Source organism: Natrix helvetica (assembly GCF_964273705.1).
Source record: "Natrix helvetica genome assembly, chromosome: 3".
NCBI classification, from domain to species: domain Eukaryota; kingdom Metazoa; phylum Chordata; class Lepidosauria; order Squamata; family Natricidae; genus Natrix; species Natrix helvetica.
Window position 1 is genome coordinate 118,007,784 of NC_138549.1, and position 66,351 is coordinate 118,074,134.

The 66,351-nt window shown below is 39.6% G+C and overlaps 1 protein-coding gene across 2 annotated transcripts; it reads right to left on the reverse strand.

Moving 5' to 3' along the window:
• Positions 1 to 2,561: 2,561 nt before the first annotated feature.
• On the reverse strand, positions 2,562 to 60,737 carry IPO13 (importin 13). Of its 2 annotated transcripts, none has more exons than XM_081946660.1 (20): positions 59,914 to 60,737; positions 42,503 to 43,239; positions 33,548 to 33,688; positions 32,472 to 32,613; positions 30,785 to 30,951; positions 29,857 to 29,977; positions 28,135 to 28,282; positions 27,688 to 27,869; positions 26,253 to 26,279; positions 25,781 to 25,915; positions 22,823 to 22,966; positions 22,192 to 22,272; positions 13,721 to 13,858; positions 13,220 to 13,316; positions 11,748 to 11,800; positions 5,917 to 5,983; positions 5,602 to 5,660; positions 4,969 to 5,058; positions 4,409 to 4,590; positions 2,562 to 2,983 (listed from the first exon to the last, which is right to left on the reverse strand). In XM_081946660.1, exons 1-20 carry the CDS (start codon positions 59,983 to 59,985, stop codon positions 2,887 to 2,889), a joined length of 2,880 nt encoding a protein of 959 aa, XP_081802786.1. In that variant the 5' UTR covers positions 59,986 to 60,737; the 3' UTR covers positions 2,562 to 2,886. The 2 variants fall into 2 exon arrangements, with proteins under 2 accessions (XP_081802786.1, XP_081802785.1); XM_081946659.1 differs by having other exon boundaries at positions 2,562 to 2,986.
• Between the last annotated feature and the right edge of the window lie 5,614 nt (positions 60,738 to 66,351).

Sequence of the window (66,351 nt, forward strand, 5' to 3'; positions counted from 1 at the left end):
ACTTTGCCATCAGTGTTCCATAGGATCCTGTGTCTACTATGCCTTTCTGTATCTGACCACTGGAGTGTCATTGAAGTGGGGAGGCAATAATAGTTCTGCTAATGCAAAATACACTTATTTAGTGTAAGGGACTCTTAGAGAAGTAATACAGCAGAGTTTTTCAGCAGAAAAAACAGTGTCAGTTATGGAATTACAAACTGATATAAAATATTCCAAGAAAATAAATTCCAGGGAAACAAGATAGAAATACTTTTGGTACATGGCAAAGAAATACAAGAAATTTGACTACTTTTGCTGGTAGTGATTCACTATTACTAAACTTTAGCCCCATGGATCTGTTCTCTTAACAGAGTTTTGCTAATTTCTTACAGTCGGGAGGACAAACCATTTCTAGTGTACAGATCAATTGCCTTCAGAAGAATCCTAGCATACTTGTACCTTGTATCATTTCATGATAACTTACCTAGTACCCAACCGTGGCTATTTCTCCTAGACTGTTTTGTTGGAGTGATTGGAGATACTCCTTTGTAGACAGGCCTTGGAAACAACCACATCAGCTACTTTTTCATGATTACCCATTGTGAAAATGAGAGATACAAAATGGTGACAACACCATCTCAAAACCTCTCACATGGTCTAGAAGGTAAGGCAAAATACTAATCCAATAGAATAGCTTAAGGCTGGTTCTGTTCAAGGTAGATTTCAATGTGTGTTCTGTGCTTCTCAATTTTTCAGGCACCTGTTCAATGTCTCATGTTCATCTAGGATCATAAAATTTCTTTTAAGTAGACTGAAAGGCTGACATAGATAAGAAAGCAACAATGCTGAACAACCAGGTAGGCTATAGTCTATAAACCCCACCACAAGGCACACAGTATAGCTGTTGTGAAGCTAAGTTTGGATATGGAAATGGAATTCATCATTTGTTCACTTCCTCCTCAAAAATCTTTTTTTCTCTCCACGTTTAGAAATGAATCATTCTTTGTAGTATATTACTTATCGATAGTCATGCCATGCCGGGGGGGGGGGGGGGGAGAGACCACAAGGATTCATTCTTCCTCCCCTTGAAAGCAGAAATTACTTGCACAGAGTTTGTACTTTGCTTTCAAGACTCCGAGTAAAAACATCTGATTACATTAGAACAATTCTTTCCCTGAAGAACTGTAATAGAAGTTAGAACGTCCTATTTTCAAGATTTGATGTAGAAGAATGTATTAGAGAACAATCCTTTTTTAAAGAAGTGGGGAGGGAATTAAATAGTATGATTCCTCACTTCCAAAGCCCTGTTACCTCAAATGCAACCAAGGGAGGAAGTGGTTTCCCTACTGCAGACATTTTTGCTCTAATGAACCATTTTAAAGATGAATGGTTCTGATAGGCAGAAAAATACTTCCATTAGTTAGAGGAAGAGCTTTGGGTTAGATGAGTCCAAGATTATTCAGATACCACCAAAACACCAAAAGATTCTCCTCAAAATTATGGTCTTTCCACAAGCATGATTTCTGTTCCAGAACGAGTTCTTCAATCTCTCCCCATTGCACGACATAGTTGGTATTTCATGGTGTGCAGCATTTCTCTGTTACCGTGCTTCTTTTATATAAGAACTTAGATATTCAATTGATTTCCTTTTACATTATCCCAGAAGAGTTTTACTTTCCCAAAACATGTGCTTTTTGTGCTTTTATGCAGAAACGTCTGCCAAGTCTTACATTAATTCCTTGTACTTCTCACGCTGATATTTAAATATTGTTGTTTAGCTAATAGGTGATAAATGTTTTTAAGTTTCATTAATGGAGCAAAGATATTTTTGTGTGAATTAACTTCAACCTACCCTGTCCTGGGCAAAGGAAAAGGATCAGCAGCAAACCTGAGTTAGGAGTCTGTAGGAAATCTGGTTAAACTACTCCTATAGAAGAGAAGTTGCATTAATATATTGCCACTGAAATGGATCTAGGTTGTAAAGAGGCTTAGATTATTAATGAATCCCCAATCTTTATGATGTCAAGAATTTCCTGTGTGACAAAAGTGCTTCTGTCTTCATTCCAGCTTTACCAACTCTTTTGTCACAACCCAGGTCCATTGTCAGCAGCAGAGATAACGCAAAGGGCTTTCAAACCATTCATGAAGGCAGCTGCAACTCTTCCTTTGCAGCAGGCCTAGACACTCACATTCACTTATTCATCTCTTTGAAGAGGCTAATGTAATGTAAGAAGATGCTCTGCAGAATGTGCAGAGGCAGCAGCAGCAGCAGCAGCAGGAACTTTTCAAGAGGTAATGTAGCATACGTGCCAGCATTCCGAGGAATGTCACAGCCCCCCCCAAAAGATGGTGTTGCCTCTTTGTGATACCTTGTTGGACTCTCAGTATTGTTTATTGCACCAATCAGGCTAGGGCAGATCATATTCTTGTAATTGCCTCTGCTACAGCTGTACTCTGTCCCTGCCCATATTGCCCCTAAAGTATGCCGCTTCCCCAGTAGACCAACCACAGGAGCCTAGAAGTAGCCTTAATGTAATTCCAGGCAGGAGGACCTTCACTTCAATCAGACACAAGCTTCCTCATGCAAGTAAAAGGTAGACTCTTTAGAAATAGACAATATCACAGACACTTCTACAGGAGCGTGCCAAGGGGGAAAGTGGCAATTGGTACACTAGTCCTGTGGTTGGCAGGGGACTGTCCAGCTCTGCTCCAACCTCTGCTCAAAGTCCTTGAGCCTGTTAGCTCTGAATATGCAGAAGGGATTTGGAAACAGCTTGTTCTTGGGAGGAGCAACCAGGGTAGGTTAACTGTAAAGTTATCGTTCTATCAGCTGATTTGGTAGCAGCTTCAGGCGATGGCATAAAACCGGATCTGTTCATGCTGCAGTCTTTTGCCACACAGATCTCCTCAGTAGTCTGCTGTGTATTCAGTACCATGCAGTCCTCGACAAAGTAATGTGAACTCCTTTACCATCTCCTTCACACGTCGTTTGTTCACTCGTTCTCTGCTAAGACAAAGGAGAGATGATGGAAGATCAACATGTAATACTAAAGGGTGATAGATTGTAGAAGTTCAGGACTTGCCAATAAAGAATCAACACATGGAGAAGTCCATGTAGACATGCTCCAAACAGTTACTTTTGTTGCCCTATTCACTGGAACTCTCTTTATTTACAAATGTGGACTAAAAAGTATTGAGAACAGAACTGTGTGTGCTAGTCTATTCCACAGATTTGCCATGTGTGCCGGGCTTCTATTCTTTCAATTCTGGACCCAAACAGACAGAGTAGGGAGATCTTGAAGTAAGTTCTATTTGAAAGATCTGGGTCAGAGTTGCCGGGGCCAGAGATTTCGTCTTCTGCGCTTTTGGACTCGTGTTGGAGCTCATCCTCAGGGAATGTCTTTCTCCTGAAATGTGCACATTCCAGTAAAGAGAAGTTCCCTGAGGATGGGCTCCAGCACGAATCCAAAGCTCAGAAGATGAAACCTTTGGTTCTGATGACTGAACTAGATTGGATCTTGCAACATTATCCTGGGACGTATATTTGCCTTCGTTCACAAGTTTTATGTGCATTCATATAAGTGCAAATAATATTTGTAGCCACAGATCCTGATAAGGCAGAATCTATAATGTCTGAAGGATATTCATATTCAAGCACAGGTATACATAATGTCTTTCAGAGTTCTCTTCTTAAGTGGGTGGAATCAAGGGGACAGTAAGAAAAGCTATCATATGGAAAATCTCCTGTAGCCTTTCAGCAAATACTTGAGGAGGGAACATTACATCCCCTTCTACCAAGCAGCAATGAAAATTAGACTGAAGAATTGAAGCCTTCTGCTCTTGGACACAAAATATTATCAGCAAGCTCTGTTAAAACGCAAACCACCATTTTAGTGATGTCATGTGGCTCCAGAGCAGTCACATTTGCAGGCATACAAGTATTGTGTAAAGCATAAACAGGAATACTTAAGCTGGGTCACTTTGTTTGATCTTAGCTAACCAGTAGCTTTTCACTTTGGAAAATTGGTTGGACACCCCAAAGCAAAAAAATAATAATAGTAGGCACTCCAGCTGGTTTGCCTGCAAGTTCAGCACCATGCTATAGAAGACAGAAAAAGGAGAAAATATATTGTCTGTGTATCATTTTTCTATTGAACTCTATACAAATTACTTGTACATATTTAGGATATTTAATTAATGTACTATATGCTGTTTCTTTTATAAAATATTAAATGAATTATTCTTCAGAGGTTCAGCTGTATAAGGCTAATTAAGACTTTTACCATCTGGACTTCAATTGAACAATTAACTAAAAGATAAATTAGGAATTTAGATCAAAGCACTAGATAGAATGCATGGAATAATATTTATAGAGCTTATTCAGTTTAATTACTTCACAATTCTGAAAATATGCCAAGAAGAAATTCACCTGAGAATTTGTTGGCTGAAAATGTCCTTTTGCTCAGGGCTGACACGAGTTGATGGAAAGCCATCCTGCTGCATCACTTCCTTGATCCACACACTCAGGTAACTGAAGCAATGCTTATTGAGAGCAAAAAGAATCTCAGCAAAATGATCCATCAAATTTCGTGAAGCTTGGCCACCTATACCCTGCAAGGATGGAGCACATCCAGTCAAATCTTGCAAAAAATCTGTACTGCATGGTGAACTTTACATTATGTCATATGAAGATACCAGTAGATTATACCAAGGGCCAGGCTGAGTGCTTCAGAATATCTAAGGCCTCATCCTTAAACAGATTCCATCCTATGCACACATACTTGGAAAATAAGCACCACTTACTTTAGTGGAATTTATGTGAATGTAAACATGGACAGAAATATGCTGCATATAATCCTGTAAATATTCTGATAACAAGGAAACTGAATTAATAAAACAAATTGGAGTAAATGCAGTCTAAGTGTGAGCAGAGTGCTTCCAAATTATCCTTTTTCACTGATCCCAGATTATGAAAGACACACTGCTTACCTCAATTACAGCTTGTAGTAGCATTTTGCCATTCTCATGTACCACTTGTCCCACAGGTGCAATCTCCCCACAGCGTGGCAGCAATTCAGTCTATAACAAGTGGGAGAAACGGTCTAAGTGGACAAAATATCAAGAACGTTTTATCAAAATATCAAGAACACCAATTTCAAACTGGAAATATCCTGCTCCTATAGACAGAATTTAAATAAATATAATGGGAAGATTGCCATTTTATTTCCAAGTCTTAATGTCTTACAAACATTAAGTACATAAGAGATATCCCCAAGTAGTAATAATGAAAGTGCGCCCTTTCATTCAATCTGGGAGAGGATCTCACTCATCGGCTTGGGTGTTTTATTACTCTGTCCCAGAAGAACTGCTTTTCATATTATGGTTCTATGATACTACTACAAAGATGGGTTGTTGCCAGTTCAGCCCGGATCAGCCAAACCGGTAGTAGTGGCGGTGGGAGGCTCCACCCACCCCACCCCCGGACATATATGGCACATGTGCAGAAGCACTGCACGCACACATGCACACGCACACACCCTGAACTGGTAGTAAAAAAATAAGCAACCCACCTCTGTATCACTAGCTAATGACAGATCTATTCTACCAAAGACAAATACTCACAAAAAAGCCACAGGCAGCTTTGACAGTTGGTGCTTCAGGAAACTTCAGAGAAATCACAGCTAGAAGGAAGGAATAATTCAGTATTCAGCATGTGTAATTATAGGATTTTTTTGGTGAGTCGAGAAAAAAAAGTAAGCTTTCCTTCCTAAAGTCTCTCTACAATGGGCTTTGTTTAATTTTGCGGACATTTCCATATCAATAAACTTTCTCCATTCTTTACAATCGTCACAACTTGTAAGGGTCGTTACCCATTTGTCTAAGTCATTTCCCACAGTGATTTTAAAGCAATTCAGTCTATGGCATTTGCCTACTCACCACAATGGAATACTGCTTTGACATCCAGGCTGCTACACAGGAACAAATCAGGTTTCCGTTTGAGTGCCTGCAAGGTACACATATATACGCAGACAATAAACACAGCTCTGGCAAGCCATGGACAAGCAATTGCCACACAGGAGCCCTTGGCAAAGGCTTGCACGTGCAACTTACCTGGCCATCAGCTATAAAACAGTAAGCCAGGTATGGGAAAAAGGGAAATGATTATAAGATGAATGTGTCTTTATAATTCAAGAGCATAGGGGTCCAGGTAAGGAAGAGCCTCTGAAGAAACATGAAATTGAATTATTATCTGGAAAACAGCTTCCTAGTATTCCTACTTTGTTACAAATAATGCTATACCCCAGGTATAGGAATTACACTCTAGAGTTTCAGAATAAGGATTATTCAGATACTTAGCATTTAGGTTTACTTTTTTATGTCTACATCTGCCTAGAAACATATTACAAGACCACAGAAAGTAGAAACAAGAACAATACATACTTAGTCTATCAGCAGTATGGATTGCAACTCCCAGTTCCTGTACTTTTGTTCTGAAGTCTGAGTTATCATAACATTCCTAAGCACAAAGCTTTAGCCAAACAGCAAATTCCATATCATCTAGTCAAATTTTACACAACTGAAGTGAAATATCACTAAAATATTACAAATAGTAGGCCTCTCCTATGATGCAGAGCAACTGAGTTTTCAAGATACCTCTAACAGCAACAAATCTTTCAGCACCATGGACAACAGCTCCACCTCCTGTGCCTGAGTAACGGCATGTCTATGTACTCTGTTCTATGTACAAATGGATCTCTGTTGTCTAACCACATTGCTAGACATGTTTTCTATCATAAAAATGCTACACATGTTTTTGCATAATGAGCAGCAATTGGATTTCTAAGATAATATTTTTAACTGCAATAACTCATTTCTACATCTTTGTGTTCTGTTTTCTTTGCTCTTTTTGTTTCACTTACAAACAAAAGCAATCAGATTAGTCGTGTTCCTTTTCCTGATGAAATAAACAAACTATATTTTACTTTCATTTGTTCTAAGACCACTGTTTTAACCTTGGAGTTAATTTATAGACTTTGTAACATTTTATATTGTTAAAACTATCTTAAATGCTTTATAAATTTCAATAGTATATTATGCCATTATTTTACTAGAAAAAGTCTATTTTCTTGCCATATCCACACAACTTTTTATTTAGATAAGTATCTTATAGCGACCTTAAATGAAAAGCAAGTATGTTGAATCATATTTGGCCCTTACAATACAGAAAGCAATGTCAAGTAGATAATGAAATACATCTCTGTCACAATATACCTTTGTAAATTTTTATAGCAATCTTTCTTATATTCAAAGAAAAACAAGCAAAATGGTAAGGAATTAATTTCTATGAATATCAAATGAGTTTCATGAAAAGATATAATCAGGCATGTTCTTTATTTGCCGTGAAGTCAGGCTTTGCTCCTGGCAACTGCATGGAAAGCCCTTGCAGTTTTTGTAGGCAGAAATTTAGAAATTGTTTGCTGTTGCCTTCTTCCTAGGATGCAGAGGAAATGACTAGTATAAAGTTGTCCTGAAAATTCTTTGCTAGTTCTTAATATTTTGCATTTTTAGATTAACTCTTTATCTGAACTGCCCTTAAAATTATATTATATTATTGTATTATTATATTATGTTATATTATCATCATCATTGTTGTCATTGTATTGTACTGTATGCCAAAACTAGAGTGTGGATTAATAAATCCTAAAGCAAATCATCCTTATTGGATTATCTTTAAATAGGGAAGAATGAAAGGAGAATTGTGGTGTGATTATATTCCAATAGAGTACTCTAGTTCAGAGATGGAGGTCCTGCCTCCACCTTTAGGTGGGGACTGTTAGTTCAATCCTAGGTAGGGGCAGATATTTCTCCCTCTGGACTCAAAGAGAAAATATCTGCCGTGAGCTTCACATAGATGTCAGGAAGGCCATCCAGCCAGTAAATGCTCATCTCCATTCAGTTGCCCTGATCTACCCTGATGCAAGGGATTACAAGATCGTTAAAAGAAAACAGTATTCTAGTTCAGTTGCTTGGGAAGGCAATAAAATTGGTTTTCAATCTCTTTATTCTAGACAATTCTGCTAGGTGTAAATATTTCAATCTCTCAATAATGGCTTCTAATGAAATTCACGCCAGATGTTTTCACTGCAAATAGATCAAACATTCTCCTTGGCTAGTAAAGCACTCTGCCCAGGACATTTTTAAACTTTGTGACTTAAAACAACATGCTTGAAGAGGGGCCACTAATTATGTAGTGTAAAAAACAGCATCTGTTAAGTTAGGTGTTTCGTCCATCAACAGATTGTAAAAAGTGTAAGCAAGGCTTAACATGTTCTTATTGCAGTATATTCTTGCCTTTTAAGAAAATCATCAAATTCCAGGAAATGCTTTTTTAAATTAACCCATTCTTAAAAACCTCAAGTATAATCCCAAAAACATAGATGATTAATACTGATTTAGAATTTTCTGTAATATACTGAGATTAATAATAAATACAAATATAAAACAAGCAACATTTTTTTCATATTTCTCCAGTCTGTTTCATTTACATCACCAATTGAAGCTCTGCTTCATGTGATGCAAATATAAAACATAGGTTACCCTAGATATTTGCAGTTTTCTTTCATTTATGTCATATATCTTTTAGTGTTTTTCACTGGGCAATTGGCCAGATTCCATGGATATGTCACCGTGAAAGACCAAAATTGGTGAATGTCGACATTCACCGGTGAATGTCGACACATACCAATTTCGGTCTTTCACGAACGAGTCAGCGTAACGCTTTACTTTTGCTTTTCAATTCGGGGTCCTGGAAACTACTCGTTCTAACCGCGCAGGATCGCAGGTTTTTTTTTAAAAAAGTCCGCGAATAGAAGACGCTTAAAAGGAAGCGAGGAGCCGAGGTATTAGGGTAAGGGTATTAGGGTAAGGGTGTCGAGAGGATAAGGGTATTTAGCAAATATTTCGCACATACACCAAGCGACTATGAAAGACCGAAATTGGTATGTGTCGACATTCACCGGTGAATGTCGACATTCACCAACATTCACCGGTGAATGTCGACATTCACCAGATTTCGGACTTTCACAGTAACAGATACATGTAAGTTTGTGAGCCAAACAATTTTTATCAAAGTGCCTGGAAGATGGAGATTTTTATCTGTTGCCAAGCAAATGTATTTTATTTATTGTCCCTTTGAACTAACATGTAGATCTGCCAGATCAGAAGACAAAACATATAAATTAATAAGTTACTTGTTCTGTTTTCTTCAAGAAATTATCATTGAAAGTGTATGGAGAGTTACAGGAATGTAAGTTGTTTCATGTTGCACTAAATGAGAATCTGGTCCCACATTCATTTCCACTATAACAAAATTATTTGAACAAAATTGAAATGTGGCTTTTATTTGTGTGCAGAAATGAAGTTTTGCAAGAAAACGCAGGTACCTCACGAGAGTTTAAGTTGGTTTCTTCAAGGGCACAATCAAAACCAACTATGCTGACATTCTACATGCATTTTTAAGGGAGTTCTTGAAGAATCCTGATATGCTGTTTAATAACTTCCCAGTCTTTGAAGGGATCTTTTTTTTTTGTTAGAATCATATTGATGTCTTACAACTGATTCAAAATAAAATGTCTATTCTGCAGATTGACTGATATCCTATGACGTTAAATCTGGGAGTCTAGAATAATGTTTTATAAGTGTGTAAACTGAAGCGCCAAAAAAACAGCTGATATGCAATCAATTCTGCTGAAGAGTCCTCTCTCAGGACAGGCAGCCAATAAAAGCTATCATGAAATGTTGCTAACTAGGATGAGGGAAGACCCCTATAATATGCTGTGTTCTTTTTTCCTTTTTGATACCAATAAATGTTGCTATGGAAGAGATATAAATGATCTCTACTGGAGAAATTCATTATCTTCTATACTATAGCAGCCCGTGATATATAAACTAGGAGAAAATACATATAATGACTTATATAAACCAAAAATTTGATTACTGGTACTGATTTAATGCTCTACAGCAGAGGTCTCCAACCTTTCTGGCTTTGTGGACCGGGGGGGAGGGGGGATGGTTCTGTGTGAGCAGCTGGCAAGCACACATAGCCCCATTTGCGTGAGCAGTGTGCATATGTGCCTGCCACTCACGCATTGGAGTGCATGTGCATAAGCTCAACTGCTGCTTGCATAAGTGGGAATGCAGATGCACCTGCCATTTCCATGGCCCAATTGCCAATAGCTCACAGCTCACTAGTGGGCCGCGGACCGGAAGTTGGGGACGCCTGCTCTACACCTTCTTGGGAAAAGTGGATTCTTGAAAAATTGCCAGAACAGACAGAAAGACAGAATTTCGAAATGCATGGTCAAAATATATCAGAGCTAAAACAAATTAGCTCCCAAAAGCTCTGTATAAAGTTATTGATAAATATCGTCTGGACACTCACTGTCTTTTATGTATTGTTTAATATCAGAACGACGAGCATGTGACTAAAGAAATTGTTCATGTCTGCTAAGAAAAGCATCTCTATAAGAGACATAAACTCATCTAACAAACGTCTCCCTTAGCTAGAAATTTTGGGCTCAACTGTGGTTGTAAGTCGAGGACACTTTCTATTTTTAATTAGTGTTGAAACAAACCAGTGGGCAATGGAGTATTATAGTAAATATGTCAACAAATCCCGATAAATCGTTTTCTAATGTCAGAGTCTCTTAAATTTTCTAAGAGTAGATAATACCTCCTCAGGTGAAGAAAAAGCATGTTTAAGAAGGTGATAGCCTGATTCTAAAAATATTGTTAACATTTTCATATTTTTCTGAGATCTCTTTTGTTTCACGGAAGAAAAAATGTGAGATGTATTTGCATGATGGTTGCAAGGCTTAAAATTTGTCACAAGGGGGGGCTAGGTGCTAAAACACTTTCCACATCACAGCCTACAAAAAGCTTATCAAGCAACAATAAATCAGAGCCAAGAGGAGAGCATCTTGCTGTAGTCAGGAGAACCAGATGATATCAAAGATCATCCCCTTCCCTGCTTCATTAATTCGTAATCCTGCAGCTGATTTCCAATAAAGATATTGCTCATCCAACCCAAAAGCAGTTCATGGTCCACTTATTCCCAAGCTGAACTATCCGAGCAGTACCTCACTGCTCACTGCATTGCACATTACATCATTACAACCACATTTGAGACAAGACGGCATGAAAATTCATGATCTGGAAAAAAAAACAACCAACCCAGAAAATCTCAACAAGAGTGAAGAAGGATGGAGCACCAAAAGACTTTGAAAGCACTTAAACAAATCAAGTTGTTATTTCCTGTTACTCACATTAGATCAGGTTTCTCTCCTAGAAGTTTAGATATAATCCACTAGATCACTGACTTCTACCCAACAATTGGAGACTCTGGATTTGTTAAGAGCTCAGAATCATTAGAGCCAAACATGCAAAACATATACAATATGGGTTTTTAAAGTTTTTGAACTGCATTCGCCATTTTCCAAAGGTTCCTCCTGTTACAGGTCACAGCACTTGACCTGAACCAAATCCAATCTAGAGGTCTTGTTGCATTTCTATGTCGAGAAGAAGGGATAAACTTATACCTAAGAAAAGGGATAATGTTTTGTTTTCAACTTCCACAGAAACAGATGAGAAACTCGATATTCAACTAAAAGGAAAAACGTTGTCAACAGAAAGCTAAAATAGGTTTAAATTGAATTAAAAAAGAGAAAGAGAGAGAACAGAAAGTGAATGAATAAGAAACTAAAACACACCTGTGCCAGGAGTTGCATAAATGAATCAACAATATCAGGATGATCCCTGGGCCCTAAAAATATAATAAAGATGTAACTGAAGAGAAAAATCATACAAACAGCAACTTAACATCATATAGTTATGTGATACAGAAAGAATTTACAAGTGAAAACAGGAGTAAGGGAAGGGTGGGGGGGAGGGTGCAACAGGGTGGGCTGAAGAGGGCAGGCACATGAGCAGCTTGAAGCAAGTTAAAGAAACAAAACATACAAAAATCATGGAGCTTGGAAACCCAAGAACAGAAAGAAAGTGCAAAGGAATAGGCATGTCGCCCAGATTCCCCTGCCAAGCACCAGGAATAAGAAGGGGGAACTGACTGCACCCTAGCAGGGAAGGAAAGAGAAGCATGAACTAATTGGATTTCTTTTAGAGAACTAGCATATTTGCACTGGATACTTATCTTAAAATACTTGGTCCCTGAAGATAATTCTAGAGTCTATTGACAAATCCAATATTGATGTGAGTGAATAAAAGTTCTAAAATCCATTTGAACTCTAATGGCCATCCCAACACACTATGCTCCTTTCACTCTTGTCAAAATGTTCACTCGACTGGGAAGTATATAACTTTGCAACATTTTTAACAGGGAAAGACCAGCATGACTGCTGATAACCACTCTTCGTTTCAGCATCATGCACCATCAGACTCATCTTCCTCTGCGTTGATGCCATAGTTCTGCCTAATGAAACCAGGCATTAACAGGGTATCACTCAAGCACTGATTCCAAGTTCCAAGTTCCAACCAGCCATCTGGGGATGGGACCAAATACCTTAATACCATGCTGTTGCATATTGATTTTATTTACATACTTTAAGCTTATCCCCTCAATTAGGGACACCTTAATGGCAGTATGGCAGTTCCGCAGAAGCAAAAGGCAAACCCAAACGCTAGGAAATCAGCAGAGCTCTGAGAGAAAACCTGTAAGCAGAAGGACAGGGGAGTTGTGGTGCAGAACCTTCAGACCTTCAAACTGGGTCACAGGAACAGGTAGATTGAGTGACAACACACTGTTCTGGTTATGCTGTACTAAATAGCAACACACTCCCTACTGGTCGTAGGTCTTATTCAAAGCCAACCATTATGCGAACAAGACTACTAATTATACTATCTATTAAAACTGAGAATCTGACAACCACAGGGCACAGTTTCAGTTTAACAAACCGGAAGGAAGGAGAGAGGAGAATATGATAGCACCATTGCCCTCTCAAATAACGATTGATCTTCGGGGAGAAACAAGCTAATAAATTTGGTTCTCGTTATTCAGGATATAATTTCTAAACTCTGTTGGAGCTCATTCAGCAGGGCCTGTTATCTGAACAAGGGAACGGTGACTATATGCAATCCTACAGGCTAATCTGAACGTCGTACAATTAGAAAGAACTGTTACCAATGCAACTGCTTCGCAAGAGTGAGAGTCTCAAGACATACGTACCTTGCTGAAAGAGTGTTAATGTAACTGATGTGACAAGCAGAAAGAGCGCCTTGATGGGTGGGAAGTGGGCAGGCTCATGGGCAAAAATGTGAACCAGCTGAGGATGTAAGAGAACACAGAAATGGAAGAGTTACGATATTTTCCATTCTATTTCACATTCCTAAACCTACTTTTCACCAACTTCCTCCCTTTACTCATATTTGGGCCAACAAAGGGTTTCTGCTATCAAGCATCAGTGAAAGCTTTAGTCTTAAGATACCAAAGGAGGCAAGAGATTAGATGGTTCAAGGACATTGCCTGTTTTTCATTTGTTTTTGTCCATACAGACACAAACAATCCATTTACATGAGCTAACAGAGAGAGAAAAAATCATTTTTGTAAAATTATTGTATCAAAGGAAAAGCCAAGAGCACCAGATGGCAGAAAAACTGCTCAACAAGTATTAGTTTCCTTTCTGAATTTAGTATTTACCAGAGATGAATGTGCTAAAAAAAGCCTTACCTGCCTGGTGAGGTCAATAGCAGATGCCTGAGGAATAGTGCTATACATCTGTCCCAGCATCTCACACAGTTGGGGCACCATGGGGGCAAAATCATCTAGAAGAGTCTTCACAGATTTTTCAAAAATGGAGCACACAGACTGTAGGGATAAGAGGCTGTGTCAAAGGAAAACTGGGTCCAGGCAATATTTTTTCCCCCTCAACCGAGGAGTTACTTGTCTTGTATTCTATTCTTTCTTGAAGAAATTTGAGGCAGCATAATTTTTTTGTATTTTTCATCCTTTGAGATAGGATAGACTGAGCAAGGCTTGTTTGTGATCATTCAGCAAAGATTCATGATTAAACAAAGATTAATCTTTGGCTCCCTGTTTTTTTAAAAAAAATAACATTCTAGCTGGCTTACATCAGCCACTATTACAATATTACAGTCTTTTCACTTTAACCATTCTCCTACTGTTTCAAAAGTTGGGTTTTTTGAATGGAAGTGAAAATATTTTTCAGTTAGAAATTGTGATATGCGTGTAACAACAAAGGATGTACTGTAGGAAAGCCTACTATTCTCCAAACAATTTAAACACTTTTTATTTATGTATCTATGGAGATTCTCAATCATCTAAGTCATGGTTCTCCCAAAGGTGCTTTTTCACGAGGCAACTGGACTTTCTGTTTTTTCTTTGAAGACATTTCACTTATCATCCAAGAAGCTTCTTCAGCTCTGACTGGATGGTGAGGAATGGAAAGATTTATATTCCTTGCAGACAACTGGTCATTTGCATCTATGTCAAAATTGAACAGCCCTCTCTCAACAGAGGGGGGGACATCATCAATCTCCAGTCTACAACACAGTCCTTTCACCAGTTCCAAGAAGGCTCCACACCCATTTGCACTACTCAGGTGACCCTGACAACACAGATAAACCTCTAGGTGGCTTCAATGACTCACTAAAAGAATGCAAATGACTGGCTGTCTGCAAGGTGTATAAATCCTTCCATTTTACACCATCCAGTCAGAGCTGAAGAAGCTTCTTGGATGAGAAGCAGAACGTCTTCAAAGATAAACCAGAAAGTCCAATTGCCTCTTGAAAAATCACCTTTGGGGCACTTTCTATTTATTCTTCATGAAATCTCTTATTACAACATCATTGTGTCTCACATTATTTTCTCAGGCAACCATATCTACAGAATAAATAGCTTCAACATTCAGGCCTTTGGTCGTCTTACTGTAGGTGCGCTCTTGTTTTCAGCCCAACATTTATTTGTGCATAAATTGCAGTTTGTAGTTTTGGTATGAACATTTCCATCTCAAGCATATTGCAAGTGAATGGCTATGGAAGTTTCAGGAAAGATTTAGTTTCTGATATCCATGGTTTGAGTTATGTACAGTACATGGCAGACTTCTTGCACAAGATGGTATGCACATTGTAAGATCATATTTGCACAGCTATATAAATAACGCTAAACAACAAACAAAAGACCTGATGAAATAATTTGGCCAAAATATTATACATTTGGTTATAGGGCTTCATAATGAATCACATGTGGACTAAAATCCTGGAGTAAGAATCATTGATAAATACTTTTTGCTATAAAAAAACTATAATAAAGAAGCCATTGGAGCACTGAATGAAAAATCAAAAAGAGCATTGGTTTATAAAGTTTATGGCCTCTTTTGTCAATACACTAATTTTTCAATGTGATATAAACAAGATGAACAAACTATTAACATAGGAAAGCAAATAAGATTTAACCGGTATGACAAAGACATGGTAGAAGAGTCCCATGAATGAAATCTAGAAGTTGAAATATAAAATTTGTTCAATAGGAATAGAAGCAATAGAAAAATATGGTACTGTATGTAAAAAGTAATCACTCTTGTTCAGAAACCCAAGTTAATGTACTTAGGACTTTAAAGAGCATCTGTGGTAAAATAATCAGATGAACAAATAAAAGGCACACTAGGGTTGAATTTTCCCTATCATAAGTCCCACCATAGAAATTATGTAAATATCATCTTCTAAAAACAAATTGCAAATATTTCACAGACATGACATAGTAATTATAGAGGACATATTACCTAACATCTGTTTGGAAAATGTCACCAAGCCTTGGCATTTCAGGAAATTCCTGAACTTTTTTTTTGGGGGGGATGACAATTTTCTCCTTGAGATATGGGGGAAGGCATGAGAGGCCACCCTTGACATGGTATGATTTTCTTTCATTTAGAAAACCAAAAATAACTGAATTCCAAGGTAAAGGATGAAAAATACATAACTTGGTAGCTGTGCTTACAGGGGAAATAAAATATAGTAGTTGACTGCAATGTCAATATGAGTCAATAACATGATATCAATGCAAAAAATAAGGCAAATGCACTTTTTAGGCTGCATCAAAAGAAGTGATGTTTCCAAATCAATTATTTTGCACTGCACTCCTACTTTGTATATTATGTCCAATTCTGGGCTGCAGATATTTAGAAAGCTTCAATTAAATTGAAATAGGTTCAGAAAAAGACAATGAAAATTATTCTAAGACTACCCTTGAGTAGAGAAGACTAAGGATTAAATGATAGCACTCTTTGTACTCTTCAGATATGTTACTGACTTTTACAAAAGTCAGTAAGAGCACTTCAACACTGGGACCAACAGAATAATCATGCCTCCCTTCATTGGATGTCTACAATCATAGATGAGATACTTCTTTTTCAGAAACACTTATTTCAGAATTTTACACTGAATAGGAAATTGAAGTTAGTATAATTTTTTAAATTCTTTATTCAAGCACGGTTAAAAATGTAAAGAATCTCATTCACATTGAGGCAAAACTAGAGCTATAATTTCATTAGGGAAATGGATGAGAATTTAGTGTTAAAAGATTTTGATTTGTCCTGTAGATACGGTATATCAAACAAAAAATTTAGCTATATGAAAGCTTATTTTCAAGTTTGTACTGATTATACTTATCTTTTTTTTAAAAAATAAGCATATAGCCCTAAGCAAATAATGAAGCAAGAAAACAAAACATAACCAGAAATGAGTTTAAAAAATTTCCAGCACTCATTTGTCTCGTATTGAATAATACTACAAAGGAATAGCCCTAGGCACATGGATACAGGAGCTAGTTGCTAATCTCCTGTTACAAATTGTATAGTTTATTTATTTATTTATTTATTTCATGGTATTTGTTACAAAAATTCCTAACTGTTCACAGGCTGGATGTACTTCTCAGTTCTCTAGGTGAAATACACATAGATCAATTGTTGCATTTCCTTTTAATTGGCTACTTTTATCCGCTGGTTTTAAGTGAGCTGCCTAAAAAAGATATTGCAATTATTTACAACAACATAAAATTATATCTTACATGTTATAGAAAATGTAACAATATTCTATATAAGATAAAGTAACAAAGAAAACAAGAGGAAATGAGGAGTGAGGGAGAAATTATCATGGCACTTTTTCTGGGAGACAAGAGATCACAGTGACTGTTGCTTTCCCATTAGTGAGCATGACACACCAAGGCTCATTTAGGCTGCAGCAAATATTACCACAATATTATCTGAGCAACAACAAAGCTAGTGGAGATGACAGTATTTCAGCTGAGCTATTCAAAATCTTGAAAGACGATGCAATAGAAGTGCTACACTCAATTTGCCAGCAAATTTGGAAAACTCAACAGTGGCCACAGGATTGGTAAGATCAGTTTACATTCTAATTCCAAAGAAGGCCAATGCCAAAGAATGTTCAAACTACCGCACCATTGCACTCATGCTAGCAAAGTTATGCTCAAAATCCTACAAACTAGACCCCAGCAGTATGTGGACCAAATACTACCAGAAATACAGGCAGGATTTCAAAGAGGCAGAGGAACTAGAGATCAAATTGTCAACATAAGCTGGATCATGGAGAAAGCTATGGAGTGCCAGAAAAACATCTACTTCTGCTTCATTGACTATGATAAAGCCTTTGATTGTGTGGATCACAACGAATTGTGGCATGTTCTTAAAAAAGATGGGAGTACCAGACCATCTTATTTGTCTCTTGTGAAGCCTATATGCTGATCAAGAAACAACAGTGAGAACTGCACACGGAATCACTGATTGGTTCAAAATTGAGAAAGGAGTTCGGCAAGGCTGTATACTGTTAACCTGCCTATTTAACTTATATGCAGGCAACATCATGAGAAAGGCAGGGCTAGATGAATAACAAGTTGGAATTAAGATTGCCCGAAGAAATATCAACAACCTCAGATATTAAGATGATACCACTCTAATGGCAGAAAGTGGAGAGGAACTAAACAGCCTCTTGATGCAGGTAAAGGAGGGGAGTGCAAAAGTTGGCTTGAAACTCAACATTAAGAAAATGGGCATTGGTTCTTACCTGATACGCTCATTCTCTGCTGAAATGGAGACAGCAGCCAGACTGGGTTTGCTCCGTCCAGTAACCAATTGGACTGAATCTACACTTATGATGTCATTGGGACCTTGTGGCTCCTCCCAAGTTCAGACGAAGGAAAACTGTAGACTCAAGTGAGAATTGTGAGCAAAAACATACCTGTGTCAAGTCCATATCCTCTGTTTCTCTCTCTCTCTCTCCTCTGCACAAAAAAGTTCTGAATTGCGTGACACACCCCAGGGTGGGGCTGGCTGCTGTCTCCAACAGATATTGAGTGTATCAGGTAAGAACCAACGGCCATTCTCCTGTGATTGTGGAGACAGCAGCCAGACTGGGAAGTACCAAAGACTGGGCTGTCCACTAGGGTGGGACCTAGTGGGACTAGCTTCTGAGTGGGGGAACGAAGCGGTGCAGTCGATGAAGATCTTGAGGGCACGACGTATGTCAAGAGTGTGGCACTTACGCTCCCTCTCATGACGAGATGGGCAGAAATCAGGCAAGGTTAACTCTTGACCTCTGTGGAAGCAGCTATTCACCTTTGGTATGAATGTCCGGATCCAGTCTTAAAAGGACTCGGTCTGGATGGAACACGCATAAGTCATGCCTGACTGAAAGGGCAGTCAAATCAGAAATACGTCTGGCAGATGTTATAGCCACCAAAAACGTCTTAAAGGACAACCGTTTCAAAGAAGTGGATCTCATAGGTTCAAAGGGCGAGGAAGTCAGAGCATCTAGGACACGAGGCAAGCCCCAAGTCGGATACCTATGGATGGCAGGAGGACGCAGGTTGGATGCTCCATGGAAGAAATATCCGGATCAAGGGATGAGAAGGTAGATGGTCGGAGGCAAGACCGTCTAGGACAGAAGCCAAAGCAGCCACCTGTCGGCGTAACGTATTAGGGCTAAGACCCTGATCAAGCCCCCTCTGTAAGAAGTCCAATATCTGTGGAATGGACGCTTTAAGTGGGTCAATAGTCTTGTTGGTACACCACAGTGCGAATGCTTGCCAAGTGGCATCATAAACACGGTTAGTAGAGCTTCTGCTTGATGCCTAAATGGTAGCAATGACGTTGAGGGAGATGTTATTGGTTGTTAAGGCTTGCCGCTCAATCACCATGCAGTTAATTGTAGCCACTGGGAGTCGGAATGACAAATTGACCCTTCGTTAAAGACAGGAGAGACCGTGGAATGTGCCATGGAGTGGAGATTGACAGAGTTACTAGGTTGGCATACCAAGGCCGGTGTGACCAATTCGGCACTAGCAGCAATAGTTCTGCCTCCTGCTCAAACATTTTCCGAATTACTCTCTGAATGAGGAGAAGGGGCGGAAATGCGTACAGGAGACCTTTGGGCCAATGGCACCTGAGGGCGTCTACTCCTTCTGCCATGGGATCCATGAATTGCGAGTAATACCTGGGTACCTGGTTGTTGTCTGCCGTCGCAAACAGATCTAGGACTAGGAGACCGAATCGTAGTGTCAGTCGATGGAAGAAGTTCGGATGGACGCTCCACTCCGCCTGTTCTATTCTGGTCCGACTCAGCCAGTCTGCCTGGACGTTGGAGGCCCCTGAGATGTGCTCTGCCCTGAGAGATGACAGGTGAGATTCCGCCCACCGGCACAAGAAGTTGGACTCCTACATCAGAGACCAGGAATGTGTTCCCCCCCTGCCTGTTTATGTGTGCTTTGGTTGTGGTGTTGTCTGTTAGGACTAATAAGTGGCGGTCCTGAACCCTGTGTTGGAATTGTTTGAGGGCGAAGAGAACCGCCCGTAACTCTAGCCAATTTATGCTGTTTTGGCTCTCTTCGAAGGACCACTGACCCTGAGCCACTAGGTTCTGCATGTGTGCCCCCCACCACATCAGACTTGCGTCCGTCGTAAGTGTGAGACAGTCCGGATCCGTGAAGAAGGTCCCTTGCAAAATTGCCGTGGACTGCCACCATTTGAGGGACTGTAAGACCTGACTGGGAAGGGGAACCCAGAGAGGGGAGCAGCTCCTGTCGGCCTTTTGATGCGGAAGCATGAACCATTGAAGGATCCTACTGTGGAACCCACGGGACAACCCGAAGCAAGACACCATCTTGCCCAAGACTTGGGAGAGAAGAAGGGATGCCTTGCGTAGGCGCAGCACCTTCCTGACAATTTCCTTCAGACTGAGAATGCGGTCGTTGGACAGAAACACCCACCCCACCACGGTGTCTATCAAGACCCCGAGGTGAAGAATGCGAGTGCCGGGAGCGAGGTGACTCTCCTTGAGATTCACCCTGAACCCGTGATTCCGCAGGATGTGAATGGTGAGAGCGAGATCCCTTTCTGCTTGAGTCGGAGACCTGGACAACAAGAGGATGTCGTCCAGGTAACAGAGAATCCGAACTGGAGAAGACCTGATGTGGCCTCTCATCTGAACGTCTCAATTCCTGGCAGATAAAGGGGGAAGAAATGGAGGTAGTGACAGATTTTTATCTTCCTGGCCTCCAAGATCACCGCAGATGGGGACTACAGCCAAGAAATTAAAAGGCGCTTGCTCCTGGGGGAAAAAGCTATGGCAAATCTAGACAGCAGAGACATCACCCTGCCAACAAAAGTGCTTGTAGTCAAGGCTATGGTTTTCCCGGTTGCAATGTATAGCTGTGCAAGTTGGACCATAAGGAAGACTGAGAGTCAAAGAATTGAGGCCTGGACCAAAATAAACTGCTGGAGAAGATTGTTTGCTGGCAATCAAACTAGTCAGCCCTAGAAGAGATCAACCCTGACTTCTTTTTAGAAGGCCAGCTCCTGAAGATGAAACTCAAATACTTTGGGCACCTAATGAGAAGGAAGGACTCACTGGAGAAGAGCCTAATGCTGGGAACAATTGAGGGCAAAAGAAGAAGGGGATGACAGAGAATGAGGTGGCTGGATGGAGTCACCGAAGCAGTTGGTGTGAGCTTAAATGGACTCCGGGGGATGGTAGAGGACAGGAAGGCCTGGAGGAACGTTATCCATGGGCTTGTGATGGGTTTCACGACTAACAACAACAACAAATATTACCACAGGACAGCAAGCCCTTTTAATCTCAATATTCCTTTCTTATATATCTCTGCATGAACACTCTCTCTCTCTCTCTCTCTCTCTCTCTCTCTCTCTCTCTCTCTCTCTCTCTCTCTCTCTCTCTCTCTCTCTCTCTCTCTCTCCCCCCCCCCCCCTCTCTCTCTATCTCTCTCTCTTTTAATTGCAGCAATCATTTTCGAGATGTTTAAAGTTGTATTACCAAGTCATCAGAGGAAAAATTGAACTGGACCAAAATAAACTGAATCAATTCAGCCCTTTCCTAAATGAAGGGAATTACTTGAGATTATCTTCTAGAATCTCCAGCCAGGAAACACTTATCTTTCTGACCCACAGGACACAATGTAAAATGCATAGCTTAATTACACTAAACAATTAAAAATGTAGGATAGAGTAAAAGTGAGACCAGTTTACTAAAAGCAAACCAGGTTGATATTAGATTAACAGTAAATATTTTTGAGGTTTTAAATACTTTCATAGTAAAATTGTGATTTTAAAAAAAATTGCAACCAAGTAGATTTTAACTTACTGTAAGGCAAGAATGCCAAGTTGTTATTCATACAGTTCATACATACATTATATTTCACTTGGTTACATATACATAAAAAATTACAAAATCGCAGTGCGAATAATAATTCAAATGGCACTATTGCTACGTAGGTGATAATCGTGCGCCTTAAGTGTAAATGCTTGACTCAATTTATATGTGCCATAACTTACCTTAGAAAGGGGATGGCATGATAATTCCTTGCTATTTAAAAAGGAATAGAGCAGATCTAATACTAAGAAACACACCAGCATAATCCAGATGAATATACTACAGCAGTATGTCAAGTACCTAATACAGATCAAATATTTTTACAGCACCACAGGATAAATCTGGGGTTTTCCTCCTAGCAGAGAGGTGAAGTTTTTCCAGACCTATGTCTTTAAAAGTAATGATCTGTTATTAGCAGATCAGGCACTGTAGCTACCTGAAACAAATGGCCTGCCCTGTATCCCTTTGTGTGATTTTTTTTTAAATTAGAAGAAGCATTACCTCCACAACTTGCGCATCATTCAACCATTTGCTGAGCACTTTCTGGATGAGCTGGAAAACTTGCTGTAATACCACCACTACCTATAAATGAGAATGAACACAGAATATAATTCAGAAATCGGTGTATCTTACATTATTTTGAATTTAGCAGAGTATTTATAGATGTTCAGATTTCCTGGTAGAAAGAGGGTCAGAGATTGTCTTGAAAACCTTTTGTGCAGCTCCTATTACTACACTAGAAATGCATATCTAACAATATACAATGCATATTGTATTTCTCATTCTCAATGACTAATGCAAATGAAGCTTATATGTTTTTTAAGGAATGTTCTGAACACTAAAGCAGCCATATAAAAACTGCTCATGGTCTTGGGTAACTCAGCTAAAGAGTGTAACTTTAGCAAAGAAGAATACAAAGGGAGTTCTAGGGAAGATGGCAGACTAAAGATGGCTCCATGAAAAGAGGAGATAATGTTTGCGGCAGAGGTGGGTTCCTACTGGTTTGGCCAAACTGGCAGTGGTATTTTGAAGCGTCTTCAAAAGGAAGAACAAGAACGTTCAGTTGCCTCCTGAAAAAGCACCTTGTATTAATATACAAAGAAAACGTCTTCAATTATGCAACGGTACTCACTGGATTGGGACCCTGAGGCACTGGCAGTTTTTTAACCTCCGTGTTCTCATGATCATCATCATGGTGACTGATATCCAAAGTGGTGAAGAGGTTGGAGAGTAGACCCAATATATGGATAATAGCTAGCTTGTTAGATGGATTGGGCTGCAACATAAAGTATCACTATAGTCATTATACATGGCATAGGATATAGGCCACTATCATCAAGTTTTCTAAGTTGGCATCAATAAGAAATAACAGTGTTGTGAAACACAGCTAGCTACCTAGTGCTTCATTTTCTTAGCAGACTTTGGGCTCATCTTTGCATTCTTCTAACTATAGCATTGATATATACCACTAACCATTTTTAAATTAGATGATCGTGCCTGTAGAAGAGAGACTGGATGAGGTAGGGGAGGAGTCAAATAGGGACTTAGTCTAGAACCTCTATGCAGGCACAAGGAGGTGACGTTCTGACCCCCTTGAATGCCATTGAACCTTATCTGGTGTCATCCAGATGCAAATGCTTAGTCTGAGAAGATTCCTGTGTACAGGTTTGAGCAATAAAGCAGATAATTGAACATTTCAAGTGCGGGTCTGGTTGTTTGACATTCTCTTAGTTTCATCCCCAGCCAACAACGAAGACAGTTAAAGTCCTATTGAGGTGTTCCTGTTTTAAAATGATATTTTTCAGTTTCTCCCAATACCTATTTGCTGTGGGTTTAAGATTCTTCGCTGATCATGTACTTTAAGCGAAAAAGTGGGATCTCCTTGCTCCTTATGGCTACTTCAGATTGCTTTGACATGCCCTCTCTCCTCTAGTCCCTTTTCAAAGGCCTTCTGCTTTTTCACATTTCACAATTCTTTTAATATGTAACGGTGGACACTACTGTTCAAGCAGGAGCAGCTTTCCTGCTTTACTGAGCAGCATTCTCCTAAAATACAGATTTTAGTAAAGGGACCCTGAGTAACTGTTAGACTAGATTTGGTCTGCTGAGCAAGCACAGAGCTCCTTCTATTTTGGAATAGATGTGCCACCAGCTTCTAAAGGATAAGGTAAGGGAATTTTAAGACTGCTAAAGTAATGAAGAATGCATGTGTCTGTATGCATGTACATGTAGGATTCACACACTTAAATTGATCGAATCTCATAGGCTACCCCACGTGCATTTCTCAATCCCCCTCCCTCCCCCACCTAAGCATAACTCCAAAGAGCACAGAAATCAAAATGGAATGGCAGGGTCCAATCACTTTGTGGTGATAATACCTTGCCATTAGTGTGCCTCTTAGGGGTTACCTTTCAGTATTGGCCATGCTCAATTGCTCCATCTCACCTTTTAAGTGGATTTTTTTAGATCTGCAAAACCTATAGTGCAGCCTGAGTAATTGTGGCAGCAGCAAACAAAGTAAGCAGCTTTTTTTCTAGTCTGAAAAATGCATCTTTTAATGGAGAAAGACAATGGAAGAGGAAGCCTGAAAAGGCAGGAGAGGTACTCGTGCTTCCCTGGGCAGTTCTCCTGTGATCTCCTGGGATGAAGGAGAGTCTTGGTCTGCTAGCACCTGTCAGCGTCTCCCCACCCAAAAGCTGACTGTACTGAAGGTAAGACAGCGATGCCATACACAGCTGTGAGGCCTTCACAGCTCTTTTATGAAAGAGTGCTAAACCTGTGTCCCAAAGGAGCCCAGCTGACAAGTTACAGGAACAGAAGTAGTGGGGAGGATGAAGCAAGAAGGAGCTTTCTTGAGTGAACATCTCAGCCTTTATTTCCATCTCAGGATTTCTGACCAGTACACTGGATTGACAAAGTGGAAAGAGGGTGGGAGGCAAAGAGAACAGGAACCCCTTGTGCTTTTCACAACCCATCTTCTTTGCCGGTTATCTGTCACAGTGCAGTGCAAAGCAGAGGAAATGTGCACTACAGCACTCTTCACAATTCTTCCTGTGAACCTGATAGTAAGACTCTTTTTGGATATAACCCTTGACTTACAGCTGTAATGGAGCCTGACCATTATGATCCTAAGTTGTGACAATCATGATCTATGTGACCGATTCAATTTAATGATTTTTGCAGAGGTCATTTTCAGAGGTCAGAGACATGGCAATCGTAAAGGAAAACCATTGTTCGCTATGAGCCATTTTGTCAAAACCTGGAAGTGAATGCCAGGGTTTTGGCAAAAATCTCATAAAACACATATCATGTGACCACAGGACACTGCAAATGGCCATAAATACATGCTGGTTGCCAAGTGCCTGGCATGCAGTCATGTGAGCACAGGAGCAGCCTCCAGAACCGAGTAGTAAATAGCCCTGGGGAAATTTCGAAGAGTTGCTAAATCGTAAGTCAAGGACTACCTGTGAAGCATTTAGTTCCAAAAATAGTCCAAAACTATCAAGGAGCATCGGGGAGCTCTGTCATACATCATTGTGCATTTCTCTCCACTTGGATCATATGAAAAGTGCTAAACCACCATTCCCAGATACTTTCTATATCCAGCCTATTCCACCCTATCCCATATTAATAAGACCAATCTCTGCTTGTTTTTCTTATTGGCAGATGATTTTGGTGGAAAGGGGAGCGAAGCCAGGGAAATCTACCAATAGTTTTCCTTAACTAGTACTTTATAAATAGTTTAAGGACAGCAACTCTTGCCAGCCAGGTTCTGGTGGTAGACTAGGGCTTGATAGTTGGAGCAGCACAGCTGCATCAGCATGCCTTTTGGTGGAAGACAGTGCATTAACATAGCCATAAGAAAGTGCCCCATGTCTCTGTTCCCAAGTGTAGAAACGATGAATGGGATAGTAACAAGGAAGAGTATAAAGTAAAGAACAATGTCAGAAATCACTAATGAAAGGAAGCAAAAGAGGACTTTCAAACTAAGCATGACTTGCAACAAAAAGGAGAAGCCTCTTACATATAGCAGGCCTAGTGTTCTTTAAGAAAGAGCAGACATGATTAACAGACATCTGATGTAGCTCACCGTTTCATCGGCCAATTTCTCTAATTGTTGGATGTAAGGAGTTATAAGTGAATGTAGATTCTTCAAAATCTCTTCCACTTGGAGGGCAGACAATAAGAAACCCAGAGCCTGCATCAGCCACATACACTGACTTGTCTAAAAAGAAAAGATGGATAGCTTTTTCAATTTCATTATTGCATTTAAAAGTTTTACTTCATCCTCCCACTCAATCCTTAATCACCTACAAGCTTTAAAATGCCTTGTGAGAACTTATCCTGAAAGCTGTTTATAAACGGCATGACTCAGAATAGGAACTGTATTGCTGTTATTAAGAGACATAGCTAAATCTCTATTTAAAAACTGAAAGCCTCATTTGTCTCACTAATAAAGCCTCACATTGGCTGTAATGTTCAATTCTACTGAAATGGGTTGATAAGAAACCATATCTTAGGCATACTTGTAATTTCCTGTCAAACGGGGAAAACAATCTTACCTTATGAATCTGCTTCATTAGCACCTCCTACAGAGGGAAAGAGTCAAAAAAGTGAATGCTGTCTCTGATGCAGAATTTAGTTACATCAAACAAGCCCTAACCATAGTAGCACTTGAAAATATTGTGAGCCAAATACAGGTTCTAGGGGAACAGAGGCTCCAGAGAAAAACGGACAAATAAAAAAAGAACAGCAATCAGAATTTCATTACAGGCAATTGATTGTAAAGACTTTGCCTCTGAGTTTCTACTTGCCACAGAGTAAATAGAACTGATCATATACAACATAGGTAACATTTAAACAAGGGAAAGAAGATGAGCCATCCTAACTAAATTTCAATTACTGGGAAAATAATGACCTCTACTTTTCGTGCAATCATCGCACCAGAAATCTGAAGTTGGATAAGATACAAATATTATCAATTCTGCTGAATCCATCCATAAACACACATCGAATACAATATTCTTATTGCTATAAAAAGACTACTCCTGTACATCTAGATCAGGGGTGTCAAACTCATGTAGTCAGTGTGTCATCACAGGACATATCATGACTTTTCCCCACTTTGCTAAACCGGGCGTGGATGTGGCCAGTGCATGACACATCCAGTCTGGCGAGTTTGACACCCCTGATCTAGATCAATGCCAAATATTCCTTAAAAAACTTAGATTTTCACTCTTTGAATACCAGTAGTAGGGAATCCTTCCTACCCACCCTCAAGGACTATATAGCCTCAGAAAGGAAATTCTAGGTAGATGCTGCATACCAGTAATGAAGAGGACTAAGTTCTACATTTTATTTCCTTATTATTCTGTACATATCCAACCCCCCCCTCCCCCATAAATCTATAAACACATATCTGCACTCACCCTGTGTATACTATGGATGACTCATCCTCTGTTTTTAATGTGGCCTTGCCTCCATCAACATACTGGGGAAAGAAGCTGGAACAGTTGGAAGCTTGCTATGAGCAATTTTCATCATTCTCTGCAGAATGGTTTACTTTGATTTGGATTCCAGGGTTGGGGCAGGTCACAAGGAAATAACCAAATAACTTCATATGGTTTCCTTTTAGCTGGTCAATCTCAAGGACATGGGCAGGGTATGTGGAGAGATGAAGGTCAGCATTTGCTTGCTGAACTACTGACTTTGCTGGCTGATTAGACTGACAGTTACCGTTGTCATAATCAAGGGAGGTGATCTGCAACTATTGAGACAACGTGCTCCTGCCTGTTTAAAGGAGACAGTTTTATCACCTCTATTGAAAAAGCCTTCTTTTGACTTTTTTTCTAAATATAGGCTTAGTCTCAAATATTCCATTATTGGGTATGGTGACATAGAGGATGATGGATGAAACTTCTGTATCTATTTCAATAAGGGTTTTATTTTAATTACCCATCTATGACTTTAATTGCATTAAACCATGTTTTGTGTTACCTGAGAGACAGCAACAATGTTGGCAGCATACGGAGGCAAGTCATATTTACACTCACGGCATATCTTCTTAAGAGTAGAGACACTAGAGATAGATAATTCTGGATTGCCCAGAGCCTGCAATACCAAAGGCAGGACATTGTTGATCATTACAGGATGATCAGCCAGCCACTCTGAGAGAGCCCCTAGTAACAAACAGAAAACAAGTCAAGATTACTTTGCTGATATGACAAGCAAATCCGGGGAACAACACAGCAATTTCTCTTTACCAAACAACATTGCTTGTCTGAAAACCTCTTCTCCACACATAATCTCACTCAGATCTATGGGTAATAGTGGGCATCAACCCTTCACAAAGTTAAGCTACCCTTTTGTAACAGCTACATAATCTCAGAATCGCAATATTCCCCATTCAACAACATCTCCCCTCCACTTGCCCAATTTCCTCACCAATAGTGAACATCACCGTGTCTGCAAGTTGTACATTGCTGATGCTGATGTGGGGGATAAGGCCGATAAGACCAGGAACCACATCTGAATAGTTTACATCTATGGTCTCTGCAATGGACTGGAACCCATAAAGTAAAGCTTCCGTGTTCTGCCAGAAACAAAAAGAGATGTGTTGAATCTACTGTATCTCCCTCTCAAATTTTGATTCTGACAAAAGAGGTACAGTATGGAGCTAGTTCCCACATAAAAATATAATCGTCATTTTTTTTACAGTTAATTCCATGATATAAATCCCACCCACCCCAAGCAAGTATTGTTTTTCAAGACTATTACAACTGAATTTGGGATGTACACCCCCAATTACACTCACTGTCCTTCTCCTGTGCATCCATTACATATATGGCCTGATCAGCAATTGACTGAAAGTTAAGAAGTTTGGCTTCTCACAGTTTCACTACTTCAAGATGGGGGAAAGAAGAAGCAAATATCTTACACACACGTTCCTTCTCGATGGGTCATTTTATAGAGAGACATCACTTAGTTTACAACATGCTCAGTATTCTGGAGCATTGGCATGATTGTTACTTCTAAATGCTTTGGTTTGTAAATCATGGTCAGGGCTCAATTTTTGTTTGCTGTCACAGTGATGGATAAGAAACTCCTGCAGTCACTGATACTTCGTATCCATCATTGTTTGCCACACTGTAGCATTCAGATAACACAGGTTGGTGATCCATTTTGATCAGCTGCTGTATATGGACATGCTGCCCAACATTAGAACTATCTCTGTGTAGCAGACATATCTAATACTAACATATCTAATACTAGAGGGAATGGGACTGCACCTTTACTATAGGATTCTCGATATTAATCTGGGAGTAAAGAACTCACAACTATATGAAGTGCCAGCTTCAATTTGAGGCTCCAAAGTACCCAGATCATTTCACTACAATTCAGATAGAAGCACCTGATTATTAGCTGTTTAATTTTCCATTTTACGCCCTCTCCTCATTTAGCAACTAAATTTCAGTCCAACAACTTGATTGTTAAGCAAAATGGTACCTCTCTGTGTGCGTGTGTGCAAGAGAGAGAGAGAGAGAGAGAGAGAGGGAGGGAGAGAGGGAGAGAGGGAGAGAGGGAGGGAGGGAGGGAGGGAGGGAGGGAGAGAGAGAGAGAGAGAGAGAGAGAGAGAGAGAGAGAGAGAGAGAGAGAGCGCACACCATTGTGAAGATCACTGGTAGCTGCCCTTGCATTCAGAGAAAGTTATCTTGCACTGTGTACTGTGCTGACCCGTTTCTTCACCTCCTAGGGCAGAGAGATTGCTTAAACAAGATCTCTCTTCCTGGGCTGCTTTTCTCTGCAACAAGTGATTCCCTACAAAGTGCTAAGTTCAGGTTCACAAGCTCAAGTCTGTGATCTTAATTAGTTGCTTAGAAGTTTTAAGTCAGATCTTAAAACAGTTTCAGATGAACAAAATTTGGTGATAAATATACACATTGGTCAGAAAACGATTTTTTTTTACAACAGTGGTATTTGTGAATGGTTGCTAAACAAGGTAGTAGCTAAAGGAGAAATAGCTATATAGAGTTCAAATTGGAAAAATGGCGAAACATTTCATAATACCAATTTATTCCATTACTTCTTCTACATTGTTTCCCTCCCTAGTCCTAATGGTTCACTGGTTACTGCTGTCATCTGAGAGCAGAAGAGCTCTATCCTCACCTGCCATGAGGATGGCTGATCTGAATTTGTCAGAAGGCGACCCAGTTTGTCATATAAGCTACTCAGCAGTTCCGCTCCCAACATTTCATATACATACATCAAAGTATCTGAGATGTCCACTCTGAAAGACAAAAGAATCACAAAAACATCTGCTTACCGGACCAAAAATACATAGAAATAAGCTAAAATAAACACTAACGATCCAACATTCAGCCTTCCTTACAACCAATACTGTATGATTAACTACTCTTTGCGGTTCACCAGCTGTTGTGGCCTGCCAGCAGCCAGTGCAGCTGGTGACAGATTCGGACAGTGAGGATGTTGGGGAGGAACATGGGCCAGTCCTGGAGTCTGGGGAGGGCTCTGTGTCGGAGGCAGGGAAGGGGGGCAGAGCCATATGCCAGTTATCAGCTGCCTTCAGAGTCAGACATCAGTGAGGCAGAAGAACAGCTGGAGCCTGTTCCCAGTGTGCGCATGCACAGAGTTGCCAGACAATTTCATTGTATTTAAGTACAATGACAATAAAGATTATACTTATACAAAGGGAACAGCTAAAGAACAGGGGTTGACTTGGGAGTAAGGTCACAGGTGGACGATGAATGGTCCTTCCCAGAGGAAATAAAAAAGGAGCAAAAGGGGAATGGAGTTTGCAGGAGACAATTAGTTCGATTAATTGGTTCGTGACCCTCTGAGACTCCTTGCCAAGTTTTGCAGATATCGGCCTGGCAACTCTCCAAGCCAGATAAGGTCTGTGACTGTAAATCCTCCCTTGAAAGACTTTGCTGGATGTGAATGAGCAGAATTCACAGTAAATTAATAAAAGGGGTTTTTGTTGGGTCAAGGAGTTTGCTTCATGCTCTTGGGAACCTTAGGTGAGAACACCACACATTTCATGTATTAAAAGACACCGCCAAGCAAAAGGCCATACCGATATATACGAAATTGCTCCTTTTCATCAGAGGACCAGCAACTGTATTCTTCATCAGAGGGGAACTGAGCTTTATGTAGGAGTACATCCACTAACTGAAAATATACAGGTCGATACACTTGCTGATACATAGCCTGTTTTTCTGGATCAAAAGAGAGAATGTCATCCTGCAAACAAAAAGATAATTGTTCAATTGCAAGGAAAAGCTGTGTGACACAACTATCCGAAGAGTTAGGTATGGTCTTAAGACATTACGGCTATCATCACTTTCTGATGGCATAGCTAGAACTCACAATTCAGTATCATACCACTTTACCCAAATCTGTCAGCTGCTCTGCCCAATATTGACTTGCTCATTGTGCAAGGGCACCTCAAATTCCATTCCTGGCATTTAACACTTTTCCTAGGTTCTAGTTGCAACACAATGACAAGAGGCTGCTGTTGTTTTAATGGGAAAAAAAGATACAGATGCAGGGCTACAGATGTCTTTTAGACATACGTTTGCAACTGAGTTTATCTGAGATCTCCAGAATGGACTGCCAATTGTCTTTGTTTTAGCATCAGAACATTAAAGTAAAGGAATAACTTTATATTATACTCTGTCAATCCACCAAATAAGCAGTCTCATCTCCCAGCGATTAGGCAAAAAGGAAGCTATCACAGACCAAGTTTGCCTGTTCACATTTTCAATTATCGCCATCTTGTTCTTATTTTTGTCTAAGGAATAAATTAGTACTCATAATGAAGTCATGCTCTCTATCACAAAATAGCCCATGAAAAGGCAAAGTATGTATGTCTTTGTATATATGTATGTTTATATATGTCTTAGTGTACGCCGCCCCGAGTCCTGCCCGGAAAGGGAGCGGCTAATAAATCCAAATTTATTATTATTATTATTATTAAAGATACAGTGAGAACTAAAGTAAGCATATTGCTGTGAAGTACAGTAGACATAGCAGACAATTTCCCCCCTTTCTCCCATAGAGTATAGAAGATGCTGCTCTAGTTCAGCACCCTTCATTAATAATGCGTCTGTGGGCTGATGTACTGCACCAATCACATACTGAGGCAACGTATGACCTCATCCTATTTCAAGCTGGCACCTAGAAATGCAGCAGTTCAACAAATAGCCTTGTTCTTGAGCACTGCAGGAGTGCCAACCTACTCTGCCATGCTATATAGAGAAGGCATCCTACTTAAACACAGGATGGCTATTCAAATCCAATGACAGACAATAAAACATGGGCGGTAAGAAGCTGTGACAAGATCCTACTACCCAGTAAACTTTAATAAGCAAAGTATTGATCACAAAGAAGGACTTTTGACTGATTGAAATCTGACCATCTGCTGATTTACATACTACATACTACTCAGTCCAGAGTTGTTATCAACACCAACTACAGAACAAGTAGAATACGCATACATTGGATTTACAGGGATTTATAGTCCTAACGGTTTACAGAGTCAGCATATTGCTCCCAACAATATGGGTCCTCATTTTACCGACCTCGGAAGGATGAAAGGCTGAATCAACCTTGAGCTGGTCAGAATCGAGCTCCTGGCAGTCAGTTGAATTAGCCTGCAATAATGTATTCTAACCACTGCACCACCATGGCCCTTATAAATAAATCGTATCAAGGTAAGAAAACACCACTGAAGGAATCTGCTTTAGGGAGAGAACTCTTACCTGCAATGTATACCAGAAAGTGAGTGTAAGTGAGCTTGTGGTCTCATTCACAGGATAGTGTCCTGGGATTCCGGTGCAGAACATTATCATGTTGACCAGTGCCAGAAAACTCTGCCAATGATCTACCTGGTCCAGAAGTGCTCTATGGAAGGTAATAAGAATGCAGAATCAGGAACCTGCTATATCATGGCAGACCCATAGGAATCTATATACTACTAAAACTCCCGTTTGTAACCTTCAGTTGGATGAAAATGTATGTCAAAGAGCAACAACTTTTGAATCAATGTATCTCAAATGAGCTCACTCAAACAATGAGTCCAAAATCTGGGACTCATTATTCCTGTGGGATTGAAATTTGGCAAAGTTTTGTGGCCATGCTGCTGCAGTCAAGTGATCATCATTTCCACCACTCTCTGCCAGCTTCTCAGAAGGGAAGTTTGCAGAAAGTTGGAGGTCACTCCCCCTGTTTTTTGTCTGCCCATGATCATTTTGTTTCTCTGCAGAAGAAAATATCTTTGAAATGATGATCCAATGGGTCCCTGGTGGTCTAATAAAATACAGAACTTAAGATAACACATATGGAATAGGAGTCAACAATTCATGAAACAAATGCCCATAGAATCCCATCAGATGGAACTCTTTTAGAACTTGAATAACTTCCATGCACATACTGTGTTTTCTCCGAAAATAAGACTTGGCCTTATTTTTGGGAAGGTCTTATTATTTTTCAGGTGCAGGAAGTGGCGAGTGTGATCACCTCATGGTTGCTGCTGTGTTGCAATATTTTCAGGGAGGGCTTATTTTGGGGGGAGGGCTTATTTTAGCACATGTGCTCAAAAGCCCAATTGGGCTTATTATCTGGGGAGGTCTTATTTTCAGGGAAACAGATCTAAGATTCTGTAGAGTTCTCACAAAACAAAGGTTGTAAATTAGCACCTAAATAATCTTCTAGATCTTTAAATGGAATTTTGAGAGATTGCAAGCTATTTGTGAGAAATAGAGAACCCAGAATGGCTTTAGCCACATTCTAGCAATCACTGCTATTAAATGCCAACACAAGGCTTAATGCTTCTCACCGAGAATGATTCTCCCCTAAGGCTACAGCAATACGACAAATCCCATGAGAAGTTTCCATATCCCTATTTTGAACTGCTTGACGTAGTTGTTCCTGGAGTCCTAGTACCGGTGGAATGAGCTTCAGAAGAGTATTCACATACCTGTTAGGAAAGAGAGAAGATAAAAATGTTGACCTCTATATCCCCTACCAATTCTCCTGTCTTTAGGAAAGTATTACAGTCCCTGGTAGATGATATAAGTATTTAGTTCCCCCTACATGCCCACCCCCATTTTTCCCTTTGTATTCATCTGGATTCTTCAGAATTTTTAAGTGTTAGAGGATAAATGCAACAATGCCTTCAATGAATGAAACCAACTTTCTTATAACTGCTACTCAGAATTATATTGCCTTGAATTTGTAGCTATCTATCTATCATTCCTAAGAGCACCTAATAGACCTTTACAACATTAAAATGAAGTCTCCTTCCAGTCATCCTTGACTCCTGATGGCATCCAGGGCATGTCGGTGATGTTTTCCTGGCAGCAATACAGAAACAATTTGCCATTGTCTTATACTTATGCAGTCTAGCCTGTAGCTCTGGCACTCCCTCGATGTCTTCGACCCAAATATTAGCCAAGACTTATGTTTGTTAGCTTCCAGACGCAGACAGCTAGGTATTGCTAGCTGCTGAGATTTTTGAACATCCATTTATTTTATTTCTTGAAACCAAGTGTTTGGAACAAAAACTGTATTTAGCCTTGCAGTAACTTCCTAGGGCTACAGGGCAGAAATACATTAGTTTTTCTGTATGATGAATGAAAATTCTATTTAATAATTTAAATGCAGTTCATGTGCTTACTTTCCACATTTTTCTATATTTTCCCCTTCAAGCATGTTAAACAGACTTTGGTGCTCAGTATAATTTTTGGAAAATCACCGAAAACTACATTTAAACTGTTATTGGATGTTAGGGGCTCAAGTTATACAACACCATATTTTATGCCATCTAAATCAGATAGCTATGCATTAAGATGGGCTCTGCAATGCAGGAGGAAACTTTCTATTTCAAATCAATAAAATCAATTTATGCGAGAAAAATATTTAAAATATTGCATCTTCATAATTATAATTTAATGAAGTTTGATCATGCAAACTGAAAGCAACTGGCCTTTCATCTGAAGAATGATGAATTAGATGTAATGGTTAAGGTGCTGGCCTAGAAACCAGGAGACTGAGTTCTAGACCTGCCTTATGCGTAAAAGTCAGCTGGGTGACCTTGGGTCAGTCACTCTTTCCCAGCCCAACCCACCTCATAGGATTATCTTTTGAGGAAAATAGGAGGAGGAGGGTGTGTTGGATACGGTCACCATCTTATTTGTACAAATAATATAGGTAGTCCTTGTCCAAGATGGACAAGGACTACCTTGGACAATGGAGTCCAAGATGTCTAAGTGAGACATTTGTTAAGTGAATTTTGCTTCATGTTATGACTTTTCTTGCCACCATTGCTAAGTGAATCACAGCGGTTGTTAAATTAGTAATACAGTTGTTAAGTGAATCTGGCTTCTCGATTGACTTTGGCTTGTCAGAAGGTTTCAAAAGGTGATCACATGACCCCAGGACACTGCAACTGTCATAAATGAGTCACTTGCCAAGCGTCTGAATTTTAATCAAATGATACTGGCGATGCTACAACAGTCATAAGTGTGAAAAATGGTTGTAAATCACTTTTTCTGTGCCATTGTAAGTATGAATGGTCACTAAATGAACTATTGTAAGTCGAGGGATCGCATCCTCCCACATACATCCCTGCGGCCAATTCGCTCACACAGGGAGGGACTTCTCCTGGTGCCGTCCACTAGGCAATGCCAACGGGCGACACCAAGGAGTAGGGCCTTCTCTGTGATGGGCCCAACCCTCTGGAATGACCTCCCCCCCGACATTAGAACCACTTCTGACCTCCGCTCCTTCCGGCAAAAATTGAAGACTCACCTGTTCCGATTAGCAGGCCTGGCATAATTACAACTGTCCCTCCTGGCAAATGTATTATTATCTGGTTATTTTAGGGTTTTTTAATCTGTTGTGTCTGTTTTAGGGATTTTAAAAAATTATACTTATTCAGCTTTGTACAGTTCTTTTAAATGCATTTTAACCTCCTCCAAACTGTACATATTTAATTTTTTATTGTATTTTTGTGATATTCTCTATGGACTGTACACCGCCCCGAGTCCCTTCTGGGAGAGGGGGCGGTCTAGAAGCACAAATAAATTGAAATTGAATTGAATTGAGGACTACCTGTAAAGGTGAAATACAAATAAATAAATAAAATCATGTATGCTTGCTGCTTGTTACTTATAAAGTAATAAAGGCAAGATATTAAGCAAACAAATCCTATATTGTCCAATAGAGATTAAAAAAAACATAGTAAAATAACTCTGGATGAAAATGCTTAAGGACTATTGAAAATATTGTAAACTTCAGAGGTTTTTCTCTGAGTCCTCATTACTAAAGTGGGACACTGATTCAGAATTGGGCCACACCTGGACCCACTAATCAAAGAAGATTTGCCTTATGCTGATACATTTTCAACTCAAGTGTTTTTAATTGCTGACTATTTTACTTGAATTACGGAATCCACATTATGAGGTTTCCCTAAAAGCAGCTTGGAAATGTTTTCAATGTACTGGTTCAAATGTTTATCTGGAATAAACAATATTGTTCCTATGATAGTCAACAAGTATATATTCTCCCTCCATCATTCTCATCATAACTTATTGTGGAGGTACTGTATAGTATACATAGGTACAGACCAATATAGTATACAGTTTATTTATTTTCTATCCCCAAAGTAAGAAATGCTTTCATGACTGACTCTGCCATTGTGCAAGCAACAATGAGGAACAAAGGGGTAACATAATTTAATACATAAATTTTAAAAAGCATACCTACCTGCCCATTTCACACCCAGGGAGGTGATCTCTGACTTATGTAGACATCTGCCCTGTCCTCAAAGACACTAACCAAGGAACCAGACTGTTAAATTAGTATTTCTTTTTCTGTGATCATTGTTCTCCCAAAATGTCACTATTATTGCTTCTTCATTATTGATTAGATGTATAGCCTGCCTTTTGTTCAGAAACTCCAGGAGGAATACAGAATACTCTCATGTCCCCCCCTCCCCACAACAATCCTCTGAAAGAGGTTGGGCTGAGAGTGAATGAATGGCCCAATCATCCAATAAACTTCCATGGCTGAAGGTGATTTGAGACTTCCTGATGCTGGCCCAACATCCTAATCATTTCACTGCAAGAGTTTTTTTTTTTTCAATCAAGCTTTTAAACTACCCAACATCACCTTCAAGGACAATATAGAATTTACCATTTCCAAAATCACTTGGCATCACATTTATACTCCCATACATCAGACTCATAGCAGCAGCAATGTCTTTAAAGTGACAGTGTACCTAAGGCCTGATGTGCATAAATTGGAACAAACTGTATTTGACAGAGTAATTTGTAATGTTTTAATTTTGCCACAACAGCTTAAATGCAATTGCTTTTCTGGAATTTGCTGGCTTTATTCATATATTTAATTATATCAAGCAACAGACTTTACAAAAGGTATGGTTTTATTTTAAAATAGGTCTGTTATGCTGGAGAGAAGTTGAGTCAAGCTTTAGAAGAAAGCTTACAACTTTGGTATAATTCTTTTCTTAACACCCTACATTTTAATCAGCAATGGGTGAAATGGAAGAAATATTTGAAGATGTATGATATTCATTGTTTAAACAGAATCTGTTGATGGGATGAGAATTTGAAAGTGTTACAATCTTTGAATATTCATTTCCTCAAATCAAAAGTAAAGATTCACACAATACTTTTCTGAGGCATCCAGATAGCTAGTATTTCACAGTGCACTGCAGCATTCCAGAACCATAAAAGTAATTTCTTGCCTGTCAATCTTCCTATTGCTGCCAATAAGTGATTGTAACTATGACAACAAGCATGGAGGAAACGGAGAGGAAGAGCAAGGGATGGCCTCATGGGAGACGAGAGAGATGCTATGCTGATGGCTAATCAGCCAGTTTTCAGTTTCTGGCTGCTGAGGCAGACTATGAAGAGATATGCTTATTCTGAACTTGCCCACCCACCTGACTACCTCATATAGAGTCCGCAGTTACAGGTGAAAGACCATACCTATACTATGCTTATAGCCCTGAACAAATTAAAAGCTTTCTATTCCCTCTTATTATCCATAATGATGGACTCTGCACCAAAAAATAAGCCAAATACCTCCACTAGTTTGTTTTAAGAGCTTTCAAAAATCTGGGCCCATCTCCATCTTGCTTTACATTGATCACTTAGTAGAGTATCACATTTTAGTGTGAAACAAGCCCACAGGCTAAAAAAAAATCAGGTAATTGGAATTTAAAAGCTAGGAGTAACATACAAGTATGGGTTTAAAAGGGTTAGAAAAGAACAGGACTATAGGTATGGCTAAGGAGCAATTCAAATGAAACCATTCTGCATTAGTATGTGCAAAAATAGAAATGTAAAAGTACACTTTAAAAATACTGGAAAAGAGTAACTAATACACAGAGAAGATAACTGAACTAGAACATTTTCCCAATCTATGGAAATCCAATTCAACATAAATCAGAAAGAATAAAGAGCTAAGCAATCCTGGATCATTTCTTCCATACATCTTTATTAATTAATCTAACAGAACAGTATATATAGTTTACCTTCTCTTAAGCTTTCAAAAAGGAAGAGAGAAATAGCCTTATATTAGATTATTTCATAGCCACATGATGAGATTTTACATGACTTCCACTACCACCACATCCGGGGGGGGGGGGGGGGGAGCTCATGTTCTATTTTTGAACAGGTGATATCTTATGTGGATTTTTCAGTAGTTAAATTATTTTATAGCCCATTTTTGTTTAGCAAGCATCTATAGTTTTGCAGTAGTACTACTGCAAAACAATGGAAGCTTGCTAAACAAAAATGGGCTATTGAGCTTTTTTCAAATATACATCTCCCTAGGGGCCCTCAGATATTAGACCCCTATGTGGCCTCGTACACAAGGAGGATCAAATGGTCTCCCAATACTGAAAAAAAGTTTCACTCCTTTTTATCATCTCCGGAGTGTCTCAACTTGTACAATCAGGTACTAGCAAGCAGTGGTTCGAAGATAGTCTTGGCCTTTGAATCACTTATTAACAGTGTCCAAAGGGAGCTTGGAGCCGTCTGTGGGCCGAGTGGTCTATATCAATCACGAAGTAACACTTGGTTTGACAAAGATTGCTTGATGCTTAGGAACCAGATTAAACGGGTTTACCTGCTCTACCGCAACCGAGGGGACCAACGCCTACCAGAGGATTACTACCGCCTGAAGCGGGAGTACAAAGGATTAATTGCTAAGAAAAAGAAAGCTAAAGAGAGAGAGAAGTGGGATTTACTTCTCCTCTCTATCCAGCAGAAGGACACCCGACTATTTTGGCAAATTGCTGCCAGCTTTTTGCCGGGCCATCGGGAACTCCCTCTATGCTGCATCTCTAACAGAGACTGGGAAAACCATTTCTTGGCAATTTACCAGGCGTCAGCAAGTTCAACCGTGCCTGACCCACAGCTGTCTCCTGTAGCTCCTGACTGGCAACCTGTGACCCATGCTGAGATCACCGAGTTTATCTCCAAACTTAAGTCAGGCAAAGCTCCTGGCCCTGATACTATTCCCCCTGATCTGCTAAAATCCAACCCTTAATGGTGGCTTCCTCTTTTGGCAAGACTCTTTACATATATTAATTCCTCTGGCAGAGTACCTTCCTCCTGGAGCTTAGCAATTATTGTGCCAGTTTTTAAACGAGGAAACAGAAACAACCCAGCTGACCATCGCCCCATAAGCCTGCTCTCCATTATTGGGAAATTGTATGCCAAATACCTCCATCGCAGACTCCTCACTTGGGTTGAGGAATCCAATATCATTGGTGCTGAACAAATTGGGTTTAAAGCGGGCTGTGCCACACTAGATCACTGCTTTGCCCTAGCGCACCTGGTCGACAAATATACCACTATACCAGGTGGCAAACTCTTCACTGCTTTCATCGACCTAAAGTCAGCATTTGACTCAGTCCCTAGGGGTTTGTTGTGGTCAAAACTGCTTAAAAGTTCTATTGACAGACGTTTGCTGTACTTAATTAGGTCCTTGTACAATCAGACCTCCAGCCAGGTCAGGTGTGGTCTGCAGGGAGAACTTTCTAATCCTATCCCGATTAAGAATGGAGTAAGGCAGGGATGTGTTCTGGCTCCTCTTCTATTTAATATATTTTTATCTGATCTATTTTTATACCCTAACCATTCCCAAGTATAGAAGAGCTTTTTCCCTAGCTCGCTTCAATGTCTTGCTCTCAGCACTTCTGGATGGTCGTTACAAGAGGCTCCCGATTAATAAGTGGCTGTGCCTTTGTGATAGAGCCGAGGTTGAGACAGCGGAGCATGTCCTTCTATTTTGCCCTATGTATAGCGCGGACAGATCTAGGTTATTGTCTCTTCCTGAAATTGCCCCTTCTGGTCCTGATGGCTGTGATTTGTTTGTGCATTGCCTTGGGGATGTCTCCTCATACATCACCTCCCAGGTTTCTAGATTTTTCTTGAGAGCTGTGACCATTAGAGGAGAGAGCTGTAACCTCCCTTAGTTGGGCTTCTGGTGACTGGCTGCTGTGTCTCTTTTGTACTGTTCATGTTTTGGTCTGTGACTGTAAATAAAGTATTATTATTAAAAATGGGCTATAATATTTTTGCTTAGCAAGCTTCCATAGTTTCGCAGTAATACACTTTTGAGACACGATACTTCTTCAAGTCCAACTAAGTTTGGCCACTGGAGTCCAACATTTCTTTCAAACAGTGAGTAGTGATGTACTCTGCCACCTTTCAGATACATACCATATTTTTCGGAGTATAAGAAACACCTTTTTCCCTCAAAAAAGAGGCTGAAAATCTGGGTGCGTCTTATACACTGAACACAGCATTTTTTGCCTCCTGAAACCCCGCCCCCTTCACCAAAATGGCCGTGCATAGCCTTTATGAGGCTTTCAGGGTGCTCCTGGGGGCTGGGGAGGGCAGAAATGAGCAAAAACGGGCCATTTTTGCTCAATTCCCCCCCCCAGCCCCCAGGAGCACTCTATAAGCCTCCCAAAGGCTATGGCATGCCCTTTTTTTTGGACAAAAACGGACCCATTTTCACGAAAAACGGGCCATTTTTTGCTCGTTTTGGGGGCTCCAGGAGCACTCTACAAGCCTCCTAAAGGCTACGCATGCCTTTTAAAAAAAAAGAAACAGACCTATTTTCATAAAAAATGGACCATTTTTGGGAGGTCTGCAGAGTGCAAAAAAATTGCCTCTTCAAAAACTTGATGCGTCTAATACTCTGAAAAATACGGTATATAGGGAACTAATATTATGTTCCCTATGATTTTCCTCTCTAGGTTGAATATACTATGCATATCAAAATGTAAAATATCTGTCATCAATAATAGTTAAATCCACTGAGGAATCACAGCATCAGTGTCTTCAAGAACATATCTTGATCAAGGTTTCTACTCAAATACTTTAGCTCTATTGTGAAGAAACATGGGACAGGGGAGAGGGGGAAAAGTGAAAAGACAGGAAGAACATTATACAACAGTTGCTTACAACAGTTGCTTTAACACCATTCGAAGTTACAATGGACCTTCACAGAGCTACCTACTACCTGTTTTGGAGGCTACAACAACTGCATGCACACACTTAAACTCTCTCTATGGTCACATGATCACATTTTACGAACTTGGCAACAGATTCACCTTTATAGTAATTTGCAGTGGCCCAAATTCAGGTGCCTGTGACTTGTGCCGTTTTCCCTGTTTCTGGCATTTACTTTCAGTTTGCGGCAAAATATGCCCATTGGGGAAAATGGATTTAACCATTGCTGGCTTGCTTAATGACCATGGCATTCGCTTAAAGACCCTTCTAAAAACGGTCATCACTTTGAATCCTGTCATATAACACCTCGACTTAAGACACAATGACGTGCGACCACCATTTCAGAATCAATTATGATTGTAAGTTAAGGAGCATCCATACACAAAGTCTCACCTTCTAATTACATCTTTCAATGTTCCTAGTTGCATATTATATTTTCTCATAAAACCACAAGTATAATCACAACAGATGAAATCTCATTAACCATATCCATTTTCTGAAATGGACGTAATTCTCAATTTCTCTATTAATACAATTCATATATCTTCCTAAGTGGACCACTAAGTTAAGGACAATAGTGAACCTAAGTGAAGACAAATCGAATCGTTCTCTTTTTCAAACAATCTCTCAGCTCCTCCAGTTTTCCCCCACATTGTACAAAGCAAGAAACTTTAAGCAGTAATAATTGCAAATAAGATACCAGGGGTATGTTAAAAATCTTTCGGAAAGCAGAGATCAGCAGTAAACCTTGATGGAGGTTATATATGGATATCAAAAAACAAGTAACAGGTAATTTTAACTATAGTTGTGGTTGGTTTTTGATGCTTACTAGTTAAGTCTGTTTCAAAGGAAACTAATTACTGATAATTCTCACCTAAATTTTTATTTTTACTAGAGTTTTTTTTAAAATAAAATACTGTTTAATGAAAAGAAAGGTGACAAAGAAGATAATGCTTGCTTTTAAAGGGTTGCTCAAATAATTTTTTTTATTCTTACCAAGATTTCGCTTTCAAGAACATTTGTAAACTTCATGTATTGCATTCACTCGCTTGCATTCTTTGTCCAAGAACACTACAAGAATGTACACACACTCTTGCAATGAAATCAAGATGGTTAAAGAAAGTTCTATTAATAAAATATCAGACTGGATCTCTGTGTATGGAAATAAATAGTTTATATCTAAGGTTGCAAATGTTTAAAACCATAACTGGCTCATAATGTGAAACTATTCTTACCTCTGAGCATCAGGCTGGGAAATGGCATTGACAATAGCCTCCACAGCAATGTCGAAGAGTTCTGGATCAAGCAGAGAAGTGAAAGATGCTTGGATTAAGTTCTCACATTCCATCAAAGAAATCTCTAGTTGCACCCAACTGGAGAAACACTTCAGCACCTTCTGCTTAATGAAACCAGGAGAGTCTTGCTGTTGCAACAATTGTTCTAGCAGAGGGAACACAGATGTGCACTCCTGTGACAAGACACTACGTACCTGCCCCTTACGGTACTGAGGCAGACGGCTGGTTTGGAATTCCTCAGGCAGCACTGTCAGAAGTTCCAGTAGTGCAAGGCAGCGCGCTCGCCCATCTACATTAGAGTCCTCTGCCTGAAACATGCGTACCATGTCAGCAATAGCACATGGCCAAGCCTCTGGCATCATGTTCAGCGCTAATGAAGCCAATGCCACACAAAGGCGGGTCAGCACAATTTTGGAACCACTAGCAAAACGAGTTATGTGACTGAAGAGCTGTGATTTAAGGCTCTCATACTGGTCAGTGGGGATGTCATTCCAGTAACGTGAAATCTTAATGTGGAGGGCACTGGCCCCAAAGTATTGGATCTCCGGCACCTTGTCCATATCAAGAAGCAACCAACTGAAGTGCCAAGCTTGTGGAGATACTTGAGCTTGCATCAGCCATTTCTGAGCCAGGTTCTTGTTTTCAATGTTGGGATCATAATATAGCTGGTGGAGTGCCTAAAAAGCAGGAAACAATAAATGATTCAGTATTTTCTACATTCTCAAACAACCCAGGATGGTAATGAATCAAACCCAAAACATAAAACTTCTCCATAGGATAGAGGGCTCAACAGAACAGTTGTCTAGAGACTTGTTTTTGTTGACCAGGCTTCAGATAAATCTTTGAATAAAAGTTCAATTTTACAAAACAAGTATCATCTTTGTTCTTTCATCTTTGCATCGGCGGAGGGAACACATTGTTGTAATCAGAAAATAATATAAACACCAATGATTTATATAAGCAAGGACATCTAAAAAAGCTCAATTTCTCAGAAGAAACTTGGGCTACATGAGATTACTTACAGTGGAATACCATAATCTGGAGTGGAAAGTATTTGTTATAATTTGATATTTACTGAGGAAAAAGTTGTTGTTTGATACTGAACCAAATAAAGGAGGTTTGTAACAAAACAAGGAAGGAAGGCAAAAAGAGAGAGGCAGGTGGCAAAGGGAGGGAAAAAAACCAAGGGGAAGAGATGCTGAACACCTCTCTTGCCTTAATTCTTTTTTTCTCCAAAATGAATTATAAGGTTTAAATCTTTAGATATCTCTCCTATTCATTCTATCTCCATTTTAAATTCAACTAGTTTTACAATGGTTAAGCACAAACTACAATGCAGTAGATATGTTGTGATCACTATGGAAAATCTGAAAATTAAAGCTTTTTCAGCTAAATGCAACATTTCATATATAAGAGCCGTGGTGGCGCAGTAGTTAAGAATGCAGTACTGCAGGCTACTTCTGCTGATCACCAGCCGCCAGCAGTTTGGCAGATCGGGTCTCACCAGCTCAAGGTTGACTCAGCCTTCCATCCTTCCGAGGTGGGTAAAATGAGAAGCCAGATTGTTAGGGGCAATATGCTGACTCTGTAAACCGCTTAGAGAAAGCTTTAAAGCACTGTGAATCAGTGTTTTATAGTATATAAGTCTAAATGCTTTTGCTATATAAAGTATTCTTTTGTTTTTCTCAGTTCCACATGAAAGAACAGCATCCTTCAGAAGATACATATGCAGTAAGTAATCCTCAACTTACAAACGTTCGTTTAATGACCAAAGTTATAACAGCACTGAAAAAAGTGACTTCTGACCAGTCACACTTATGATTGTTACTGCATCCCCCATGGACACGTAATCAAAATTCGGGCACTTGGCAACTGACATGTATTTATGACAGCTGCACCATCCTGGGTCATGAGATCATCATCTGTAACCTTCCCAGCTGGCCTCTGACAAGCAAAGTCAATGGGGGAAGCCAGATTTGCTTAACAATCACAGGAATCACTTAACAACTGCAGTGATTCTCTTAATAACTGCGACAAAAAGGTTATAAAATGGTGCAAAACTCGCTTAATAACTGCCTTGCTTAGCAACAGTTTTGGGCTCATGATTGTAAGTTGAGGACTACTTGTACATAGCAATATCAATAGCACTTAGATTTATATACCGCTTCACAGTGCTTTACAGCCCTCTCTAAGCGGCTTACAGTATCAGCATATTGCCCCCAGTCAACCTTGACCCTGGTGAGATTCGATGTGCCAAACTGCTGGCAGCTGGTGATCAGCAGAAGTACCCTGCAGTACTGCACTCTAACCACTGCACCACCGTGGCTCTCTACATACCTATCCTATCCTATCCTATTCTATCTTATCCTATTCATCTATACAAACGCAGAGTATAGGTACCGGTATATATAATTTATTTCCATAGCAGGCCCCTATCAATAAAGATCTAGTAGTCAAATACTATTTTTTGGCTAAGCAGTTTAAAAAACCTGTATCTTAAGGTCTCCAAAGAATAAAACCAGATATACAAAGCAAAACTGGATCACTACTGTTCAATGTATGCATATAGGTAAACAGAGATGATACAGGTTTACCCACACCAACAGGTCCGGTGGGAGGGGCATGTCCAGGTTCCACTTATTAAGGATCTGGTTGGACTCCAAAAAACATGCCTTTTCTGTTGCAGTGGCTACCTTTGGAACCTTTTCCCTGAGATTAGGTCAGTTCTGACACTGCTGGCTCTCATAAGGTCTCCTAGACCTGGCTCTTCCTCCAGACACAGGGGTCAGGAATTTCGTGAACTATGAGTTATTGTTATTGTTGATGGGCTTGGCCATCATGCTTTATTTATTTTTATTTTTGTTTTCCATTTTATGGTTAAATTTATGGTGTTTTTTTTTTAATTTCTGTTTTCACTCAGAGTCACTTGTGCAAGATGGATGGATGGATGGATGGATGGATGGATGGATATATATATATATATATATATATATATATATATATATATATATATATATATATATATATATATATATATATATATATATATATATATATATATATATATATATATATATATATATATATATATATATATATATATATATATATACACATACATACATACATACATACATACATACATACATACATACATACATACACTGTATTTTTTGGAGTATAAGAGACACCTTTTTCCCTCAAAAAAGAGGCTGAAAATCTGGGTGCGTCTTATACATTGAATACAGCAATTTTCTTGCCTCCTGAAACCCCGCCCCTTCACCAAAATGGCCGTGCATAGCTTGTAGGAGGCTTTCAGAGAGCTCCTGGGGGCTGGGGAGGGCAGAAATGAGCAAAATATGGGCTGTTTTTTGCTCACTTTTGCCTCCCCCCCAGCCCCTAGGAGCACTCTATAATCTTCCTAATGCCCTTTGTTTTACAAAAAAGGGCCCGTTTTTGCAAAAAATGGGCTGTTTTTTGCTCATTTTTGCCTCCCCCTCCACTCCCACAGGAACACTCTACAAGCCTCCTAAGGGCTATTCTTGCCCTTTTGGGGGGGAAAATGGGCCCATTTTCACAAAAAACGGGCCGTTTTTGGGAGGTTTGCAGAGTGCAAAATCTTTTTTTAAAAAAATATGCCTCTTCAAAATCTTGGTGCGTCTTATACTCCAGTGCGTCTTATACTCTGAAAATATGATAAATTGAATGAATAAACAAACAACAAATTATTTACTGTAATTCAAAATAATTCCGCAGGTTTCCAGAATGGCACCTTCAAACTCGATAGAAAAGTAGATGAAATTCAAAATTGAAAAGCCCCAACTGATGCAAAACAAAATGAGTATCCTAACATATATGTGCTGATGATCAGAGCATTTCTCCCATGTTTTCTCATCATAAAAGCAAAGTAGGCAGCAATAGTAATTTTTTATGTTTATTTATTTTTCAAATTTATATGGCCAGCTGTAGAGACTACATGTTGCAATGCTCAAATCTACAGTATATATTTCTAAGCCAGTGGTTCTCAACCTCTGGGTTGGGACCCCTTTGGGGATCGAACAATCCTTTCACAGGGGTCGCCTAAGACAATAGGAAAACACATATTTCCGATGGTCTTAGGAACCGAGACACCAATTTTATGGTTGGGGGTCACTACAACATGAGGAACTATATTAAAGAGTCACGGCATTGGGAAGGTTGAGAACCACTGTTCTAAGCTAATATGGTAGCCTTTACATTCCTTTACATTTTAACAGGGGAAGCAAGGCCACAACAGAACTAGCAACAGTGGTATTTTACCACTAATAATAAATACTATACAATTATCACATCAGCTTTATGGATATAGCCTGACAAGGAGTTGACCTTCCTCGTGTTCAGTCTTTTGACTTAGGAGATGGATACAGAAAGGGGAGTCATAAGGAGGTCTGTAACGTTGTGATATTCTTGGACCAAGGGCAGAGACAGTAAGCATTGTAACATTATATCTTGTAGCAACCAGCACACAGAGCAGATTCCCTAAGCAACAGAGTGAGGTTTCTTCTGCACACAAATACCACTGGGACCGCATTAACCTTATGAGCACTAAACACATGGTAGATTAATGCTTCAGCTGTTGGGTAATGTCCTGGTTAGCTGAAGCTTTACTTAGAATTCAAAAACACAGGAGAGATTTCTTTTCTCAAAAATCAAGCAGCTTGCACTGGATATACACCATGTATTGTTTAAGAGTTTGGATAAAAACTGATAATTTCAGCTTTGAGTATTTACGAAACAGCAGGAGCCGCAGTTGTTATAAGCTTCATAGATTTAGCAAACGCTTCTTCCTTCCAAAGTTGCTTTACGTTTTAACAAAGCAAGAGTATGTGAACTTGTTCCCTTGAAAGTACTGAGTAAATAACAACAAACGGAATCCTTATAATCAGAGTCCAACGAAATACTAAGAGAAGGACAGTGAAGTAGAGATCTATAATTGAAAACAGAGTAAGTTCAGGAAGCCACATAAGGCCATTCCCCTCCCTTCACATTTTACCCTGGAATAGCATGAAAGTGATATATACGTATTTAAGACACGGTATGGCTGGAACTAGTACAATACACTGAGATAAATCTGATTTTAGGAGGCCAACAATAGACACTGGTCAGACTCAAGGTATAGCTTCCTAACCCATTTACCCATTATCCCCAACAGACCATGCATAGCTTTTTTGCTATTGTCTTTGCAGTGATTTCCACTTACTCCTTGAAAAGCATTCTGGGTCACTTTCCTACCTTGCCTCACTGACCCAGCTTTATGATTTTCTCGGCAGCCAATTGCCACCAAGCAACGGGAACCATAGCAACAGAAGCATCATCTTCTCATTCAGGCAAAGTCCTAGACCTCTTCACTTTGGCACACAGGGTGCAGATAATTGGAAAGGAGGAAGAAAGATCGCCGAGCAATGCCCTGGCTCTGCAGCATTTGTGACTGTTACCATAAATAATCTAATAATCTAACAGCCTTTGAAAGGCTGTTCTAATCAAAATCTTATTTGGGCCTAATACAAATACCTTTCTCCATGCATTTTAGCCCACTATCCACAAACGCTTATATTATGTGTGTATGCCAAGCTGTCAGACACAGTATTCAACAATTAGTGCTATCTTCAAATACATCCCAAACCTTAATGGTAGGATAAGAAAAGTATTAAATAAGTAACTGATTTCAGAACAAATAACATAAATAAATGTATAACTCTTTCAACTGAATGAAGTAAATGGTAGGTTTCCCCCACCCAAACTGGCATTGGCATCAATGCTTTTCTTCTTTGGGTAAACTGTGAGGTACTCGTGTTTGCTGATATCCCTGATATAATTAGCAATACAATACAATACAATACAATACAATAATACAATACAATAGTAGAGTTGGAAGGGACCTTGGAGGTCTTCTAGTCCAACCCCCTGCCTAGGCAGGAAACCCTATACCGTTTCAGACAAATGGCTATTCAACATCTTCTTAAAGACTTCCAGTGTTGGGGCCTTCACAACTTCTGGAGGCAAGCTGTTCCACTGATTAATTGTTCTAACTGTCAGGAAATTTCTCCTCAGTTCTAAGTTGCTTCTCTCCTTGATTAGTTTCCACCCACTGCTTCTTGTTCTACCCTCAGGTGCCTTGGAGAATAGTTTGACTCCCTCTTCTTTGTGGCAACCCCTGAGATATTGGAACACTGCTATCATGTCTCCCCTAGTCCTTCTTTCTCTTAAGCTAGACATACCCAGTTCCTGCAACCATTCTTCATATGTTTTAGTCTCCAGTCCCCTAATCATCTTTGTTGCTCTTCTCTGCACTCTTTCTAGAGACTCCACATCTTTTTTACATCGTGGCGACCAGAACGGAATACTGCATTCAGTTCTGGTCGCCATGATGTAAAAAAGATGTGGAGACTCTAGAAAGAGTGCAGAGAAGCATGATTAAAAGAAAAAAAAAGAAGCATGATTAAAAGAAAAAAAAAGTCTTCAAAAATATTGGACTAAAAATCTAAATGGCTCTTTCCAATTCTATAATTCTATGAACTTTTCCTCATATTGAGGAATTTGGCATTAATATGGTTAAATACAAATCAGTATCAGCAAGTATGACATTATGTCAGTTAAAAATGCAAACCTCACAATGTAATGGACAAGAGGAATAATCTTGAGGAAAAGGAAGAAGTGCGCAACCAAGACAATGGTCAAATAAAATAAATCTAAGTCTGGGTCAGAAATGTAGTTTGAGAAAATGTCTCAGACATGTCCTTCGTTAGTTCTCATGAAGATAAAGCGAAGAGGAGGGCAGCGTTTTCAGACTTGCATGATTTATTTTATTATTATAACCTTATAATAAAAGTAGTATTAGCTTGTGTGTCTTCGGTCTCTAGGTTTGATCTATTTTGAAAGGCTGATATACATTTATGATAATAAAATTTGAGCTATGGTGACTGACCAGAAAAGGGGTCTTGATATTGTGATTATCAATTTGATAAAAATATAGAACGAATGGGCAACTGCTACCCAAAGGTTCATTTTATGTTAGACAGAATAAAAAATAGATTTGCAATATTATTAGTTTTCGATGCCATTGCCATAGTCTAAAAAAGAATACAGTAATAGCTGAAAAAAATTGAAGAGCAGGCAAAATTTTCTAGAGGTTAGATCAATTTTATTGTAATAAAAAGTTACAACTCGGAGGGCTTTTATGATTTTAAAAAATAAGAGAAGAAAGTCACTATATTTAGAATTATGTATAGCATGCATGTTTTTTAGAGGGCCTGTCAAATTTTTCAACTTTTGATTTCCAAACATTAGGTGTGCTCAAAAGTTGTGACATGTCTTGGGGTTTTTAAAGATGTTTTGGCTGCTTTGATATAATTTAGATGTGCTTGATAAATAACTACATAAATATCATAACTTTTTGATATTTTGTTTGTTTCATTTGCAGGAATCAATAAAGACATTCTTATCATATGATGGTAGAAAGCGAGTTCTTCCAATGATGCTGAAAGAAAGGATAGAGAAAAAGAAATTCTTCAATAAAAGGATGTTATTGAAAATGCCCTACTGCCCTGTCCTGAGCCACATCATCCTCTGTTAATATTGTTACAGAGGATTTCAAATAAACATTTTTATCCCATTGTATATAAACTGTATTTTTAAACAAAACCTTAGAACACTATAATCCAGTCATGGTCAGAAAAAAGTCCATTAGAAATTAGCAACCTATTTTAATTTTGGTGAAATAAACCAACTTTACATTCCTTCCTTTTGCTCTCAACAATCTTAATCTTTAGTCCCTTCATACAGTGTCCAACCATTTGATTTCTTGTCATTTTTCTTAGTCTCTTCCCGCAAAATCACTGACAACATTAACAAATTGTTGAGAATGTGGTGGCGCAGCAATTTCCACGACACCTAGACGAATCCGACTATCTAGACCCACGCCAGTCCGGCTTCCGACCCGGGCACAGCACTGAGACAGCCTTGGTCGCGTTGGTTGATGATCTCTGGAGGGCCAGAGATAGGGGTTGTTCCTCTATCCTGGTCCTATTAGACCTCTCGGCGGCTTTTGATACCATCGACCATGGTATCCTATTGCGCCGGTTGGAGGGGATGGGAGTCGGAGGCACCGTTTTGCGGTGGTTCGGCTCCTACCTCTCCGACCGGAAGCAATGTGTGTTGACAGGGGGGCAGAGGTCGTCCCTGAGGCCACTCACTTGTGGGGTGCCACAGGGGTCAGTCCTCTCGCCTCTCCTGTTCAACGCATATGTGAAGCCGCTGGGCGAGATCATCCGTGGTTTTGGGTTTGAGTACCATCTTTACGCTGATGATACTCAGCTGTATATTTCAACCCCAAACCACCCCAACGAGGCTGTCGAAGTGATGTCCCGGTGTTTGGAAGCCGTCGGGGTCTGGATGGGGGACAACAGACTCAAACTCAACCCCTCCAAGACTGAGTGGCTGTGGGTACCGGCGCCTCGGTTCAGCCAGCTGACCCCATCGCTGGCCATAGGGGGCGAACAGCTGTCCCCTGTGGAGCGGGCGCGCAATTTGGGCGTCCTCCTCGATGCCCGGCTGTCAATGGAGGACCATGTGGCAGCCGTGGCAAGGGGGGCGTTCCACCAGGTTCGCCTGGTGCGCCAATTGCGCCCCCTACTGGACCGGAGTGCCCTGCGCACGGTCACTCATGCGCTGGTGACGTCTCGCCTGGACTACTGCAATGCTCTCTACATGGGGCTTCCCTTGGGACGCATCCGGAGACTGCAGCTAGTTCAGAACGCAGCCGCGCGGGTTATTATGGGAAGTACTCGTTACTCCCACGTAACACCTCTCCTGCGCGAGCTGCACTGGCTACCTGTGGCCTTTCGGGTGCGTTTCAAGGTACTGATTACCATCTTTAAAGCGCTCCATGGCATAGGACCTAGGTATCTGCAGGATCGCATCCTACCACACACGTCCCTGCGACCTATCCGCTCACACAGAGAGGGGCTCCTCCTGGTGCCGTCTGCTAGGCAATGCCAGCGGGCGACACCTAGGAGTAGATCCTTCTCTGTGATGGGCCCAACCCTCTGGAATGACCTCCCCCCAGACATTCGAACTACCACCGACCTCCGTTCCTTCCGGCAAAAGTTAAAGACTCACCTATTTCAATCAGCTGGCCTGGCACTTTCTTAGTTTTACCTCCCGGGGATTTATTCATTTTAATTGGGTTTGGGGTTTTAATAAGCTTTTAATGTACTATATTTATTATTCTATATACAGTCTTGCAACCTCCTCCACCTACGTATTTAATTATTTAACTGTTTTATGTATGTATTTTATAACGCATTTTAGTGACTGTACACCGCCCCGAGTCCCTTTCGGGAGAAGGGGCGGTCTATAAATACGAATAATAAATAATAAATAAATAAATAAATTCCTGTTGTAAATCCAGTATAGAAAGGTTATCTAAGACACCTTTCTGGTCTACAATTTGTGTGTCCTTTTTAATTATCAAAACATCAGCCAGTGACAGACTCACAAGTAGATCAAACAGGAAACATGGTAAGATAAACGAATTCTATTTATTGTAAGACTACATTAACAGAACCTTGCATGTCTGAAAGAACAAATCTCCTGTTACATCATTTTACCTCTTGATAAATTAGGATAGTTCCTTTCAAAGTTTATTTCTCTGCCCAATAATTAGTTGCGGCCTCTTCCCCCTTTTATCTGATCATTTCCATCTTCCAAGATCATTCTCATATTCCATTATAGCCAGTTTCATTTCTCTATTCAATATTTCATTTTATTCCATATCTTTCGTTTAGCCTGTTAATTTTAAGTTCATATATGAATCAATTTCAGGCTTCTGCAGTAAAAACATGTTGCATCATATCATTTAGTCTATCAATAGTTGCAGAGATCTTTAAAACTAACTTCTGAATACATTATTCACAAATATCTCTCAGCGCATCCATTGTTAAAAGATTTTGCTCTTTTCTGCATTAGCAAATTGAGTTTAAGTGCTCTTCCCCTTTAACAATAATCTTTATTTCTTTCTGGTGCCCCTCTAACATTCACCTTCAAATCCCATTTTATCATGTTGTTTTTCTTCTGAATGCAAAAACATAGATTCCTACAAGAAGAATTCTTTTGTTCTGTTTCATATAAATATTAAATTCATCAGAATGTGTGGTGTGGTGGCCTAGAGGTGAAGACGCTTGCCTCCTACTCGGAAGGTTGAGAGTTCAATCATAGGCAGTGAAAGATGTTTCTCTCTCAGGACACAAAGAGAAAACATCTGCTGCAAATTCTACATAGGCATCAGGAAGGGCATCTGACCAGTAAGCACTCAACTCCATTCAGTTGCCCCAACACTACTCCGAGTAAAGAGTTTACAGGGTGGTTAAAAAAAAATTAAATCCATTTGGACCTTTAAAATTCCTTTATAACATTCTAAAACCACCCTTTTGTTATTAATTAAAAAAGAATAAAATCCTACTTAAAAACTTCTTTAATAATGAATTGAAGGAAACTCATCCAGTGAATACCAAGACACTTGTTATTCCAGAGGTACTCAATATTTAAAAAATAAAAAGTTTATTTCAAAGTGATCAAGAAATGAGGATCAGTCCAACCGTATCTTCTTAAAGGCTACATTATGCCTATCAGCTTTAATGGACTCTTCTATTCCCAATTCCTCAACTCACAAACAGATCACAAAAACATCAGTTCCTGCCATCTACTTATGAGGCACTACTGCCTGGAGTATGTGTGAGTAATTTCATGATCTCTCTTTTCACCAGAAAATTTCGGCAGCCCTGGCATCTGCCCATCAATTTTGGCCATGGTGTCATCCCTGCTTCTTCCAGGATGTCTTCAGTGTATCATGTCTTCACCAGAAGTCCTAAACCTTGTATTATAACCCATATTATTTTGATATTATTTTGTACTATTATATTATCATTACTATTACCATCTTTATTACATTTTATGCTTATTTATATTTACAAATTTTAGTGTATGTTTTTCTATATATGCTATACAATCTGGCTATAAATCTGCCTGTAATAAAGTTTTGATTTCAAAATTCCCTATTTATGGAATTTCCCTGGTCTTGATTGGCCATTTTTCATGCCAGGTCTTTTATCCAACATAGATCAAACATTCTTTGGAAGTATTAATTTTATAACAGTATTCTCCTCAAAGGCACTAAAACATCACTATAACTCACTTCTTTCATCTTATTTTTAAAATTCTATTAAAAAAATAATCACAAAGTACAGTTATTTTCAGGTAATTTTTTAAATGTTAGAATGTCAATATGTTTTTAAGTAGACTAGACTAGAACAACCATCTGAGACTGCACTAGAATTTCAGAGACAGCTCTTACCATGAGGCCAATCTATTTAATACAATCTTCATTGTGATTTAAGGGATAAAAGCCCCATTATCTAAAAACATTGAACATCTGGTAATACAAGAACCAAGAAAAAAAAACAGAACAAAAAAACCTTTATTAAATATAGTACCAAGAAAACAATTCACGTGCCACTAACAATGTGTTTCAGATATTTATGAATACAATGCACACCGAGCAGGACAAAGCAATAAAAAAGCAGTAGCTTCTTGGGCTAAAATTGTTCAGCATCCTTTCTCTTAAAGAGCTTAGTAGTGCTATGGGTTTCATTTTAAAAGAATTTTAGTATGTATTTATGCTAGAACTGTTGGCAGAAACTCTGCTTATATTTTGGTCCCAGTAGTTCCATTCCAAGAGTAGCTTCATATTAGGCCATAGCTCACAAGAAAATGGACACTGGACTTTAAAAAAAAGAATTATTGGCCTTCTTTAGTGCATTGGTTCAGGTGTGCAAGGCAGGAACCAGTACTTCAGAACCAGTAGGATGAAAAGTCTCCGAGAATATTTTTAAAAACCTTTGCATTAACAGTAAGCAATTACCATAACTATTGTGCATAGCTTCATATTTATCTGCAGTGAATATTTTAACCAAGGCAAACCCCGTTCAGGAGTTTTAAACCAATTCAAGCTAAAGAGATTAGTTGAGCCAAGAAGTGTCAGAAGATCTATGATTTGCTGCCAAGGCCATGTTGGAAAGCCTAACATTTACAAACTCAGATTTTTATTTGAAATGAAATAGTGTGATGTCCTGAACATTCTAAGAAACCTTAACCTTTCCCAAGTTCCACTGAAGCAAGGCACAAAATATGCCTCGATTGCTTACAATATATGGAAAAGTCCTTCCAGAGTATTTTGGCAACAATAAATTAATAGCAACATTGTTAAAGAGTCAAAGAAGAAGGTTCATTTATATTTTATTCCCCAGTATATTGTTCTGAAGGCAACTGTCTCAGCTGTCACATCCTCTAGTCCTGAAAGTCAGTACCTTAAATTAGAAGCGATGGAAACCAACCTTCTTTTTCTAGGGTAGTAGCATAAATGTCAATTCTTAGATTATCTAGCCTCAATTGAGAAATCCATACGTTGCTACATACATATGTATGTATGTAGCACATACATACATTCTTTCGTCACAAAAGAAACAGGAATGATAGAAAAGCTTCAAAAACAAAGTTTTAGAAAGAAGAACCGGAAAAGGAAGAACAAAAGAATCATCTTGAAGCAGAGATGTATGTTGTTTGGCTGGCCCGGCACCAAAGCCTACACCACCAGAACATTTTCAGCTAAAATATTAAGAGGACAAAAAATGTGCATTTTCTACTTAGTGCTGAATTTAGTTGGGATTTCCCAAACTTTCAGTTCAATTTAGTTCTACAATGTCAGTTATATGGAAAAGAAAGTGAATATAAAGGATGAAAATTTATCCAAGTGCTTAGAATATTCCATAGGCTGCAACAAGCAGAAGATATTGATAATACAAGGCTTTAATTGCTACAAGAATCTGTATACATATTCTCATCTACAGGCTCAAGAGAAGATAATCCCAAATCATTTCTGCAGAGTTGCTGATCTAAAACACATACTTGGAATTTAAAGTACTGAAAGAAAAAGCAATTCAATTTTTAAACTTTTTTAGACTTCCACCAAGCATGGCAAAATGTCCCTTCATGTTGCTCACATTTCTAACACACACACATTAAATGTTTTTATACACTGAAATTGCAACTATGATGTCATAAATCCTATCACTGTTGGGTGATCCTTCCCAGAAATTTTCCCTAACAAGTACAAGTCAGTAAATCTATTGGATAACTTCTTTCCCCTAAATCTGATGTATGTCCAATATGCAATGTTGCCCTCTCAGTCAGAAGACAATTATAATTCAAAGAATAATAAATGAACCAAAAGATTATTTACCAACAGCAAATACAGACATTGTTAAAATAAAGGTGTGTCTTTTTAGTTGCACTTCTTCCATCCTATTACTTGAACTTAAATATGTAATAACAGTGAAAACAAAAATGAGAAGCTAGTTCAAAATCTAGTTAGCCCTATTCTATCCTGTCAAGGCAAAAATGTGTGTTGTCCTCAACTAACTTAATTCCTCACACTGCAACGTTTTCTATAAAGCTACAAGCCCTAGATTTACATTGAAACAAAATTACAATACCCACAAAGAACAGAAGAAAGGAAGCCTCCTAAGGCACCTGAAAGTGTTCTTCCAGAGCATCATTTTCTGCATACAGCAAGGAAGACTCAAGCTGAAAACAGACACATGGCAGGTTCAGCAGGATTTGCTACAAAGACTTGTATCTTGACCCCAATTCCCTAATGCTCCAGGCAGTATAAACTAGGCACTGAATTCAGCCCAGTACTACATAGTTCCCTGCAGAAAAGGCTCACATTTTTCCACAGTTGGTTACCCAACTGTTGCCCTTATAGTGCAAGCTGTGTTTCACAGGAAAGCTTCATACTAGGCAATGCCAGACAGTAATGCACCCCCTCCCTTTGAGACAGAAGGGGTGTGTGTGGGAGGAGCCAAATGATCTTTGAGAGATTGCTGTGGCCACTTCCAGCTAGGGCAGCAGCTATTTTGCAACACCCCATGGCTGTAACTTCTACATATCCACTTCCCCCACCACTTACAGGGCTAATCACCCCCTGGAGTGTCCTGACCTTTCCTGATGTCAACATTTGTTGTATTGTCAATACACACAAAAGAACTGCCTAGGCCTTCTCTCCAGGGGAAATGATGAAGCAGCACTACCCAGGAGGAGATCAGGCAACAGAAGCCGGTTCTGCCTACCACATAATCTTGCAGAATGCCGGAATCTTTAATTTATATGTCCTGGGCAAATGGCAGAATGTAGTAAGAGAGTTTCAAGGTTCAAATTAGGCATCTGCTATCTGATCATATACCTATCAAAATCAAAAGGGAATCAAAGTAGGTGCTTCTAAACACAGTTTGTAACTTGCTGAAAGGGCAATACTTGGGTATTGCTTGAAAACAAAATGAATAAAAGAATCCAACTAGTGAACTCCTAAGGCCTGAACAACACAATAAACCAATTTAGGGTATCGTACAACAGGGAGCAGCTACTTTAATGCCACTGGGAATACAATGAATATTAAAGGCAGATAGATTAAAGTTGCTTGAAGTAAATCTGCCTAAATAGTTCAGGTAGAATGCAGAATATTTTTCAAGATAATAAAGATATGAAATGGGTTTTCTTTAAATGAAAGTCCAATTTCCATCTGCATTTAATCTTAGAATAAGTGTTCAGTGTGCATCCTGAACTTTTTTTAAAAAGAAAAATGTACTTCAACTTTGCAAATTGTACATTAGTTTGTCCTAAATATGGGGAAAGGATGTTCCTCGAGCCCTCAGAAATGTATTAAAGCATTCCATCTCTACTTCCATTCAGACATTAATAGTCATTAATTATTCTATATTTATGACAGTCATAAAGCCTAAGAATTTGTTTTATAATTTAAAGTCTGGGATTCTCATTTTAATTCTATAACCATTCAATGCCCTGTTTTTATTAGTCCCCATTCCTATCCTTTTCTACTTGGAGCAGAATCACAGAATAGGTATCAGCCTGCTTACATTTGTAAACACAGAATTTAATTGCTGACAAATAGGCATATCCATATGCATTTCAGGTTCTTTGGTAGACAGAGAATTGTAAAAAATAACCTTCTTCAATCTGATACCTTCTAGTTATAGTTATATAGTTATATATAGTTATAGTTATGCAGAACTATATCATTCCTGTCATTCTCTAGGTAAGTTGAGGAAAACTAATTAAAGCAACATATCTTTGGTAAGTTTCATCTATTATCTCTTCATATACTGTATTGTTTCATTAGTTATGATGGGCCTTCAATATATCCTACTATCAATTCTATAATACTTATTTCCCACTTTCTTCTTAATACCCATTTTATAATCTAGTCATCACAGCATATTGTATATAGGCATCTACTTTCACCCGGATGCTATAAAAAACTAGTTGTGGTATAATAATTAGTTATGATTAGAATGGGTTCCTCGATTAATTTTACTTCAGTCATGAATTCAGTTGGCAATTTTAAATAAGCCATTCTAGGGAATGTCTCCCTTATAGGATTATTTTTCTGAACATTTGGAAAATCAATAAACTATTAATTACAATTATGCTTTTATATTAGATTTGTTTCAAGAAAAGCATCACAGAGAAATATAGATAAGATCATATTAGAGATGGCAGTCACTTCAGATTAATCTATTTCACAGTGATGCTGTATACAGGTAGTCCTCGACTTACAACCACAATTGAGCCCAACATTTCTGTTGTTGGGACCGTTAGTTAAATTAATTTTGCCCCATTTTGCATTTATTAAATTAGTAACAGGGCTCTTAAGTGAATCTGGCTTCCCCATTGATTTTGCTTGTCAAAAGATTGCAAAAGGGGATCACATGACCCCAGGACACTGTAACCATGGTAAATATGAACTAGTTGCCCAGGATCCAAATTGTGATTACATGACCACGGGGATGCTGCAATGGTTGTGTGAAAAATGGTCATGTCACTTTTTTCAGTAACACTAACTTTGAGTATTTACTAAATGAACTGTTGTAAGTCAAAGACTACCTGTAGTTTTTACTGAATCAGGATCATGAAACTGCCTTCAGAAAGATCAAATAGCGCAGAATTGTCTACATTTTTGCCATCTATTGATGAGTAACCAGATTTCTGAAGTGAAGCCATGCTCTCTTTGGTCTAACAGTGACTGGTAGTAATTGTACAGAGCAAAAATAGGAACTTTAAGAGAGATAACATCAGAATATAGATAAATGTAATGTTTGGCTCTTTTATCAAATCTTTCCATTCTCTTGAAGAAATCATGCTGCAATGCTTCCTTTATTATTTCAGTTACCACAACTAGCTACATGTGTTTCACATATAAAAATAAGAAACTGCAGTTTTAAGGCCAATATTTTTTTGCATATGACTTTCATAGCATAACCTCAATAAATTCAATTATTAATAGAGTTAATGTAAACAAAACACAGTGAATGATAAATACAGAAAAAAGCATCCATAAGAACTTTTTCAGATGTCTGTATCAGTTACCGCCTGGAACCAGAGTGAAAGACACACCCATGTTCAAGTTGATGTCACCAAATCAGCATCACACTTCACTATTAGTGAAATGACTGCTATGAATTAGAAAAAAAAATGCATGTGACAGATACAGGTAAAACCATACAAGAAGGCTAAAGCAGCAACAAAAGAACCATGTTGAATTTCTCTCCCAGAAAAATTCACCTCCCAGATTTCTAGATTTTTCTAAATACCTGTGTTTTCTACTACCAGAGGAATTGTATATCTGAAACTCTTGAAGAACAAAGAGTTTGCTAGCCTATGCTGGGCTCAAAGGACTGGACAGGATGTATTCTAGGAATATAGACAGGACAAAGCATCACTTCTCTAAGGCGACAGCAGCAACAGGGTTTCCTTTCCCTGTCAGATTCATCCTAAAATTACTTACTGGGAAGTGATAAGCAGGAAGGATTGAAAATTTTAACAACAGCAACAACAACAAAAAATCCAAGGCAACCGCTCATTCAAAGTGGAACAGCCCAGTGGATTTTAGGGATCACACTACTGTCAAGAAAATGCAGAAGAGGACCATGCCAGGTTCAAGTTATCCTGAAGAAGATGAAGATGGAGCGGCTGGCCTGCTGACTAGGGGAAGGGCATGTCTACAGCAACTGGAGAAAAACACGCTTGGGGAAGAAAGCCCAGAGGGGAGAATCCGAAACTCTCCTCCACTCCACCCGAGGGGGCACAGCACCCCCAAACCGGACCCGGCAGGTGGGATCAGCCCCCCCCCTCCCGCTTTCCCTGCCGCCCCCCCCCCCCCAACCTGGCAGCGCTGCTCTCACCTTCTCCACGTTGTCCACGTTGAATTCCAGATTTTGCTGGAGGTGGAAAGCCGGGTCGCCTCGGCGCGCCATGGTGCCTCCCTCCCTCCCTCCCCAAGCCCGGAGCCTTCGTCCTCTTCCTCGCCCTGGGCTCTCAGCTAGAGCGGGGCAGCGGCATCGCGAGGAAGAGGATGGCGGGAGGCGGAGGCAGGAAAAGGGAGCCTATGCAGGGCCGGCGGTCGGTACTCTTTCAAAGGGGCGGGCGACCCTTCGCCTGTCTCCGCAGAGGGGTTGGGAGCATGGCTCAGCCGGGAGTTTAGCCGATTCCTCCCCAATGAATCCCGGGTGTAGGGTGGGGGGCGCCTATCGGCTTGTCTGCAATCGGAGGAGGGGCGAGCCCTGTGCGTCCCCGGCGGGGCCAAGGGAGTGAATGGGCAGGTTTTTATACCTGCCTCTCCTCCTTTAGGAGAAAGGGAGGAGAACTCCCCCTCCACCAGGTGGATGAAACGACCCGCCTTCGCCCTGACGGAGAGGACGAATCAAAGGGAAAGCGCTAACAATCCCTAATTTTCTCGAGGGAGGGAAGGAATCCTTCGGTCCGCCTGCCCTTCTGTCTTTAATGGCGGAGGGAGTACCGGTCCATCCGACAGCGGAAAGATAGGCGTCTTGCCTGCCTGCCTGCCTGCCTCCTCCGCCTCCTCCTGGCTCGCCGACCCCTCCACTCTGCAGTTGGCGGGTCGGTCTCCCTGCCCGAGGCGGTAACCACCGCCGCCACCTCCTCTGTCACGCAGCCCGACTAGTTGTTGACTGACAGTTGGGCCGGGCGATCCAAACGGAGAAGGAGAATGGGGTCCTGGCGCGCTACAGGGTGGTCCATCTCAAACGCCGTCTGCCGGGTAGCTAGTTAATCGCCCTTTCATTCAGGCAGCAAGGACACCCTTGCCTGTCTGCGGAGGACCAGCCTCCTTGCGTTGAATCATGGGGATCGTAGTTCTAAGTCTGATCGGCGAGATAACGAATAGGGCAATAATTGATGGGAGTTGTAGTTTCAGGCAGACCGTGTTTCTCTTCCACCCTCTCTCTGGGGGATAAAATGGCGTTTGATACAATGATGAAATGAGCGTGGACTTTTAATAACTAGGGGGATGTTTGGACAAAAGTCCTGGATTGCCACACGTTTTTATTGTAATATGTATTACCGTTATATGTTTATTGTTTCTCCTCTCAAGGTGTTCGTTACTTTCTAGTTCTATTTTTTCCGTCTTGTCGTTTATCATTACTGTATTTGGTCCCTTTGAAGAAGCAGCAGGATTAAAAAGATGGATCATTGAAGCAATCCAAAGTTTTCACTCGAGGTACAAATGGCCAGGATCAAATGTTCACATTTTGGACCCATTACCTCAAAACGTCTTTCTCTGAAAAAGGCTCTAATGTGGATAGGGAGGTGGAAAGAAAGAAGAACAGGGCGAACCAGTAGCAAGGTGAATAGATACAGTTACTTTACAGTAGCAGTTACTGGAAAACATGAACATGTTAGGCGCAGATCATCATAAAGAACATCTCTCTACACTGTTGCTAAGAGTTGACACCAACTTGATGGCACATAATCAGCCATCAATCATTTTATTTCCTGCTTTCCTTTCAGGGGTGGGTTCCTGCCAGTTCTAACCTCTTCTATAGAAGAGGTTCCACAAATCTACAGTGCCATTTAAAACCGGTTCCAGCTCCCTCCCCCCGCCCGTCCACACATCAAAATGAAGAGCGAGAGGAGGAATTCTGGGAGTTGAAGTCCACAAGTCTTAAAGCTGTCAAGTTTGAACACCCCTGGGGTTTTTTTTCTAAAGGGTTCAGGGTGCAAGGGTCTTGTAACTTGACAGCTTTAAGACTTGCATGCTTCAAATGCCAGAGTTTCTGAGCCAACATTTTGGTTGCTAAGCAAGAGCATTGTTAAGTGAGTTTCACCACATTTTACAAGTTGGCCACACCCACCCGGTCACATGGCTGGCAAGCCATTCCCACCCAGTCACATGGCAGCAAGCCACTCCCACAAAGCAGGCCACACCTACAGAAGAGGTTCTAAAAAAATTTGAAACCCACCACTGTTTCCTTTGCTCTTATGATGTAGCTTGTAAGAGCAATGAAGTACTTATTTTAACAAATGCAGGTTGGCCCGGTCCTTTCCAAGCTAGATACACTATATTGCCAAAAGTATTCACTCACCTGCCTTTACTCGCATATGAACTTACAGTATTTAACCTGTGGTTATGTCTTCCCGACTGAATTGCTGTTAGTATTTTTTTCCCCTTTGGATTCATTGTTGAGTCACTGACACTGCATTAGTGCCCATAATGTGGCTAGATATTTCCTTAGTCTACTCCATGCTTCATTCATTTTTATTATCCTACAGATGCATATCAGTTATAACATGACTTCTCCAAATAAAGGACTTTTTTCATTATTCTTTGTGCTCATTATAGTTAGCCTGGATTTTATCAGACCGATTTTCATTTATCTGTTCTGTATTAATATGAGTATTGGGTAGAGAATTTGTAACAACATCCATTAGACATCAGTCAGCAGAGATCTGCATGCATGCGGCATGTCCATATGGGAATGCATGGGGCAGGCAGAGGTTGAGGGGAGCAGGTAGTCCTGCAAGTCGCTCAGTTCTAAGGTATCTAAAGCTTTGAAGGCAATAACCATGAAACTTGAATTGCACCTGCACATCTATTGGGAGCCAATATAAGTTTGTATGTGAGTAAAGGCAGGTGAGCAAATACTTTTGGTAACATAGTGTAGGTTGGATGAGTAGGGGGCTGCCTCTGGCTGTAGGAGCAAAGTTGGCCAGGCTTCCTCCAAATGTTCTGGTTTCCTGAACAAGGCTGTTGTCTCCTGTGTGGGGCAGACATTGAAACAGCTCTACCAGCTTTTGCATGTGGCTGGCTGTTGGCCTCAGACAGTAAAATATATAAAGCTGCTCTGCTGGGTTCCACACCGAGTAGCTCCGAGATGCTTAAAGGAGCTCTCCAAAGGTGTGCGTCCTAAAGGCACAGGTTCCCATGCATTGAGTGAGCAACCCGCACCCCCAACTTCCAAAAGCTTTTAATCAGTTGCAGATTTCCAAGTGGCAGAAGAAAATGTAAGTTACATGATAGCAAAGGGATCATTTAAATTTTACTTACTTTTTGTCCGATTTGAATAGGGAATCTAGTAAAATAAAAATTAGCTTTTATTTTGATCCTATCCAGCGCATCATCAAGAGCCAAGTAGGACCACTGTCCCAGAAAAAAACTTGCACCCCTTAGCTAAACTAGACTCCATAAATAGTTTTGTTTTATATAGTGTTTCTAATCTGCTCTCAAGAGTTTTTGAACTACCATATCCATCGTGACAAATCGTGATGGAAATTGTAGTCCAGTTTAAGGTATAAATGATAGATTTATAAGCCTACTCATTGCTTAAGCAAGTTATATCAGTTATCCATCTAGACCAGTGTTTCTCAAACTTGGCGACTTTAAGTCCTGTGGACTTCAACTCCCAGAATTCCCCAGCCAGCTATGCTGGCTGGGGGATTCTGGGAGTTGAAGTCCACAGGACTTAAAGTCGCCAAGTTTGAGAAACACTGATCTAGACTGTTCTCATGTTTTTATTTTATTTTATAATGGAAAAGGAAGAAAGAGGAAATGTAAAGGGACACAATTTCTTTTCGTTCCCTATCTTTAATTTATATAGAGGGCACAAGGACCTCATTTCTCCTTGTACTATATTCATCCGCAAATAAAACCACCTCTCTATAAACCAATGGAATTGTTCTGGATTTTTTTTTTTCATTATTTCAGAGAGCATGGAAAAATAATACTATAATAAAAAAGTATAAGTACATTTCTTGTTGCAGGGTGTGATTAATGTGTATTCTGGGAGTGAAATTATTGTATAGCATTGGTCAGATAATATGACAGAATTTTGCAGTGATGACTTGATTTGGTTCTTTTAAGGGGTAGGTCATTGTAGAGATTATAAATATAATATATGTAAGTATAATTACAGGTAGTCCTTGACTTATAACCATTCATTTAACAATCATTCAATGTTACTATGGCACAGAAAAAAAGTGATGTACAACCAATCTTCACATTTTTGACCAATCCAGCATCCCCAGTCACATCCCCATAGTCACAATGGCAAAATTTGAGTGTTTAGCACCTGGCATGTATTTACAATGGTTGCAGCTTCTGGGGTTTTATGTGATTGCCAGTTGTGACCTCCCAAGCTGGCTTCCGATAAAGTCAATGGGAGAAGGTGGATTTGCTTGATTACTGCAGGATTCACTTAACAACTGCAGTGATTTATTTAACAACCATGGGAAAAAAATCAGTCACAGCTCACTTAACCATTGCCTTGCTTAGCAATGGAAATTCTGGTCCCAATTGTTGTAAGTCAAGGACCAGTTATACAGATACAGGAAAAAAGTTATTATGATTATTATTTCAGTTTTTATAACAACTTTTAAACATGTAAAGCATACTCTAACCCAGGGGTGTCCAAACTTGGGAACTTTAAGACTTGTGGACTTCAACTCCCAGAATTCCCCAGCCAGCCAAGTTGAAGTCCACAACTCTTAAAGTTCCCAAGTTTGGACACCCCTGCTCTAACCAATTGGTTAAACCAAACAAGGTATTTTATGTGTGTGGGCATAAGGGATGGCATTTACTTTAACACCTGATTTGGCAGATAGCTATTAGGATGAACATCTACTATATGTAAAAGTAGATGGTACAACTTTGCTGCACAATAGTTTCAAATATAAATGATGTTTAAGCTACATGCAGCTATATTGCCAAGCTAGCCAATGACATGGTAAAAGGTGTGAATAAACCTTCAACTGGCAGCATCACTGACTTTTCTCTATGAAGCTGCACATCAGTCCCTTGATTATTTATGAATTATAAATATACATTGTGTGTTTAATTAAAAATCAGTTGCATGAGACCTGATCACAAAGGCTTCAGGTTTAACAAGGAAATTAGGCAGCTGCCAGAATACCACGGAAGTTAAGCCATAATTATAAGGCTGGCATTTCTAGGCTTTCAGGATTTCGACAACCACTATGTCACCACAGAGTAATACAGAAAATGTCATCTAGCAGCTATCTGGATTTTTTTCAACTCTGATATGGTACAGTATGCCTAATAAATGTATTAAGTTTTCTGAGTACCCAAAATGGTTTTTTGGCTGTTGCAAACTAATATAGCTGTCTCCCTGAATATTTGGGATATTAGGCTAATAGTATTGACTTTTAACCAGTAATCACATGGCCAAATTTAAAGCACTGATGTGGTGATGAAGGATCCCAGAAGGAAAAAAAACTCCCTTATTGCTCTCTTCTGACCAGCCTACCTCTAGCCAAGAAGGGAAATCTTTTAAATCTGAAAAATGAAGGAATGTTAATTAAAATTGCGCTCTTTAAAAGTATTCTGAAAAAGTGTAGGAAGAAAAGGAAAATGTGTACAAATGTTTATTGTATGCCACCTTTTGCAGGAGTATGGGTTCCTTTGAGCCAACATTGATTTCTGGTGACTGCCTGGGCTCATCCCTGCAGCATTTTTGGCAAGATTGGTGCAGTCTAAAGCAGGGTGGGGTATCAAACTCATGTCATCATGGCGCCATCATACGACGTATTGGGATGTTTTTCCCCCTTCGTTAAACCGGGTGTGGCCAGCGTGTGATGCATCTGGCCCATGGGCCAGGAGTTTGACAGCCCTGGTCTAAAGTGAGCCTTTTCATCTTTCCCTCATAGATGAGGAGAAAAAGTTACATTTTCACACTTTATTTTCCAAGTATGTTTAACTACAATATCTTTCATCTAGCCAAAATAGTGATTGGATACAGTAGGTGTTATAGTCAGATCTAGAAATTGGGGGACATGAAGCTAGTACACTATTAAAATGTAGAAATAGTGCATTTTAAACATTTCAGAGAAGCAAAGATATCTCGAGCTGCTTTTTCAGTATTTGATGTTTTATGATGCCTTATTTGAAACCTTAAGCAAAATTTGACTCATGTAAATTGTAGAACTATATTTAATAATTGGCATTTCTTGTTGTTCTTTAGTTCCCTCTCATATAAGCATACACGTAAGTCAAGTTTGCATTGCTTTCGCAGGCTTTATTGCTACAGGAAGTTGTTGTTGTACAAAAATAGAGTTTATCCCAATGCAAATAGAGGACAAAGAATACAAAATCAGGAAAGGAGGAATAGGAAATGCCCTTGTTAAGGCCAAGTGGGGAAAGTGGGAGGTGGGGTAGGGGGAATAGTAACTGCTGATCCTAGGCCAGGGCATAGCATCAGTTTCTAATGTATACCAGACCCGCTGTCAGCTTCATAAATAGGTTGCCACCAGGGAATGAGTGGGGTACAAATAAATAAATAACTTATAGAATAAATAAGTTGGATGAGAAA

Coding starts and splice junctions, on each gene's coding strand:
- IPO13 (XM_081946659.1), bottom strand. CDS start 59,985: ATGGCGCGCCGAGGCGACCCGGCTTTCCACCTCCAGCAAAATCTGGAA. Junction 27,870..28,134: donor CACGGTGATGTTCACTATTG/GTGAGGAAATTG, acceptor GTTTGTTACTAG/GGGCTCTCTCAGAGTGGCTG. Junction 5,059..5,601: donor AAGCTGCCTGTGGCTTTTTT/GTGAGTATTTGT, acceptor CACTTGTTATAG/ACTGAATTGCTGCCACGCTG.